The sequence below is a fragment of the Mustela erminea genome, chromosome 2 (assembly GCF_009829155.1).
Source record: "Mustela erminea isolate mMusErm1 chromosome 2, mMusErm1.Pri, whole genome shotgun sequence".
In the NCBI taxonomy this organism is placed as follows: domain Eukaryota; kingdom Metazoa; phylum Chordata; class Mammalia; order Carnivora; family Mustelidae; genus Mustela; species Mustela erminea.
The window spans coordinates 72,883,532-72,955,620 of NC_045615.1; the positions used below are offsets into that span (position 1 = coordinate 72,883,532).

Below are 72,089 nucleotides of genomic sequence, written 5' to 3' on the forward strand. Positions count from 1 at the left end.
CAGCTGTTTATAGTTACAAACATTAACAATAGCATATAGAAAAAATACACCCAGAAACTATTTTTTATTGGACCATATTTAGAGAAAATGAAATTGAATGCAATGACCTTGTAGAAAAGCAGTTTGCAAAGTACGATTCATACACTCTTGTGGGGATCCCACTCTTGTGGGGACGCTTTCAGGAGTTCCCTGACATTGAAACTAACTTCATAATAATACTAGAATGTGATTTGCTTTTTTTCTCACTGTGTTTATGTGCACACTAAAGTTGCAGACTCAATGGTGAGTAGAACTCGTGGTGCCTTAGCATGAATGAAGACAGTGGCACCAACCACTTCTAGTAATCAATGTGTTTTTTATCAGCAAGTGCTCACTGTAAACGAACAAACAAAAAGAGTTATCATGCTCAATGAAGATATATAAATATTAAATATTGGAAATAGTAGGTGTGCATTTTTAATCTTATGAGTGAAAAACCTGCAGTGAAAATGGGCAAAAACTGTGTTATATATCTAAGTACAATTGTTGCCTTCAGTGAAAGTATTTGTGTGATTGTTGATTTAAGAACTGAACTAATCAATTTTTTCAAATAAACCACAATTATGTTTGAAAGAGTGACCAAGAGAGACTATGACTATACAGCTGTAGGTATCTAGCAGATGTTTTCTCAAAACCAAACTAATTTAGCCTGACACTTAAGAAAGATACTTGAAATTTGTGCTTAAGAGCAAATATTAGAATTTGTAAAAACTTGTTTCTACCACTCTGAGCTTGACAATTTCTAGTGCTTAAATACCTTTCTCATAAGAATATTAGTAAATACAATTATGTTTATGCTTTCTAATAAAATGTTTCAGCATTCATAAATGTTTTTCATAATCCAAAGAATCAATACTTTTCAAATGATCAATATATTACCTTAACAAATCATGCATGGTTAAAATGTCCACTCAAAAATGCATCTATGTCCAGTGGATTTTAACGTCACACACTGCAAAACTCCTGATATTTCAGAGTCTACACTGAAACTGACTTTTAAGAACCAAGCTACATGCTATGATTTGGTGTAGCATCAAAGAAAAATACTTACAATTATCTGGAAAATATATATATTAAAAATATTTATTCAATTTTCTCACTAAATTCTTGCATTGAAAAATACTTTTTCAGGCGCCTGGGTGGATCAGTGGGTTAAGCCTCTGCCTGCGGCTCAGGTCATGATCTCAGCGTCCTGGGATCGAGTCCCATATCAGACTCTGTTCAGCAGGGAGCCTGCTTCCCCCTCTCTGTCTCTGCCTGCCTCTCTGCCTACTTGTGATCTCTCTGTCAAATAAATAAATAAAATCTTTAAAAAAATATTTTTTCACAAAAATATGTCAATAGTAACAGGTTCATTATTATTTTCAGAATATTTAATTTTGATTTATACATAATTCTTTATAAGATAGTAGATAACCTCATACTGCATACACATAGAAGCTCTTTTAGGTTCTCAACATTTTTTAAATATTTATTTACTTATTTTAGAGAGAGCATGCAGGAAGAAGGGCAGAAGGAAAAGGAGAAAGAGTATTAAGCAGACTCCATAGTAGCTCAGAGCATAGCTCAGAGCTTTATCTCACAACCCTGAGATCATGACCTGAGCAGAAAATCAAGAGTTGGGTACTTAACCAACTGCACTGCCCAGGCATTCCTGTTCTCAAGATTTTTCTTTTAAGTTTAAAATCTTTTGAAGCTTGAAAACCACAATTCTAGAGAGTAGAAATATATGATATATACATTTTCTATGTTAGTAAGCTTTTATTGGATCATCCATTAATCTTCTAAAACAAATATTTATTGAACATCAAAAAAGACATTTTTGTAGGTGCTGGAGTTATGGAAATAAAACAAATAGACCACTTTGTTGCCATTATGGGTCATCTATATTGTTGCTCTTTTGTCCCCCCTTTAAGTGATAGTAACCCCTACCATATCTTCCGCTAATGTCTTACTTACTCTATTCTCTTACCTTATTATTTTGGAAATGTAAATAAAGAGCCTTGAAAACATTTTAAATTAAAATAAAAAAAAGAAATCTTGAAATAGAAATTAGTTTTATCCCATAGCCATAATAGTTAAATAAAGACAGTTCTTTAATTCTGATAAACTTTTGTATTAATTCAACTCTGATTTAATCACATTTTTCAACAGTGTTTTTGCAAAGGTTTCCAGGTTTCTCTAGTTTCTATCCACACATACCTACACATACCTTTCCAAAAGATCTCTAATCAGAGTAAAACCTGAATTGTGAGGAAATAGTCTGTCTTGGAAATAAATATTGGAGAATTGGTCCATGAGAAAAATGCATTTTTAAAGAAGTGAATGCATTCTGAAAAGCAAATCTAGAACCCTTCAATGGGAGACTAAAAATATAAAACAGAGAAACTGGAAAAAAAGAATCAGAAGACCGGTGAATACCTAAGACCTAGAAAACTAAGAACACAATATAGGACCCATTAAAGAATAAAGAGTTACAGTTGTTGTTTTGTTTGTTTTGTTTTCTTCAAAACCATGAAGTTGTTCAGGCAGCAGTAATGAAGTAAAAACTGAATGGTGTTTATGTACATTTCATAGTCTGGTGTGGTTTATAGGTAAGTGTTTTAGCTTAGTTTCAATAGTGGAGAAAAAAAAAGAATACTCAAAACTGGTTTTAGTTTAGTTTAATAGTGGAGAAAGAAAATAGAAAAGAAAAATCAAAACAGTGTGGTTTAACTGTTCAAAACCAGTTGAGATATTCTAAAGGAAAAGAGGAAAATGTAACTCCCAAGTACTCTATATTAACTTTTTTCTGGCAGTTACTTTAGTATTGCCCTGCTGAAATGATGTTCCATTTCACTGGCCACGACAGTTCTAGGGCTTCAGTTGCTTAACAGAAGTCATGTATCCCCTATTAGTCTTCTCTTTCTTTCCAAAGTTCATTTCTTTCAACCTACAGTTGTAGGTATGGGAGAAGGCAAAGACTTTTATTACTTAGCACACATAGACAGCAGAAACTTCATGTTTAATCAGTTCCTTTTGCCTCCAAGTCCCAGAAGGGTGATGCATAGCCATGCCCAATTGCATGCTATGCTAACAGTGGGTTTGTGGCACAGATAAGGAAATTCAAACTTGGGAAACTTCAAGTTTTAAAAGTGGGCTGCTAGTGAATCTTTCCAACTCCTGCTCAGAGGGAGACATTACCTTTATTTCCTTCCCCGACAGCAAACAAACCTGTCTTCTGCTCCAGAATGGAGTACACGCTCTGTAATTTCATGTTGTCTGCTACAGAAACATCCTTGAAAGGATGGAGGGGAAGAAAATTGAAGACAAGACTTGCAGAACCCTGAGAAACCCATTAAAAACTGTATTCCAATAGTTTCAGGAGGTAACACTTAGCCAAACTCCTGAATGGCAAGAAGGATCCAGCCACTGGATTAATTAATTAGGGGAAAACATCATGAGACAATGAGTGCAACCACTACAAAGATTCAAAGAAGGAAAAAAAAAAAAAAGTGGAATTTTAAGGGAAAGAAGGGTCATCATAGGCCACGGATAGATCTAATAAATGAGTCCAGAGAAAGGCAGGAGTTAGATTACATAGATCAGGGGTTCTCAGACTTTAATGTACACAAAAATTGCATGGAGGATGGATGCTGTTAAAAGTCAGATTCCGATTAAGTAGATCTGAGATAGGGTCTGAAATTCTTCATTTTTATCTTTCTCTCTCTCTCTCTTTTAATTTATTTATTTAGTTTGGAGAGAGAGAGAGAGAAAGCACAACCAAAAGGGACAGAGGCAGAGAGACTCTCAAGCAGACTCTGCTGAACCCAGAGTCTGACAACGTGGGACTGGCTGGATCTCAAGACCCTGAGAAATGACTGAAACCAAGCGTCAGATGCTTAACCGACTGCACCATCCAGTTACCCCTGAAATTCTGCATTTCTGAAATGCTCCCAGAAGATGCCTGCCAACGTTGTAGATCTTAATAGCAAAAATGTAGAACATTTTGCAATATTCAGATGAAAAATAATGGTGTTTGAATACAGTACGGTATTGACAGAGGTAGCGACAATTGGGCTGAATCAGCATGCATCAGAAAATAGTGATGCTGATTGAATGGATACAGACAGCAAAAGACAAAAATGGTTCTGAGCACCCCATTCTGGTGTATGTGTCAAGGGACACCATAGCACCAAAGGAATGCTTTGACACCAGCTGGTTGTCATAGGATTCAACTGAATTCTGATAATTTCCACCCTGAGATGGCACCAGATCTTACAGGTTAAGGTCTTGGTCCTACTAGATGGCTTCCTTCCTACTTTTGGATGCCAATTGCAAGGCCATGTTTTCATCCGCACTGCTGAAAACCCTCTCCTTGGGTTTGATTAATTTTCTAGAGTGGCTCATAGAACTCACAGAAATATTTATTTATTGGACTATTAGTTTATTATAAGAGGATATAACCCAGAAACAATTGAAGAAATGAATAGGGGAGGGCCTTGAGAAAGGGCAAGGAGTTTCCTGACCCCTTGCAGTACACCATTTACCCCACATCTTCATATGTCACCAAACTGAAAGCTCTCTGAACCTTGACTTTTTGAGTTTGTATGGAGACTTCATCACCCAGGTGAGACTGATAAATTATTAGCTGTCAGTGAACTCAATCTCTAGCCCTCTTCTCTGCCTGGAGATATGTGTTGGGAGAGAGGAAGACTCAAAGTTCCACCTCTGAGCATGTGGTTGGCTTCCCTGGCAATCAGACCCCATCCTTAAGTGTGAACCAAAAGTTGCCTCAGTAAGAGAAAGGACAATTTCATTGCTCTTATCATTTAGGAAATTTCAATGGTTTTAGGAGCTCTGTGTCAGAAATGGAGACAAAGACCTAATATATATTTCTTATTATAAATTATAATATTACAAAATACATAACAAAAATTCCTTTTTTTTTTTTTTGGTTCACCAACTAGATTACAACATAGTTCTTCAGAAACAGGAAAGATGGGGGTAAAAAGCAGCTTCGTATATGCACATTGAGGTGGAAAATAAGTACTCTATTTTAAGAATAAGTTTGAACTGAAAAGATATGCAAGTGCATATCTCAAGTAATTAATAAGACAGCATAGAACTCTGAAGTAATAGGGAGAGGTTATTAACATAAAGCTGTTATATAAAACAGAGCATTAGTGAAATTACCTAGGGGATTCAGGAATGAAGGGAGACTAATATCAAATTTAGGAGTGACAGAAGTGTAGATAACAGCAGAGGGTTTTTTCTTTAACCTTTGTTCAGAAAGATACCTATTAGAAAGAAGTAGTTTAAAGAAGATATTGGGCAAAGGAGAAATTTCTTTGTTGTATGATAGAAAACCATAGAGTAAGTAGACATACGAGGGGATGAATTAAGTAGCATGCGTGAAATCGATACCCTACAGGCTATTACAGAAGAAAGTACAGATAGAAAGTCACTGAATTAGCAGAAAGGAATGGTCCCAAGTACTTGAAAGCAGAAGCAAACTGTCCATTGTAACAAGAGGGAGGACAAAACTTGTTTGCTGTCAATGAGATGAAACATTGGCTTCTTATAATTTTTCTTCTCTTATTGAAGCATAAGATAACACCAGTGTTTGAGGAGAAGAGTAGGGGATGTGTGTAGAATAGTTGAGGAAAGAGGAAATGTGAACCAGTAGCTTTGGAGAGTGAGGAAACAAATACATAAGGGAAATGGGGAGCATAAATGGACAATGCTGTTTGCTAATTTGACATTTCTGATCATTAAGCTAAAGTAAGCTTAGGGGCACCTGGGTGACTTAGTTAAGTTTCCAATTCTTGATTTTTGGCTTAAGTGACAATTTCAGGGTCTTGAGATGGAGCCCATGTCAGGCTGTGTGCTGGGCATGGAGCCTACCTAAGATTCTCTCTCCCTCTCCTTCTGCCCCTCCCCCACTTATACTTGTTCCCTCTCTCTCTCTCTCTCTCTCTCTCTCTCTCTTTTAATTCAAAAAATAAAAAAAAAAAATAAGCAAGGTAAGCTTGGTTAACATTCCATACTGTTGTGTTTCCCTAGGTGTTTACTACTTACAAGCATACCAGGAGGGATTTACTAAGGATAAGAATTAAAGAAGTTCAAATCAATGGAAACTTAAGTAACTGATACATACATACATATTTTTTGACAGCCTGGCCATAATAAATAACACTGGTTCTTTACCAGGAAAAGCTAATGCTACTTCTTACCTATTTCTGCCAAGATTTATTTTACAATAAGGGTTTATTTTTTCTTGTATAAGTTAGAACTCATTAAAGTCATGAAGTTATAATGAAAAATTAGCATTTAATCCAAAGATTATGTGAAACCCATGGATTAGATTGGTATTACTTTCACATCCCAGCACGAGAGGACCAGCATTTGGAGGGCACTTTTCACAAGCACAAATAGTAAGATATATTTTTGAAAGAATACAAGGAGCTGCGTTCAGAGTTTCTCATTCAGCACTTCACAGAGTACAATCTGTAAAATCTAAACACCCACCCTAATAATAACACCTTTCAGGTCATAAGGAAACAGTCCTCCATATAGGACAAGAGCCATATGACCTTAAGATAAAATACAACTGCCATTGGGGTGCCATGAAGTTTGCATATTGTATTCCTGCCAATGTTCAAGATAGATATTGATACAGAATGTATGTTGGATTTGAGTGATGGATGTGCTTAGATAAGAGGAAAGACAAATTAATTAACCTGTCAAATCCTTCTTCTCAGACAGCAAAAATTCAATAGATTCTTTCATAATTAGGTATTGATTCTCGGTAGTTCTAAACATCTGTTTTCTTGCTTATCTTGATGTTCCCATTTGTGAGTTGTGATAGAGAAACTCATGAATTAGAAATGATTTTCACAACAGTGGCAAATAGAAGTTGATATACATTTATAATATGAAACAATTCACCTTCCTCTTGAAATTGTATATGTGCTGTAGACATAACATTCATGAAGTGTATCCCCATTGTTTATAATGTAACCAGATAAATTTAGGGCATAGAATTGGAAGTAGTTTTACTTTTCTAACATCTTTAATTATATTTAATTGATTTTATAAGATAAAATAGCTTTATGCAAAAAATTTTCCATTTTAATTTTATCCTTTTTTTTTAATTTTTAAGTGATAATTTTAATAATTTAACAGATAGATGACAACTAAAAGTACAAATAAAATATATTTTATTATATATATTTCATTTACCTTAATTTACATTTTTAAATACATATTTAAAATTGAAATAATGAGCACATGTTATTTTTTTAAAGATTTTTATTTATTTATCTGATAGAGAGAGAGCAGGAGAGTACAGGCAGGGTGAGTGGCAGAGGGAGAGAGAGAGAAGCAGGTCCCCCACCAAGCAGGGAGCCTATGCAGGGCTGTGTCTTAGGACCCTGGGATCATGACCTGAGCTGAAGGCAGTTGCTTAACAGACTGAGCCATGCAAGTGCCCCCACACATGTTATTTTTAAACCTACCTGTCATTATAACTAAGTCATGAAAGAATAATTCTTCTGATAGTAAGAAAATATGAACGTGCCATTCAAGGGGGGAAAAAAGCCTAGATGAAGAAATGAGACAATCCTTAAAGAGCAAGAGACAAGATAAAATTTGTGATCCGAATTAATAAGCAAGGGCACAAGAATATAGGTGAGCTTCCAAATGGACTTGTGCTCTAGGTCCTGAAAATGTTAGGGGGCAGCCTGAGGAAAATGAGTTCCATTTTCCTCAGAATGTTGATGGGGTCAGTTCTCCACAGGAAGACCACCTGTTTCCTATGGCCCCAGAGCTGCCTGCACAACCAATTAGGATTCCAGAGCTGAATGCATAAGACAATCAAAGAGTTTTTAACATTAAAAATATAAACCCAGAAAATAGCATTTCTAAATTTTAGTCAAAGTCAGTGACTGTTATATATGCTGAACGACAGATACTAAAATTTCATGGAGAAAACTGTGGTTTGGGAAGAGAAAGAGCAGAAAATAAATCTAACAGAGAAGACTGGGTTCCTAACACAGAAACTTCTAAATGATAAACTGATGCAATGCACTTGGAGAATCCTAATCTTTATTTTTTTTATTTATTCTTTTTTTTTGACAGAGAGAGAGAGAGCACAAGCAAACAGAGAGGCAAGCAGAGAGAGAAAGAGGGGGAAGCAGGCTCCCTGCTCAGCAGAGAGTCCAATGTGGGACTCTATCCCAGGACCCTGAGATCACGTCCTGAGCCGAAGGCAGAGGCTTAACCCACTGAGCCACCCAGGCACCCGAGAATCCTAATCTTAACCCTATTCCAAACCAGCCATAACATTTTAAGATTTTTGTTGAGATCACCAAACATCAAAAAGACAAACCAAACACACACACACACACACACACACACACACACACACACACACACACAGAGAGAGAGAGAGAGAGAGATGCTCCTCTACAGCCAATTAATTGCATTTGAGTATAGAATCTGGGAGGTGCTTTTGACTTGAGGTTAGCAACTTCATAAGCATATGAAGTTTAATAATTTAACAGATAGATGACAACTAAAAGTACAAATAAAATATGTTTTATTATATATATTTCATTTACCTTAGTTTACATTTTTAAATACATATTTAAAGTTGAAATAATGAGCACATGTTATTTTTTTAAAGATTTTTATTTATTTATCTGATAGAGAGAGAGCAGGAGAGTACAGGCAGGGTGAGTGGCAGAGGGTTATAAGCATGTCAATAGCATGGTACATGAGGGTTAGAATTTTGAAGGTTTATGAACAAGAGAAGGAAGTGACCAAATGTGTCCTTTAGGAGAATTATTCTGGCAAATATATGTAGGACAAATCAGAACTAGAGAAGTTCTGAATAAGGAAGAATTTTCAAGTAACTATGAGAGTCCTCAAGATAAGTACGAGTTGCATAAGAATTGAGACGAGGATGTGGGCCCATGAGATCACATTTAGCAGAAGGGACAGGATATGCTAGGTTATTTATGGAGCTGAGGGTGAAAAGGTGAATTACCACTCCAGGCTGTGAACAAGAATAATTAAAAATGATGATCTGATTAAGTCAAGTGTCAAAAATAGTGCAAACAACATTGACAGTAAACAATGATTTTATTTTTCCAACATATTTTGTTTGAGATATCATGGGTCCTGTTGAGGAATGACACCAAGCTAACTGTTACAAATGTAACTCTTAGCCTGGTAAGAAAGATAGACTCAAGATAGAGTTTGACAATGCTGAGTATGAAGAAAATTTACACCCAAAATAGAAAACAGAAATGAGGGGTACGTGGGTGGCTCAATTGGTTAAGGTCAGGATCCCAGGGTCCTAGGATCAAACCCCACATTGGGTTCCCTGCTCAGCTGGGAACCTGCTTCTCCCTCTCTCTCTCTGCTGCTCCCCAAGCTTGTGCATGCTCTCTCTCTGTGTCAAATAAATAAATGAAATCTTAAAAAAAAAAACCCAGAAATGAATAACAAACATAGGAAATAATATACTCCTGTAATAACTGAAATGGTTATTAAGGTAATTGGATAATTTATTTTTACTTTCAGACAAAAATCTGTGTGTGTGAGTCTGTGCCTCTAAAAGCACTTGTTATTCTGCTTTGTTTTTCTGGAAGAATTTAGTACTAGTAAGAATATTGTGAAAGGGGCTTATAATAAGGATAATTTATTTTTCAAAAAGGCATTCCAAAAATTTGCATCCTGACCAACTCCTTGCTGGGATTGTTTTATAAATGTATTTCTAATTTGTTTATTTGTTGATGTCCATGACCAAACCATCTCTTGACATTTAATGCCTTCCTTAAGTTATTGAACTTTTATCCAGTTTTAATTTTAATTATGAATATATATGCATATATTATACATACTCACATATACATACATATTTGGTACATATTTCTTATAATCAAATCTATCAGTATTTTCTTTCATGCTCTTTTAAATTTATTTATAACATTTATATTTCAAGTGTCTACATTTGCCTTCTTGAATAAAAAAATTAATCACCCTTGGCTGACTTTTAACGATATTTCTCTATTTTTTTTTATTCTTTTTCTATATGAACTGGGTAGTTCACCTAGAGTTAAATTTGGTGTTTGGCATGAGATAAGGACCAAAATTTCTTCCTTGCATCTACCTTCATTATATTATTATTTCAGACTGTAAACTGCGCTATTAAACTTCATCTAATATATCAAATTTCATTTCTGGGTGCTCTAAACTTTCACTTATTTATTCAATCAACATATAATTATTAAGGACATATTATCTGTCAGGTAATACTATAAAAGTGGAAAATATAGCAGTGAAGAAAACATACTTAAATGCTTACCATCATGCCTATTTCATTGTGTAGTATAGAAATGGGCAAGAAAAAAGAGAAAGGAGAAGGAAAAGAAGTTTAAAATTTTAGTCTAGGGGCATCTGGGTGACTCACTTGGTTAAGCATCTGCCTTGGTCATAATTCCAGGGTCTTGGGATCAAGCCCCACATGGAGCCCTATGGCAGGCAGCTGGCTCAGCAGAGTGTCTATTTCTCCCTCTCCCTCCACCCCTCCATCCTTTTATGTATGTGACCTCCCTCCCTAAAATAATTAAATCTTTTTAAAAAAAATACTGGGTGGATTTTATTATTTCCTCTTAGAAAATTTTCTTAAAATACTGCAGTAAGTTATTGTATTTCTGGACAAGGAAAATAACATTTATTATAATTTATGTCATGATTTGCCCTCCTTTCTAAGTCTTGGAAATCTTTAACACTTAACTTTGTTCCATTTAAAATTAACAATCTCATGAGCCAATATTCTCCTGATGATACCCCAAACCTAAACAAGCTCGATATATGAAGACAAATCTTTTTATTTTTCCTTCCTTTTGATTATAATTTGTCACCTCTGCCAAAATAGGTGATTGAGATGCTATAGACTATATCTGGAAAGATATTATGAATGATGCCACTTCTAACAAAGCTACTCTTCAGGTAAAACACCTCCTCAGCATGCAAAGGAATCAATTCCCAAGTGACAACACTACCTCTTGAGGCTGCTTCCCTCTTTTGTTATCAATTGTATTGACATTTGGTAGTTTCTACTTTGAGACAATCTCTCTTCCTTTTTACTCAATCATATCTTGTATTGACCTTACACTGTGAGGATGCAGTGAATAACAAACTCCCCTGGGGTCTGACAGATGGTTTTGTATTTGGCTTTGCTGTCAGCAGGGAACCTCAGCAGGCGCAAAACTAAAGACCAAAGTGAAGAGGAAATGTTACCTGGATTAAGAGGCTAGTGACCATTTGCAGACAATAAGAATGCTAAATCCTGGATTTAAACAGGAATTCATTTTCAGCTGAAAGCCAGATTTTCAAGACTAAGCATGAAAAGAAAGGTTAAATACTTATATTGCTGATTTTAGCTGCCAGGCAGACCCATGTGTAATTCGAAAAGACAACCTTAATTCTAAATGCGATTTTTAATGTGGAAGATCTTACAAATAAACCATAAGATCTTATTTTAATCTATAAAATAACCTATTACTGTCCATATATTTTTTGAAGTATATATTTGTGGAGTTATTTTTTTTAAAGATGCTAGAGACAAAGATGCAGAAATAAATACCTTCTTTTTCATATCACCGATATTATTATCCATTATCACATATTCAACACTGAATAAAACAATGTATTGTGAATATGCAGTCAAGTGGTTATAAATTATAAAAATTGAAATTAGATTCTAAAATAATATTTAACAATAAAGGATACATTTATAAGCAACAAATGTATGTCTTCATATCGATGTGGCTATTTCAGCCACAAACCTGCATTAAATTTTCAGACAAATGGCATTAAGTCTTCTTGGTTTAATATTCCATTCTGACTTCAACTACTTCAACAATCATTTCATTCTATGTGAATTACTGCAAGAATAACTTAATCTATTCCCAGGTTCCTCATTCTTTTCTCTCCAATTCATCCTTTCATCATGTTTCCTCCATAATACAGATCTGATTTTGTCTGTTACCTTCTTAAATGACCGCATGGTCCCAACTGCCTAGGAAACAGAGATCAAATTCCTCAGCAAACAATTTAAGACCCTCCAAAGTTTGATTCTAATTAATTTGTTTCTAATAGTATGGTCAATCCTTACCTCAAATATTACACTTAAAGTGCTCCTAGACCCCCCGAAAATACTATGCGTTTTCACATCTCTGGTTATTGCCCATGCTGTTGCTTGATCCTTCTCACCTAGCTCAACCTGAAGATGTTCTATTTCTGAATCAAGTGTCCATTCAAACATTATACCCAACACGAAGACTTCTCTAGTCCTAGCATTTAGAATCAAACTCTTCCTCCGCTGCACTTTAAAATGATGCATTTTTAGCCTCTGTATTTTTGCTCATTTTGTTTTGTTTTTATTGTCCCCCTCACTCGTAGGGATGCAGGTTTCCATATACAAAGGATTTCACAGACAAATGAAAATACTCTATTATGATATTCTTTAGGAGAAGATTTTAGTCTTATTTCCTGTTTTCTCCCCAGAAAAAAGTATAGTTCTCAGCCATATTTCTTGAGGTGTATTTGTTTACTTTACCGATTTTTTAACACTTTCATTGAAATATAGTCGATATACAATGTTATATTAGTTTCAAGTGTACAACATGTTGATTCAAAATTTCTATACATTACTCAGTTCTCACAAATGTAGTCACTATCTAACAGAACAAACTGATGCTTGTCAGAGGGGAGATGAATGGGGAGACAAGTGAAATAGGTGAAAGGGATTAAGAGGTATAAACTTCCAGTTGTAAATAAGTTGAGGAGATGAATAGCACAGCTTAAAGAACACAGCAAATAATATTTTATTAATATTACATGGTAACTGAGGTATATATTTATGAATTATTTGGATAGAGAAGAGAAGATGGAGGATAGACATCCAGACACAATAGTCACAGAGCTACAGAAGCCATTTTGTACTTCAGTTTCTTTCCTATTCACTTGTGATATGCTTATCATGAAAGTAGTATGAAATTTTAAAAGTAGGACTCATTATAACACAAGAATTTTAAATTAACTATGTCAATGAATTTGATGTTTGATTTAATAAAACCACATAACTTTAGATTAAAAAAAACAAATCTTTTCCACACTCAGAAATATAAACTTCGCTTTGTGATATGAAAAAGAAGGTATTTATTTCTGCATCTTTATTTGTCTCTAGCATCTTTAAAAAAATAACTCCACAATATTTTGGAAAATATTATCTATACTATGTGGTCAGCCAAATGGCATCATTGTTATTTGAACGATAGACCCATAAGAAGTTAAGCACAGGGGTGCCTGGGTGGCTCAGCGGGTTAAAGCCTCTGCCCTCGGCTCAGATCATGATATCAGGGTCCAGGGATCGAGCCTGCAACAGGCTCTCTGCTCAGCAGGAAGCCTGCTTCCCCCTCTCTCTCTGTCTGCCTGCCTCTCTGCCTACTTGTGATCTCTGTCTGTCAAATAAAATAAATAAAATCTTAAAAAAAAAAAAAGTCAAGCACATCTCAATCCATTGAGACAAGGCAGCATTCCAATCTTAATAAAGATTTACATTAAGTCAGATATTTTAAAATTTAAAGGAGGAATGGAAGCAGGCAACAACTTTTTCCATTTAAATGCCATTGCAGACATACTACAATTCAATTTGTTGGAGCGCTTCATTGGGCAACTGTATCTTTCCATTTATTTATTTATTTATTTATTTATTTATTTTTTTATATTTGGGGGGCAGTATAGTTGACATACAATGTTACATTAGTTTCAGGTGTACAACATCCTGATTCAACTTCTCCACACCTTATGTTCTGTTCACCACGGATGTAACTACTATCTGTCACCATACAAAGCTATTACAATATCATTGACTGCATTTCTTATGATATGCCTTCTATACCTCTGATTGATTCACTCCCTAACTGGAAGCCTGTATCTCCTCTTCTCCTTCCCTTGGTTTGTTTTTTGCTTGTTTTTAATATGGTGATGTAAAAAATGTGTTACAAATTCAATTTGAAATCATGCTTACTAATTCTATAATTTTTGGAATTTCTGCATCCATTTCCACTGCCCAATTGTCCTCCAATTATCATCCATATTTTTCCCTTTTTTCCATTTCTTGTAGTTTTTGATTGGATGCTGGACAGTGTGAATGTCATCTGATTGAGTGGTAGGTTTTGTTGTCTTCCTTTAAAGAGTATTGGACTTGTTTTGGGTATACATTTAAGTTCCTCATGAATTAGCCAGGTTTTTGAGGTTTGCAAGCATTATTAATGTAGATCTCATCGAACTTGCACCATAGAGCCAAATTAACCCTACTGTTAAGGTGGTGGCCCTGCTTGAGTCTCTCTTAAATGTCACAAGCTTTCAGTGAGAATTCTCTATGCTTGATAGAATTTGAGAGTCCGCTAGCCATGTAGGAGCCCTTGGAAACTTGCTGCTTCATCACCTTTCATTCTTTGCTTGCCCTCTGCAATTTCACCCCATGCTTATGTGACATATCATATTCCAGAGGACACTATAGGTTTCTTGGAGACTTTCTTGCCTAACTTTCTCCACTCCAGTGCTCCTTCACAGATTTCCCCTAATTCAGCATCCTTGAACTCCTAACTCATCCCTTCAATCTACAAAATCATTCTGCTCTGCTTGGCTTCATCTTTGTGCATCATGATTTAGAAAGGACAATCATAGGGCTGATTCTATTTTTTTACTGTTTATGTTAGGATCACAGTCCAGCTCTGCCTTTTGTCCTTTTCCTGAATACTGTGGTTTTATATATCTCATCCATCTTTCTGTGTGTTTACTGTGGGAGTGTGTAGTACAGTATTAGTCAGTCACTCACCACTGAAAGAAGAATTTCCCCTCTTGAATTATAATAATCACCAATATCACAAACATAGAACTGGCTGTGTAATAGGAATGTGTAAAATAAATCTGTTAAATCATATTTATTAAATGCAAATTGGTTAAAATAAATAATAATTTTCCTTAAAAATATTGTCATATACATGTTATTCTTTGTCAAATAAAGGTAGATAAAATTGACAATGAGTGAACCTTGTATTAGAGAACATTACGATACCCAACAGATGTCAATAATTGTGGAGATTTGGAATTTTCATTTATTTTATGGGACTGATGAAGTTAATGTAAAATCTAAATTTAGCATCTCAATTTGAGAATACATTTAAAAGGAAATCTAAATTTAAAAATAAAAAAGTTTAGGCTATAGAGCAGCATTGATTATGCAGGATCAAAAAGGAAAAGACGATATGTTAAAGATTTTCTACTTGAAAAACCAGATTGAGTAAATGGTGCTTTTTAAAAAAAAAAAAAAAAAAAAAAAAAGAAAAGTCTAGATAATTTTAAAGCACTTCTAAACATTTTGTCTTCCTTTATGAATAAAATAACACTGCACTGTATGAATAAAGCTTTGTGCTTTTCATTTTGATGTGTGACTTTCAGAAGAAAATTGTATTATGCTTGCACATGTGGCATCCTCAATCTTGTCAAAAATAATGCCAAAAACATACAAACAAAAGTTCAGAAATTACATTAGTATTTTATAAATACTTTGTGTGGTCCAAATGGTTACAATAACCCAGTATTGTGTTTTCTGTGATTGTAAGCAGAGTGACAGATTCTCCATTTAAAGTAGACAATCTAGTTCTAGAACATTGTCTAGTTCCAACAAACTGGACAGTTTCAAAAGGCACTGCTCTTTTCCCTAACTGAAGTATCATACTTGAGTTCCCCTAGACAACTCTCAGTAAATTTGACTTTTTTCTAAGTCTTGCTGCCCTAATTCTGTACCTCTATTTAAAATTCATCACTGATTTAATTAACCTCAAATACCACTCATAATCCAGCTGTCAGAGCCAAGAACTGAATAGCAGCTGGGAATACAAAACAAAGCAAAGCAGACAGTGCAGCAGAGCATTCAAAGGAGTGGAATGATGAATGGGGAATACCTCCAGGAATAGAGATTTATTGTAAGAGAACAATGGTTTGGTGTTTTACCTAACTCAGAAGCACTTTGCATGATCAAATTCCACATGTAATTGTTTGGATGCTCTGGGAAATGCAGGCACACTGTCTGCTGTTCACAGCAAGTTGTTCAGTGTCTTACAGATAATTAGGCAAGTTGGACAGCATTGTGGTTCAGCACATATTATGCAGACACATGGTGATAATAAGGCAATTTGTATGTAAGCTTCATCTTTTAAATCATGTACAATTTTTTTTTTCCTGAAAGAATACCCCAACCTTTAAACCATAACTTAGTCACTAATTATTATGGTTTCATGAAGCACAGAAGAATGAAAAAATTGCATCAGGTTCAAAGACAAATTTAAAGATGGACTGAATTTTGATTAGTAAGACCATTAGCATTTTCAAAAAAAATCTTTGTAATATTTGGACTCAGGAAATGATATGTAAAGCTATATTAATTAACCATAAGTATGAGATTCTTAGTTGCGAGAACAGCAACAAAAAAGTCAATTCTGCGCCCCACAGCAAAATGGTTTATCAAACAACTAATCCTAGAAAATAAAGATACTGAGGGGTACCTGGGTGACTCAGTCACTTACATGTCTCCCTTCAGCTCAGGTCATGATCCAAGGATTTTGGGATCCTGTCAGGCATGGAACTCCCTGCTTAGCTTGGAGTCTCCTTTTCTCTCTCTTTGCCCTTCTCTCCCCATTCCTTCATGCCTGTATGCTGGTGTCCATGGTCTCTCTCTCTCTGTCTCTCTCTCTCAAATAAATAAATAAATAAATAAGATTTTCAAAAAAATATATTGACTACACAATAGTATTTTGTTGGGTAATTATTTTCTAATAGGAGAAATTTTTTCCTAAAATGTGTTGTTGTTGTTCCGTGACACATTCTTACATATGGTTGACTTCCAGAAGCAACAATGTAACACAATAGTTCAGAGCATCTATTCTGTCATTTACTTGCTGTCCTTCAAAAATTACCTACATGTGTGCTTCTGTTTCCTGTTCTGAAAAATATGTGAATTATAATAGTACTTTGCATAAGGTTTTTAGGAAAAGTTAGTTAACATATATAAAATGTTTAGAAAAAGGAAGGAGTAAGCATCATGAGTGTGCACTGTACTTATTATTGTTGTTATTAGCTATGCCTTTGTTTTTGCTATTGTTGTTCTCATTCCAGTGCAGAGCTTGATTCTGCTTTATCTGAATTATTAATGGAAAAAATTACATAACTTTTATTACTATTACTAACTTATTGATTATAAATTATTAATAGGAACAGTATTTTCACAGATGTTACTTTATTTACACTTTCCAGATTCCCTCTAAAATAGTCACAATAGTACAATGGTACAAACAAATTTGTACTAAATATTTTACAGACCTTAGAAAACTTTGCTTACTTAAATTCTCCCAATAACCTGTGATGTGTGTAACATATTCTTAATTTTCAAGTGTGGAGTCTGGGTTTAATAAAATTAGGTAAACTGATTAAAATAATATAGAATCATGACTCCAACCCACCATTGTCTTCAGTTAGTGAACAGTAAATCTTTAGATTACACTGAGGTCCTGCTCTTCAGCAGATGAAAACACTGGGTTGGTCTTTCTTTACCATAGAAAAGGTAATAAAAAGAAAATAATGAAAAATTAGTAATTTAAAAAATGGAATATATAATCCAATGTATCTGTCTTAGTTTGATTCAATTATCTTTGTTAAAGTGCCATATATATTTAAAAATATTTTTTTTCCTAGATTATGGAAAGGTTAAAAGATTGCATGAAAAACTCCTAGTTAAAGTTGAAATTGTTACCAGTTATGGCCATTGCTTATTTAGTAACAATTACTTGGCCCCACATTTCACAGAAGTCACACAAGGACTAAACGTGTCTTTTTATGACAAATCTCTCTTGGGTTTATAGTGGAGAAAATGAATAGTGTTTCCCATGTTAGCATTCTCTATGATATGTTCCCAGATATCATGTATATGAATACTGAATAAAAAAGTCCCTCCTCTGAGGGTTTTATTTTGGAAGGTTTCTTTCCAGTATTACACAAGGTTCTTATGTAAACACCACATAGCTAAGTATTAGTGTTTTAGCCTTTGCCAGTTATTAGTGTGTTCAGCATTCCGTGGAGCAGCCAGACAGAGACTGACAGAGGGAACTTTGGGCTCTAGTAATGGCCATTGAACATGCAAAACAAAGTAAGTATGGGCTCCCAAGATTCATTTAAAGAAGAGATTTTCATTCAGAGGAGAAAAAATTAAATGTATCTGCATAAAGTGAAACAGAAAAATTAAGTAAGAGGCTGGTTAGAAAGCATCCAATCAGCACCGGGCATTTATGATACATCAAAGATCATTAATAAAAAGACTTCAAGTCATTCAATATGAATTTCAAATTCCTCCTGCATTCAGCAATTTTCTGTGTTCAGGGAACATGCCTTCTCCTATGCTTTTAGAAAGCCAAGTTTATCCTTATTAACTCAATACATAACAAAGAAAAAAATTGCCATTGGGAGGATATTAAAGGATATTTATAATTTTTAAACATAATACTTACATTAAGCTATTATTTTTAAGACCAGCAAACTACTACTAAAACACTATGGTAAGAAATCTACATTTTTTTTTTTTTAAATATACTCTCATGACTTAGAACCATATTATGTTAACGATTTCTTCTGTGCATAGACTGGAAGTCACATAAAATTAGGATGCTTGAGAATAAGGAAATTAAAATAGACCAAAGTTATTTATAGCTGCCAATTTGAATATTCATGTTCACTTAGTTTAAGTATTAAATATTAAGTACATCTTACTTTATTAATATCTATATAATTTAAACAGTTTTAAAATGGTATTATCTGAGTAACTAGCTGTTATAAACCATATTTGGAAACACGTGCAAGAACTAAAGAGATTGGATGTAAGTATACTACAAAGAATGCATGAAGACTACCAAGGCTTGCCCAAATTGATGAACAAGAGCCCAGAGGTTAGAGAAAAGCACAGAAATAAACTGCCATTTTCATCACATAATATGCTAGAAGCATACATTTCTCCAATGTAAAATTTCTTCCCCCTCCCACCACATCCCTTTAACTCTTAGGAAAGAAAGCATTCTGCACAGCCCATACTTCAAAGCATAGGAAATTAATACCACTGCCTCTTTCCACTACCCTGAGAACAGCATACCTTCTAAGCTGTTTGGAATTCTTCCACATGAGAGATTTGATCTTTTCCCCTATTTATATATTCAAACATTTAATTATATCAGTATGGACTGATAACTATGGACTCATAAGTATTTTTTTTTTTAAACCTTGGGTTATAATCCTATATACTTTGTTTCTTACTCAAATTGTTCCAGGATTTGACATTGACATTGCCTCTTGACCAAATGGCCATTTGGGGCTCTTTTAGTTGGTTCCCATCTCCCCTTGACATACAATCATCATTGTGAATTGGGGTATTCTTTTTTATTTTTTAGGGCTTCCTTGTTTTTCTGCTTGCTATAGGATGCTTCAGATTTATCTTGTATATTTCCTACACCAGTATATGTTAATCCTTACATAATAATTTATTCCCTTCCATAAAACTAACTTAAAATATATATTGCAATATAAAAACTAACCCATTTACCTTGATGGAAGTTGTATGACCTGGTGATAGACTGTCCCTGTATAAAGTGAGAGAACTGTCCTTCTAACCCCTTTGGGCCCTAATACTTTGACTCTAATATCTTTATGAAACTGTATCCAATAAAAATCAGAAAATTATTTCCCCACTTTCAGAAGAACAGTTAGTTTTTGCAGATGAAGTTCAGTTCAATTCCTGAAATATTTATGGGAAGACTAGTATACTCCCGACATGGAGATACAGTGATAAATAATATGCCTAGTGGCAGTTTGTAGTCAAGTGATATCTTCCACTTAAGAATCAGCCATATTGCAATATTCAGAACCTACCTAGAAAAGCCAGTCAAGTGATGTCAGAAAGCCTAATACAGAGTGTGCATTTACTTCTGTAAGAGCTCCAATGGGAATGCAGGGGTGAGTGGTTCTGGAACAAATATCGTATAACCTGATTTAGGCAGAGCCTTGGCTAGTTGTTCAGAAGAATGAAGTTAATGTGCTGGGCAATACTGCCGTGGGAGTCCACAGCTGCAGTGTGGCCCAGAAAGGCAGTGTTAAGGGCAGTGGGATAGCCAGAGCTCCCCAGCCATGCAGAGCAATCAGTAGACTGAATGAAAGGGTAGGGGTAGAAATGGCACAAACCCTTGCTCCAGGGGAACATTATGTGCAGACCTATATAGCCAAGTGGAAATGACAGAAGAAAGAAATTCTCAGAGTTCTTCAGGAGTACATATACTAGAGGGAGAGAGGAAACAAACAACAAACAAAAATTGACAATTCTTAAAGTCACACGGTGGAGAGTCAAAACATTAATAAACTTTCTGTGGGAACGATATAGCCTCAAGTTGATGAGGCCTGAGGAGAACAAAAAAGACAACTGATGCACTCCTGTTTGTCACATGGAAACCATTTTGAAAAATACAGAAAAGGCATATAATTAACCAAAATGTAAATAGATATGATTCAATGTATAATTGCTTTAAAATAATTATTGACACAAAAATACTGCAAAATACAAATGGAGTTACAGATATCCAAACACTTTTTATATGAAATATCAAGAAAGCTGTCTGAATTAATCCTGGTGTTCCTTGATGGGAATATCTTTTTATTATATTACTTTATTAACTTGCTACCAGATGATTCTTATGGGAGTAACTAAACCTTTCAATAGTTCCCTCATTGGAGTCGCTCTTTGGAATTTAATATTATGAAAGCAGTGTAGTTGATCCCAGTTTTTAATCTTTGGAGAGAAGAAACTGTCCCTGGGTCAAGGGAGGTGTTAAGCAGTAATTGGTTTTGGCAGGAAAATCTATATCAGTATGCCATAGCCTTCTCCACTGGGGTGCTGATATGAGGATGACCTCCAGCTCATTCAGGAGCATTTCAAATGTGCAGGGCTGCTGGCCAGCAAAGTGGATCTTGTGAAGTTTCTACAGATTGGCTTTGCTTCCTGGGGAAATACTACTTATTCACATCTGTTTTCAAGGTTTTTAAGAAAGAAAACACTTTCCCCATGCCTACATGAGCCACTGTGTGATTTGGCTTTCTTTAGCAGATGATATTACTTCTTTGTTTTGTTTTGTTTTGTTTTTAAATATTGACATTAACAGTTGAATAAGGTTTTGTTCTTAATTATGCCCCAAAGGGGGATAATTGGCACAAATCTGGAATTGTTTTACATAAAATGGCAACTTCAATATTGACTGAAACCTAAGTTAAACTAATTGCTCTAAGTTCAAAGCACTAAAAAAACAAAGAGAAAAAAAAAAGTTGCCTCTTTAGTTGGCTTTATGTATTTGTGCTTTTAAATGTGTTTTTGCAGTATTGGAAAATTCATAAGATGTGTCTCTATAATCACATAAATTTCATTATTAAAAGCATTTCTTTCACTGTGTTTATAAACTGAAAATATCACCATCTCAGCATAGTTATTAAGAGAGTTTTAAATCACTAAAATTATTAGTTTTCCCATTTGATCATTAATTTCTAGTCAATATATGTTCACTTCATAGCCTAAAATGATTGGGAAAAAAAAAAAGAAAGAAAAAAGAAATTGACATGCAATGCAAAGCTTTGCTGAAGAAATAATCAACACCATAAATATTTATGAATGGAATTATTCACAAATAATTAAAAAACAATTCCTTTATTTTCACAGCAACTTTCATTATAACTATGCTTTATCAAAAATAAAGTTATAGGACGCCTGGGTGGGTCAGTTGGCTAAGCAACTGCCTTCAGCTCAGATAATGATCCTGGAGCCCCAAGATGGAGTCCCGCATGGGGCTCCCTACTCCACAGGGAGTCTGCTTCTCCCTCTGACCTTCTCGCCTCTCATGCTCTCTTTCAAAGTCTCTCTCTCTCTCAAATAAAAAATAAATAAAATAAAATATAAATAAATAAATAAAGTTATATTGTTTTGATTAGAAATTTTTTATGCTTGAGGATAACAGAAAATACCCATTAAATTTAAGTGGTATTATAATGGTAAAACGTGGGCATTTTATTCAGTTTCCCTAAGTCATCGTAATACCACTCATTCCCCCAATATATCAGAGATTCATGCATATTCAAGCTACTTTTGATCCCTACTCTTACCCTCTGCATATAGCTATCATTAAAATCACCATATTGGGGGCGCCTGGGTGGCTCAGTGGGTTAAAGCCTCTGCCTTTGGCTCAGGTCATGATCCCAGGGTCCTGGGATCGAGCCCCGTGGGGAGCCTGCTTCCCTCTCTCCCTCCCTGCCTGCCTCTCTGCCTACTTGTGATGTCTCTGTCAAATAAATAAATATTTTTTAAAAAAATTTTTAAAAAATAAAATCACCATATTGTTTTAAACTATACATTTATCTGTCTCATTGCCTCATAACATTGTAAACTATTCAGCACTAGAGGCTTTATGTTTCCAACATTCAGTAAGAGTGCAGAACACATGAGGGAAATTCAGCATGCATTGAATAACCAATGTAAATGAACATCTTTATTCTTACAATGCCTATTTGTTTTTCAAATTGGATATCTGATTCTCATTTATTGTGAAAAGGTCAAAAAAGTCCAAACCAAGAAAAGGGTCTTAATTGGAGATTTTTTTTTTTTTAAGAAACATAGAATTATTAGAATCTGTGCTCCAATGACTTCTTACAAAAATTATTCCCAGTATTATGTATTTGGTATTAAGCAAATGGCTTATTGTTCATTATTTTTCATGATTTTATACCTTCCAGAGCCAATATTAGACCATAAACTGCCTGAGGGCAGCAATTTAACACTTCATTAAATATCCAACATTTTTATAGCATGTAGTGTGTTGCTTGATTAAAAATAGGACTCAAATCATATATTCTTATTAACTATGCCTGCTATAAGAGAGTAAATTCAACTCGGTAAATATTGAGTATTTGTTGAAGGCAACACGATGCTCAACTTTGCCTATAAAGGTTAAAAAGACAGTTTCTTTCTTCACTGCTTACAATCTGCTGGAGAAAGACAGTAGTTATCACATGATGATAAGCAATGTGACTGGAGAAATTAAACTAGGATTCTCTGGTATAAAGTCTTCAAAAAACGAGTGTCCATGGTGTGAACTAAAGAATAATATTAAATTGCATACTTTAAACATTTGATAAGAGTTGTCTAGACAAAGGAATGCATGGAAAACTTTTTGGCAAAAGAATGACATAACCAAATTTATATTAAGTAGAAAATCATTGGCAGTATTTAGAGAATGGTTCCATGAGAGTCAGACAAAATTTAATCAAATATAAGGCTGTTTCATAAAACTTCACAGAAGAATTATGGTTGTTGGTACTTAAGTAGTATCACTAAGAATGGAGAAAACAGGGCAGATTCAGCCACTATTAACAAGAAAGTTTTAACTGGACTTGGTCTTTCTATATATGTATGGTTAGAGAGAAATTATATACATATACATTCTTAGAGATTTCTTACCATCGTGTCTTCAGTTATCATCTGTGTCTGTATTGTGATGACTTCTCCAAAAGAAGAATCTGCATCTGAGATCTTCTTCCCCATCTCAAAACACGTATGTCAAGAGTTACCTGCATTTTACTTATTTTCCTTTCTTTTTTTTTCTTCCTTTCTTCACCGCTTTAACATATTTCTAGTTAACTACACTTTAATTAACTTAAGGGCAACTCAAATTTAATATATCCAAAACTCAAAACAAATTTATCCCATGAATTTCTTCTCCTCTTTTCGAGCTCAGAAAATGTCACCATCTCCAAAGTTGCTGAAGTAGAAATCTGAATGATGATAGATCCTTAACATATTTTTCCCTAACTATGCATATGTAGAAGGACCAAAGCTTATTAAATAAGACTATCTTGTCACTACTGCCTGAAACTGTCATGTTATCTCCATTCTTGGTGATATGGTGATATTACTTTACTACAAATAACCATAATTATTTTGTAAAGTTCTATGAAATAGTCTTGCATTTCACTTTTGTAATCACTTTTGTAAAGTTCTATGAAATAGTCTTGCATTTGATCAATTTTTGTCTGACTCTTACCAAACCAACCTAGGTAAAAGCCTAAAAAACCCCAGAGAAACCAACCAGTTCTTGCCAAAGAAACTTATTTTCCCTGTGTATAAGAAATATCATTCCAAGGTAAGAATGAGAAACATTAAGTACCATTCACTAAAAAAATATCTTTCACCAACATCTCTACAAAACTTTATAAATCATGTGTTCAAAATATCTAAAGCAAAACTGTATGGTCTATAGTATTTAGACCTCTAAAACATTCAAATAATTTAAAAGAAATTTAAGAGATTAGCACCAATTCCATTGAAGATGATCAAGTTTATATGCATAGCCTTGTAAGGTAACAGAGCTGATTCTATATAGCTTCTATATGAATTACATTGGATACAGAAATTACCTTATTAAACATAATTTCAAAACATATTCTAAATGTTTATCCAATTTAAAATACTTATTTTAAAAATATAGCTCCAAAATTTATATTTACTTGTGTTAACTACATTTTTTAATATATTTCATATGGTAAGAGGCAGTAGATTTTATGGAATGAGATAGCTATATTTAAAGCTATTGCAAATAAGTGTAGAACAAATGGCTGGAAAATTTTAAAGTAATGTGTTTATATGTATTTAGTAAAATAATTAGCTTTTGTGAGCAAATTCAATTTACATAATTAAATATATATATTCATGTATCATAGAAAAAATATATAGCAACCATTAAGAAACTTTGTCTTAAGTAGACCTTTATTGAAAATGAAAATACTTACTGTTTTCTTTTAAGTCTGTAGAGCTGCAATTTGCCAATCTTGGATTGAGAAAAGAGATGCATATACTTGTTCTGCATGGGCCCAATCAACCTTTTTTATTTTTTTTCTCTCTTTTGGTTTCACTTAATTTTTTTAAAATTTATTTTAATTTTTTTCAGTATTCCAAGGTTCATTGTTTATGTACCACACCCAGTGCTCCATGCAATATGTACCCTCCTTAATATCCACCACCCACTCTCCTTCCTTCCAAACCCCTCAGTTTGTTTCTCAGAGTCCACAGTCTCTCATTGTTTGTCTCCCCCCCGATTTACTTCAAATGACTTTTCTTTTCCTTCTCCTAATATCCTTTCTATTCCTTATACTCCACAAGTAAGTGAAACCATGTGATAATTGACTTTCTCCAATCAACCTGAATCTCTGTTAAAATACCAGATCACATCAGGACTGTTGTCTCCTGAGTTCCTCTGCCTGGATTTCTCCCTCCAAATAAACAGACATTTCTCCCTTACCTCTTCCTGTTGATTTTCTTTTTTTTTTTTTTTTTTTTTTTTAAAGATTTTATTTATTTATTTGACAGAGAGAAATCACAAGTAGATGGAGAGGCAGGCAGAGAGAGAGAGAGGGAAGCAGGCTCCCTGCCGAGCAGAGAGCCCGATGCGGGACCCGATCCCAGGACCCTGAGATCATGACCTGAGCCGAAGGCAGCGGCTTAAACCACTGAGCCACCCAGGCGCCCCTTCCTGTTGATTTTCAAATATTGCCTTCTCTATGAAACATTCCTGATCATCTCAACTTAAAATTTCAGCTTCACTTTCATCTCTTAGTCCTGTCTACACTGCTCACTTTTCTTATTTTTCTACATACTAGTAACCATCTGATATATGATATATATTTTCTTCTTTATTTGTTCACTATCTATCCTAGTATCTACCAGCTACTCTAGTATATGATCCCCTTAGATTACAGATTTTATTCACTGGTTTGCTCACTGCTAAATCCTTAGAGTTCAGACAATGATTTGTCGAGTGGGAAATACCCAGTACATGCATATTTGTTGAAAAAAAAAATTATTTTTATTTCTAGGACTCAAGTTTACCGATTGCAAAAGAGAGTTAAACTACTGTTAGCCATAAGTTTAAATAAGGTGCATTGAGATGAGAAATGCTAGTAAACATTTTTATATTTCATATATATTGTGTTATCTTTAGTCTTTTAAACATAGTTATATCCCAATAAGTCAGTCTTTTTTCATGAGGAAATTTTGATAACAAATATTGTTCCTCACAATCATTAATAGATTTTCTGAAATAATATCTTCTCAAAATACTTTCTATTCAAAAGCCCCTATGAAATAAAAATCATTTAGAGTGGTGATCAAGAATATAGACTTTGAAACAGAAAGCTTCAGGTTAAAACCTTATCTATAAAGCCCTGGAAAATATGCTTTATCTCCCTCTACCTCAGTACCCACATCTGCAAAATAAGAATAATATAAATCACTAGTTCATATGACTGCTATGGGATTTTAATGAATCAATGTCTGTAAAAGCTATAGAACAAAGCCTGGAAATTAGTCTATAAATACATATACACGTGTGCATGCACACACACACACACCACACACACACACATTTTAGGGTAAACAATACTGTGGTTTTTCTTTTGAAGCATATTTTTTAAATGTTCCCTCTACCTTCCCTCCTCCCCAAATTTATACATTTGCTTTCTAGGACAAATGTGTTAATTTGAATCATGTATCAAACCACATATGAAGATAGAAGTGTGAAAAAGTAAGTGGTGGATCCAAAAGAGACTGTATGATGCTGGACAGTCAATTTAATCTAAATGTATATGTGGAAATGGTATAATGCTTAAAAAAATATATATATATTGTAAAAGCAGAAGCTATTGGTTTCAAATCCCTGTTTTCCTTCCTGTGTCCCCTTGAGAAACTTATTAACCTGTACTCAACAATAAAATGCAGACAGTTATGCCTGTCTGAAATAACTAAGAAAGGTTGCTGCAGGAATCACTTGCATTGCTACGAATGAAAAGCAGTTTGTGATGGTGGCAGCTGACATGATTTTCTCTCCAGGGCTTGCTACTGGATTTCAAATATAAAGAGGGTCATGATGTATAGCACTGCCCCTTGTACTGGGAATGATTTTGGATCTATGGTTAGGGTGCCATCTACATTTGCTGACAACTGTATGTGGTTTACAAGAGCCACATCTAAAACAGAAGGACACAGACATGAAGAAAGTCAAGAATGGAAAAAGTTATACCATAAAAATTCTTAACAAACACAACAAAAAAGTTAATGGAGCTATGTGAATATCTAACAAAATAGACTTTAGGGGAAAAATGATACCTAAATTGTACCCATTTTGTAATGACATAATTATTTTAGAAGAAAAATTTTATGATTTTAAGTTAGCTTGCACCTGAAACCATAGCTGCAAAGTTTCTTCAAAAGTATGGTTCTGGGGACGCCTGGGTGGCTCAGTTGGTTAAGCAGCTGCCTTCGGCTCAGGTCATGATCCCAGCGTCCTGGGATCGAGTCCCACATCGGGCTCCTTGCCCTCCGCAGGGAGCCTGCTTCTCCCTCTGACTCTGCCTTCCACTCTGTCTGCCTATGCTCGCTCTCGCCCACTCTCTCTCTCTGACAAATAAATAAATAAAAAAATCTTAAAAAAAAAAAAAAAAAAAAAAAAAAAGTATGGTTCTGTTACTCCAAGCAAGAGAGATAAGCTCTAACTCAAGTAGCAGGAAAATGTTGGAAAACTGATTAGCTCATAAAGCTGACAGAGTTTGGGAAATTAGGAAAACAGAAACAAAGTGAAATTAAGCTCTAAATACCATAATCAATATTATAATTCAAGGAACAGTTAGGTTGCAGTGTCACAGAGGACAAACCTGGAGCAGCTGGACCAACAGTGCTGCTGGATACAACTGCTGGCACCACTGGAGGCCCTCAACATTCCTGTAGGATCTGCTCTGGTCAGTGAATCATATATCCTCCCTCCCAGTCATCTGAAAATAAAGTCCATGAATCTTAGTTACCAATTCCTTTCTGGCTAGAAAAAGTTCATAGATAGATGCCAAATAGATAAATAGATAGATAGATGATAGGTAATAGATAAAATTTATCACAATGGATATTCAATGAGAACATTTCCAAACAAAAAGAAATATAAAAATAAAAAATTTCATTTGCAAGTAACAGAACAAAAACTTCCAGTATAACTACATCATAAGGCTAAAACTCAATTTTTCATTGCAATTACTTCTCTGATAGATTTCAGCTTCTCTTTTAATGTCTGACTCTGGAAGGGATTTCTGACTTATTGATTCATCCACAGAGAAAGTGACTAAAATATCCTTAAATAATTAAAAGCTGAAATCTAATTCCCGAAAATTAATAGGTTGACTCGTATTTCTCCCACTTTTATTGAACCACATTAGATATGGAGTTCTGTGATCCTTTGGCCTAAAGTCATCATAACACGGTAGCTGGCAATTTGACAGGGCACAACACAAGCTGACAACCACTCCTCAAACAAGCATAGACTGTGTTTCCAGTGCTAAGTGGAACTTGACATTTAATTTAAAAGATATTTTAACATAGATTCATACACACACACACACACACACACACACACACACACACAGGCTATAGTTACAAAATCAGCGTTATTTTACCTGAACCCAAAACTCCTGATGTCCAGAAGGCAGACTTTTTTAAGAAACATATTATGGCTTTACATTCTTGAATCCTAACAGGCTTAGAAATAACATACTGAGACTAATTTAGTATTTGCTTTTCTCATTGGTACAGAAAATTATGACAATTAAAATAAAGGAGGAAATTGCTATAAATACAGAATTCCTACTGCTATATTTATTTGCCAAGTTGGATAAAAGTATGCATGAGTGGGGGCGACTGGGTGGCTCAGTGGGTTAAAGCCTCTGCCTTCGGCTCAGGTCATGATCTCGGGGCCTGGGATCGAGCCCCCTGTCGGGCTTTCTGAACAGCGAGGAGCCTGTTTCCTCCTCTCTCTCTGCCTGCCTCTCTGCCTACTTGTGACCTCTCTCTCTCTGTGTTGAATAAATAAATAAAATCTTAAAAAAAAAAGTATGCATGAGTGTATGCATGTGTGCATGACTGTATAATAACACACACTTCTATACAAAATCATAAGTATATCACAAAAGCATTACATTATTTATTTAGTAAGGACGATGTTGATTTGCTCATGAGCATTATTTGGAGAAATAGAATTAACATTATGCTTGATTTTACAGAATGAGAAACACATACATAAATTCTTAATGAAACATATTTAATGATGAGCACCTGGGTGGGTCAGTTGGTTAAGCGACTGCCTTCGGCTCAGGTCATGATCCTGGAGTCCTGGTATCTAGCCCCCCATCAGGCTACTTGCTCGGCAGGGAGTCTGCTTCTCCCTCTGACTTCTCTCCTCTCATGCTCTCTCTCTCTCATTCTCAATCTCTCTCCCAAGTAAATAAATAAAATCTTTTTTTTTTTTTTTAAGGAGTCTCATCACTCATTGTTTAAACAATGAGTATATTTATTTTTTTAATTTTTAATTTTTTTATAAATATGTATTCTAAAATCTTTTTTTTTAAAGAAACATATTTAATGACAAATAAAATCAGATACAGCATCACTGTTTTTAATCAGATAAAATATTGACCCAACTTAATAGTGTCAACTTGATTAAAATAGCAATTTTCAGTGTATTTTTAATATATTGTTTTTCAGTATTATTTCTTAGGAAGTTAAAAAGAAAAATAAGCTTTTTAATTATCTCTTCAAATCCATTGCTTCTCGGCCTTTTGGCTAAGATCAAGTGTAATTATCTTTTCAAATTCAAATTAATTAATAGGAGAAACTGTCCTAAATTAGTCATTAACTGAAACCTTTATTATACCTCTACGATGTGAGAACATCTCACAAAAACAACTCTGTGTAAGGAGGAACCTAAACATTTTATAGGATAGATTGAAGAAGGTCAATAAATTTTGGCTTTGTTCTATTTTGAAAATTGTTCACTACTGGAAATTGGAAAGGGTATGGAAACACTGAGGTTGTGTTAATCACAAAATTGGATGCAAGATAATTAAGGCTGGGGCTGTTAATTTACCCTATAATGAGTAATGAATATTTGTTGAAAAAGTGAATGAATAACCACTGGTTAGCCATTTGGGTTTAGCAAGAGGATAGGGAGAAAAAGATAAAAGCTAAAGCCTCAGTAGAGTCACTGGAAATTTTTCATCATTTTGAAAAAATCAAAATTTCTTACCAAATGCAACTCAAATATTTCTTTCCTTCCATATTTTTAATTTCGGTAAACCTTCATGATGCACTCAACATTCAAGTATTGGTTAAAATTCATATACACTAACAATGAACATTCTGAAAAGGAAAGAAAAAATCATTTTTTATATCATCAAAAAGATATAACAGTTAAGAATAAGTGTAACCAAGAAGGTGAAATATCTCAACACTAGAAAGTGTAAAGCATTATTTAAAAAAAAAAAAAATTGAACAAAGCACAAATGAGAGGAAAAATATTTTGTGTTCATAGATTGAAAGCATTAGTAGTATCAAAATATCCATTCTACCTAGAGAAATCTAGAGTCAGTGCAATCCCTATCAAAATTCCAATGGCATTTTTCACAAAGGTAGCAAACCATCCTAAAATTTATATGGAACCACGAAAGGCTCTGAACAGCTGAAACAATCTTATGCAAGAATAAAAAAATCTGGAGCTTCATGTTTTCTGGTTTCAAGTTGTTTTACAAAGCTATAGTAATCAAAAAGTATAGTACTGACATAGAAAAGAACAGATAAAAAAATAAAAGAAAGAAATGAACATGTAAACAAATGGGACAAAATAATGAGCCCCAACATAAACCCACACATATGTGGTCAAATGATATTTGACGAAAGTGCCAAGAATACAAAATGGAGAAAGGACAGACTCTTCAATAAATATATTAAGAAAACTGGAAAACCACTTGCAAAAGACTGAAATCGAGCCCTTATCTTATACCTTATATAAAAATCAACTTAAAATAGATTAAATATTTAAATATAAAACTTTAAATCATAAAACTTCTAGATGAAAAAATAAGGAAAAGCTTCTTGACATTGGTCTTGGCAATGAACTTCATGACACGAAAAGCACAAAAATAAACAACTGGGACTGCTCCAAACTAAAAGGACTGTATAGCAAAAGAAACAATCAACAAAATGAGAAAACAGCCTATAAAGTAGGAGAAAATATTTACAAATTATATATCTAATAAAGGGCCAATATTGAAAATAAATAAGGAATTCCTACAATTCAATAATTAAAAAAAAATAAAAATAAATGGACATTTGGATATCTTCGAAGAAGGCATACAAATGACCAATAGCTATATGAAAATATGCTCATCATTACTAATAACTAGAGCAATGCAAATAAAAACCACAATGAGATATCACCTCAGACTTGCTAGAAGGCTATTACTAAAAGTAATAACTTTTAGCCAAAAGTTAAGAAGTGTTGGTGAGGATGTAGAGCAGAAACAACTTGGGTATATTATTGGTGGAAATGTAAATTGGTGCAGCCATCTTGGAAAATAGTACAGAAGGTCCTTAAAAAATAAAAAATAGAACTATCATATTTTCCAGCAATCCCACTTCTGAGTATTTATTCAAAAGAATTGTAACCAGATTTCAAAAAGATACGCACACTCTCATGCTCACTGCAGCATGATTCACAATATCCAGGATACAGAAAATAAATAAATAAATAAATAAATAAATAAATAAATAAATATCTGTTGACAGATAAATAGATAAAAAATATTTGGTAGATATGTACAATGGAATAGTATTCAACCTTAAAAAAGAAGGAACATCATTATAGTAGGTGAAATATCTAGACACAGAAAGACAAATACTGCAATACCTTACTTGTATGTGAAATCTAAAACTCACAGATTCACAGAAGCAAAGTAAAATGTTGGTTTCCAGGGGGCTCCAGCAAAGGGGAATCAGAAGATGATGGTCAAAGACTACAAAGTTTTAGTTACACAAAACAAAGTTCTTGAGATCTACCATAGGACATAGTGTCTATAGCTAACAATACTTTGTCGTATAATTAACATTGGCTAAGCAGGTTTTAAATGTCTTTTTTCTAGAAAGAGATGTTTTAAATGTCTTACCACACACACAAAAATAATGATAATAATAAAAAGGGGGCAGGAGGAAACTTTTCGATGTGATGAATATGTTTACGGACTTGATGGTGACAAAGGATAGCAGAATATGCCACCCTGAATGACGACTGTATGAGTTCAGAACATGCCACACCAGAGCACGCCACTTTAGTATATTGACTCTTTTGAGCTGTGACACTTGAAAAACAGCAAAGGCAGGAAAACATGTTCTCTGAACCCTGCTTATCTGCCTAATGACAGATTCTCCGAAAGAAACCCAATTCTTATAAATCCCTTCCTTGGGAATTCCATCAACCAGGGAAAATTAGCCCTTATCACATGAGAGGAGACTAGACATTGACAGCACTGCTCAGACAAACTACCACAAATCATGTTACCTCCCATCTGTCCTTCTCAGAGTTCATTCATCTTCCCTAGAAACCATTTACTCTTCCCTAAGACATCAACCCAGCCTCCTTTCCCTATTAAAATGGTATTGAATCCTGATTTTTATGCCCCTTCGTGGAAGTTACTAATTTTTCTCTGAGTATCTCCCAATATACATGAGTCATACATGATAATAAACTGCTGTTTGTTTTTCTCTTGTTAATCTTTTACTTCATAAGTTTCCACTAAAAACTCAGAAAGGTAGAGGAAGAATTATTTTTCCTCCTCTAGATAGTCATGATTTTATTGTTCCTTACTCATTGTCAAACTCATTGATTTTTATACATGAAATTTGTATAGCTTATCAATCATACCTCGATAAAATAGTTAATAGATTATAACATTGTAATGGGTTTTAAGGCTTTTACTTTAAGTTAAATATGCATTCCAGATAGAATAAAAAATTACTTTTTGACCAAGATATGACTTTAAAATTTTGTATTAGTGTTTAAAAGAAAAAAATATAAGAACCTATAAACACTCATGCTCCATTTCTGAAGAGGCTGATCCTTATCGTACTCAGTAAACAGTCTAAGGGCCAAGAGCAAACCTGAATTATTAATATAATCCCCTTCAGCCCTCCCAACCATAATTTATAACATAGCATTTTGCATATAAGTGATTGTTCTGTAAATATTTATAAGTAAATTATTAAAATGTAAAGAAAAGTATGTGAGACCTCGGGCAGAATGTGAAAATGGGTATATAGCAAATTTGAAGAAGAGATAGTCACACATTACAGGAAAGTCCATGGCATTGTAGTAAGAACAGATGGACACATATTTTTTCCCCCAGTAGAAAGGAGACCAAGAATAAGTTTTCTTATTGTGGTATCACAGAAACTCACATACACATATTCATATGTTGAAACTATGTATTTATTATTTCACACATGATAAAATAATTCTACATGTATTACTAATTTTGATGACTATAATAATCTTATGTAGTAGGACAGATAGCCACTCCTTATATATACAAATCCTGTTAATATCATTTCTTCAAAGGATCCTTTTTTTTTTTGCTTTACCTTACAAACAAGATTTTTCCCTCCCTTTGTGTAACTTTGCAATATACTACAAAGACTTTTATTACAGTAATTTTAATATTTTATTTAAATCAGTTTATTATTACATGCTCTATCACTGTTTGTCTCTTGGATATAGAAGATCGGCCTTAAACTATTTTTTAACATGACTGGTTCATTTTATGCTGAATAAATGATGTAATGTTTGCTAAAAAAATGAATGAAGAGGGAAATTATTTTTTTTCCTCTGAAGTTAAAGCAATAATTTCAGCTTATAGTTAGCAGAATAGGTATGGGCATCCAAAAAAATAGGAAGGTTTAAATAGAATGCTCTACATTTATAAAAATAAATTAAGGGAAAGTAAAAGAGACAAGTATAACAAAGAACATGTGCAATTTCTGCTAGTGTGGATTAGATAGTATGTCTCTATTAATACTTCCTTACATAGGCTATATATGGTTTCCCTTCAGTAAAACACAAGAAATTTTATTTTAGACCTAGTGATAGAGAAGAGATTTGGATTAAAGAAAGACTTTGACCAAAAGGGGGATAAAAGTGGTAATGTGTATGTTTCCTTTGACTCACCATAAATAACATTTGAGCAGCTTAGAATAAGGAATGAGGGCTCCACAGTCTCTGAGCTTCAAAAGGAAGACAAGATGAGCCTAAATGCAGGGTGTTTAGGTAACTGTCTCTGACAACAGCTTGTCAAGAAGCCCTTCTCCAGTGACAACTCCGTATCATTCTGACCCTTCAAGGATGAAAAGTCCCCAGAACTTTGAGAAGTGGCTTTCCTGATAACATTTCAGGATGGCAAGTAGCTGCAGTAAAATGTCTATAAGCACCCAGGGAAGCAAGTGAGGGAAAGTAGAAGCTGAAGTAAGACAGCAATACCAGAGTAACACAGCTTGAGGACTGCAGTTCATAAATTCACAAATAAGTGTGTGTGTGAAGAGCTCCTCTGAGACACCAGAAATAAGTACAGGACAGTAAAGGGGAGAGCTTGCTCACACCATTACACAGGTCAGGGCCATCAAACCAACAGTCATTTGAGTGAACAAGTAATGGAATTGCCAGGCAATTTTGAAGACCCAACTGAAATTGGAAATCATAAATCTGCCCCACCTGGCAGAGTCATGTAGTTCTCTCCAGCAAGGCTTAGGAGGGGGAAAAAGCTTTTGATAAGAAAGATCCATTTTGGGAGTATGTTTAAATGAAAGCAGCAGAGAACAGAACAAAAAGAGAATTGAAGATACATGTGACCCGAATGGCCAGTCATGATATGAATTTAGCTAGAAAAATAAAGTCAAGAAATCTAAAAACATTTTGAGGAACTTAAGACTGAAGTGAATGAAAAAAAAAAAGTATTTAGTGGAGGTAAATATTTGTTATCGGATAGAGCAATTTTAAATAAATAGTTTAGAATACAGTTCAGCTTGGGAGATAAATCATGACTGTGGCCTGAGGCACAGTTTACTGAAGAAAAATACAATGAAAATTACTGCCTCAGAACAGATTAAGATTAAGTGAGGAAACTAAAGTTACTCAGGATAAACTGAGAATGAAAATAGAATAAAACAATGTGCTAATGTTATTTTGCCCTCAGAAGACCAGTTTCCACTTGCATGTGGAAGAGGTTTTGACTAAGACAAACTACCCCTGACTATTCTAAAACAATTCCAAAATCCCCTTCAATAAACCAGTAAATTTTTTTATGTACTACAGTGTGGTATAATTGCTTATGTCATGGGCTACCTTCAGGGCAGTACAGATACCTGGGATTTTTTCAGACCTTGTTATTGGCAGGATATGCTGCTTTTAATGGGAGGCAAGGGAAGGCAGAGAGTGCAGAGGATCAGGGAGATGGAAGTGCTACCTTTGATCTGTTTACTTCACTAGTTGGAAATCAGCTGGTCCACATAACTGACAGCTGGGACACATGAAACAGTCATGTCCTATAAGAAAAACACTCTCGTGTGTCTGCTTTACTATATACTTCACTTCTGGTCACAAATGTGTCTGCTTTTCCCCACACAAAGCAAATCTGTGACACCAGGTCACAGTTCTACTACAATCTACTTCAGTTCTGACACCTTGAGTTAGCCTCAGAATCCATAAATTATGGGCTCAGTCCCACAAGACTGTTCTCTTTTCCAGGTTCACACACCAATCCCAAGTCCAAGTTGTTCCCTGTGCTTCTGACTGCTGGCTATAAATCAAAGGTTCCCACAGCCCTCCCTCCAGGTACTGTTAATTTGCTAGAGCAGCCCAGAGAGCTCAGGAAAATAATTTACTTACTAGATTACTAGTTCATTATAAACGGATAAAACTCAGGAACAGACTGATGTAAAATATGCATAGAGTAAGGTGTGTGGAGAGGAGCACAAAGCACCTCCACATGTTCATCAAACCCAAGAGCTCTCTGAGCTGTCCTTCTGGGTTTTTATGAAGACTTCATCATGTAGGCATGATTGATTAACTCACTGACATTTTTTTTTAATTTTTAAATGAACATATATTGTATCATTTGCTTCAGGGGTACAGGTCTGTGAATCATCAGTCTTAACACAATTCACAGCACTCACCATAGCACATACCATCCCCATGTGTATCACCCCGCCGCCCCATCACTCCCTCCCACCCGCTCCCTCCAGCAACCCTCAGTTTGTTTCCTGAGATTAAGAGTCTCTTATGGTTTTTCTCCCTCCCAGGTCCCATCTTTCATTTTTCCCCTCCCTTCACAACCCCCCTCCCCAGCCACGCCTCTCAGATTCCTCATATCACTCACTGGCTTTTGTGACAGAAGTCAATCTCCAGTCCCTTTTCTCTTCCCAGGGATGAGGGGAGTAGGTGGAACTAAAAGTTCCACCTCTCTAATCTCTGTTTGTTGCCCTTAAAACCAACACCCACCCTGAGGGGCTTTCTAAGAGTCACCTTGTTAACATTAACTCATAAAAAGGACTTGTTATGAATAACAAAAGATTCTTATTTTAATCATCAACAATGATTTAAGCCCATTAAATACAATAAATTCATTTGAAATTTTGGCCCTGCTGATTTTATTTTAATATGTATATACCAGACACAATTATTATTTCCACCTTCTAAGTCAACAGATCATTAGGAGTTCCCCATGAGTCCAAGATATTCATGGTTAAGCATTCAGTTTCTACCACGGCCTAAGAGCAGGTCAGAGGTTGTTGCTAAAAATCAAACAATTAATTAAAGAAGAATGCATGTTTTTTTTATTCTAAACCTTAGAGGTCGGCAGTATAATATTTGTATTAAGATTTTCCAGAGGCTCCATAGAAAAATTCCTATTTCACACAGACAATTTGAATAAATCTGGTTGAATGTGGACTTAAGGTCTATGTGTAATATTTCCTTAAGAGATCCCTGTAGACCTTATCTTGCTGCAGGCTGCATTCATAAATGGAAGTATTGTGGCCTATTTGATAAATGGGTCAGAGTAGTACACTCAAATGGGCCATCTTTTTGCCTTCAGTATCCAAAAAATTTTACCAAGTTTATGCAGTAGCTTGTCTTATCTCATCATGTTCTAGACTACTAGATTCCCAGAGGTTTCACTAAGGTAACTGTCTTCTGAATTTTCCAGCATTTATCTTCTATTTTCTGGTTCATATGTATCTTGACAAGGCATCTACTTGCAAGGTTTTACTCATTAGGATCAATTAGCTTAATGTCATCAGTATTACAGACAAGACTAGTTTTACGTGAAATGCCAGTGTGATGTTCTGTGAAATGTTCAGTTGATGGGAATCTGAAAATCTTTGTAAGGGAGGGATCAGGAGAATTGACTGGGAAGACATACTGCTATTTGCCAGGTAAAAGGAAATGGCTTCCAGTACAATTCATACAGAGAGAAATCACTTACTGTCCCATAGTTGAATAATATAGCTGTGAGGGTCCATGCTATATTTATATCGGGAACTGTAGCTGTAACTAGAGTCACAACATAAATAGATTACAATAATTCATAGCCATTTTTCAAGATCAGTCCTTTTTCTATATCAGCCAAAGAGACAAGTTAAATAGGATTATGATAGTCATGACCACCCCTTAAATCTTTCAGATCATTAATGGTGGCATTCATCTCTGCAATATCCTGAGGAATGACATATTGTTCTAATAGATTGAGAGAATCAAAACAAAGATCTTTTCATCTCTTTGCCACTATATGCTCTTATTATGACTGGTTAACTATCATGGCATTTTGATTATCTAGAATTGGTATCATTTCAGAGCTACTGCCAATCTACAATGTCTGCCTTTTTGGGTTATTTTGCCTTATTGATTTCTAATATACCTTGGTAAGTGACTCTAAGTCCCTTTAGAAAAGACTAAGAGAAAGAAATTTTTGGCTGAATAACAGAATATTTTCAGAAGCAAAAGAGGACTCCTATTTTATTCATAAGCCTCTGAATTTGTGAACTGTCTCATATCTAGGAGTACTTTGAAGAGCAACTCTATTATCGTTAAAAACTAAAAATTCTGTTCAAAAATTAAAGAGCTTTTCTGCTTACAAAAATCAAGTAAGATTTTAGTAGAAGGCCCATATATTTCATTTCTATAGATAATATGATATAAAGGTCAATGACAAAGGTCTCTGACGGTAAAAACATTCTTATCATGATTGAATATTTGTCAATTATGTAACTAGGCTCACTTTGTCACTGTCAGACATCCCAGGATCCTGCTTCCATTGAATTCAGGAACCCTAGTTTAATGACACAATTACCACAATCATTTTGTCATGAAGACAATCTCACAGAGCTCTCAAGGATGTTAGAGCTTCCTTTACTAAGGTATTTTTCACACATTACTGGTTTGGGAGTGCCCATAGTAAAAGTATATGCGAGCACCTCTTACATAAGAAATCCACGCTGATCCTTCTTTTTTTTTTTCTTAATTTAATTTTATTTTTTCAGTGTTCCAAGATTCATTGTTTATGTACCACACCCTGTGCTCCATGCAATACATGCCCTCCTTAATACTCACCACCAGGCCCTCCCAACCTCTCACCCCTCTCCCCTCCAAAACTCTCAGTTTGTTTCTCAGAGTCCACAGTCTGTCATGGTTCATCTCCCCTTCCAATTTTCCCCAACTCACTTCTCCACTGCATCTCCCAATGTCCTCTATGTCATTCTTTATGCTCCACAAGTAGGTGAAACCATATGACAGTTGATTCTCTCTGCTTGACTTATTTCACTCAGTATAATCTCCTCCAGACTCCTCTGTTGATACAAAAGTTGGATATTCATCCTTTCTGATGGAGGCATAATATTCCATTGTATATATGGACCCTTTCTTCTTTATCCATTCATCTGTTGAAAGGCATCTTGGTTCTTTCCACAGTTTGGCTATTGTGGTCAATGAACATTGGGGTACAGTACTGTTTACTACATCTGTATCTTCAGGATAACTACCCAGTAGGGCAATTGCAGGGTCATAGGGAAGCTCTATTTTTAATTCTTAAGGAATCTCCACACTGTTTTCCAAAATGGCTGCACCAACTTGCATTCCCACCAACAATGTAAGAGGATTCCCCTTTCTCCACATCCTCTGCAACACATGTTGTTTACTGTCTTCTTAATGTTGGCCATTCTAACTGGTGTAAGGTGGTATCTCAATATGGTTTTGATTTGAATGTCCCTGATGGCTAATGATGATGAACATTTTTTTATGTGTCTGTTAACCATTTGTATGTCTTCTTTGGTGAGGTGTCTGTTCATGTATTCTGCCCCCACTTTTTTTTTTGATGTGATTATCTATTTTGTGTGTGTTGAGTTTGAGGAGTTCTTTATAGATCTTGGATAGCAGCCCTTTGTCTGTAGTGTCATTTGCAAACATCTTCTCCCAAAACAAAACCTCTTTGTTTTGTTGACCATTTCCTTTGCTGTGCAGAAACTTTTGACCTTGATAAAGTCCCAAAAGTTCATTTTCACTTTTGTTTCCTTTGCCTTTGGAGATGTGTCTTGAAAGAAGTTTCTGTGGCAGATGTCAAAGAGGTTATTGCCTATGTTCTCCTCTAGAATTTTGATAGATTCCTGCCTCACGCTGATCCTTCTATCTATATCTGTAGCTATCTAACTTTACAACATAAAAAAAAAAGATTTTTGTAATTTAGTATTTAATTTTCATATGGTGACATCTATCTTTGTGTCCGCTTTCAGTCAACCAAACAAGGAAACCAAAAGGGACACTATCAACTTGCTTAAGTTGATACATTAAATATGGAATCTCTGTTACTGTACCATAGACACATAGCAAATAAGCTTTTCCCAATCCAACATTTCTATTCCACCCTGATCCAACTTGTAGAGGCCTTCAGTGCAGAGTTCTATAGGTTTTGCTATGTAAATTACCACTGTCTTGAAATTCTTTTAGTGTGTATGCAACTTTCTACAGGCCAAATTTTGCATTTGACTCCTTGGGGATGCAGGACTCTGTCTACTTTAGAAGCAATGAAAAGTGGTGGGAGTAGCTTCTGAAGAGCAATCCCATGCATAGCATGGGAGGAAATTTAGGCAAATGAAAACAAGCAGTTTAGATAGAGGGTGAAGTACTCTTGTTACTGACAAAGAAGCTCATAGATTTTAAACATTCACTATCCTAAGTTTCATTTGCACATTTTGAATAAATGTATCATAGTGAAGTGCCTTGGAGGCTATATGTACAGATTAAGAAGTGATTGATTGTGTAGCAGGAATGAACTGGGGGGTTACAACATCTGCTCATGCAACTTGCTTGTGCTTCTAATACTTGCTTAACTTCAAAATTATAGGAACATTTCCCACAGTGATTGAATATTTTTTAAATTCAAGTATACTTAATCTTCAACATTGTATTAACTTCAGGTGTACAATACAGTGATTTAATAATCTTTATATAACTCAGTGTTCACCATTATAAGTATACTCTTAATCTCCTTCACCGATTCCACCACCCACCTCCCTTTTGGCAACCACTAATTTGTTCTCTGTATTTAAGATTCTGTTTTTGTTTGTTTGTTTGTTTTCAGTTTGTCTCTTTTTTCTTCATTCATTTGTTTTGGTTTTTTTTTTTTTTGAATTCCACATATGAAATCTTGGTGAAATTTGATTCAATTTGAATAAAGTCATATGGTATTTTCTTTTTTGTCTACCTTATTTCACTTAGAGTTGTGCCCTCTATGTCTATCTATGTTGTTGCAAATGGCAAGATTTCATTCTTATTTATGGCTAAGCAGTATTCCATTATATATATATATATGTATATATATAAAATGGAATATATATAGCACAAGCATAAATACACACCATGTTGACTTTGATATAAACAAGCTTATAGCAGCCATCAGCTCAAGGTTGTAATTACTGTGTATGTATATGAGTATTCTTTATCAGAATATCCAAACTTGCTATACAATATCAGAAGAAAGGAAAGAGTTTTCTTATCTCCAGAGTTATAATGAGCAAAATTTGAAGGGAAAGGGGAGGGTAGCTGGACTCCTAGGAAGTAAAAACATTCTCTATTTATCAAGTGGGAAGATGATGCCAAGGCTCACTGATTAAGTACATTCTTATATCCTTTAAGCTTTCTTATACTAATTATTATTGTTATTTTGGCAGAGTAAATAAAATATTTAGCAGAGTAAATAAAAAGGGAGAAACACACACACATGTACACACACACACAGGAACTCAGTCTTTCTGTATGTCATGTACCCTGAGTGGACAAATTGGAATGAATTTGAGGAGTGGTACAAAATTGGATTATTGTTACATAATATGGGAAGTTCATATCTGTATTTCAAATTTTTTTTCTGAAGAGAATGTCTTATTGATAAACTGCTATTATTTGAGTTTCATTTAAATAGCGATATTGTAAAATAATTTTAATATTTAAAAGGAAACCATTTCCCCCCTAAAATGGTCTAATATGAACAAATATGTCAATTTCTATAAAATAGAATAATTTATAACATTTTCTTATAAATAAGGATACTTTGAAAGTGTGTCATTTGTTTATTTTGAACAGGTTCTATTATGTGCTGTCAGCAACTCAAAACTCTAAGAATAAAATACACAGATATATAATGGGAATATCTGCTAATACACCAGCTATCAGACAAAACAATTGCAAAATCAATATGAGAGGGGCTCAATCACTGAGATCAAAAGATATGACACATTTTCAAGGAATTAATTTTATTTAATTAGTTTTATCAGATCAAGATGTCTTTAAATGTATAATATAACTCCTAAAAAAGGGAGCTTTTTTTTGTTTGTTTGTTTTATGTTCACAATACAAGTTGACAAGTTATCTTATGGACATTTAAATGTATCCCATTTATTTGTGTGTGTGTGTGTGTGTGTGTGTGTGTGTGTGTGTATCTCCCTGATATTTCCAAAGAAGTAGCAAAGATAATTATGCTCATTGGGGTCTAGTTGATACAAGGTCAGAAAATATTGATTTAGGGATGCCTTGGTAGCTCAGTCATTAAGCGTCTGCCTTTGCCTCAAGTCTCGGTCCCAGGGTCCTGGCACTGAGTGGGCATCAGGCTCCTTGCTCAGCAGGAAGCCTGCTTTTCCTGCCTGCTGTTCCCCCAGCTTGTGCGCTCTCCCTCTCTCTCTGACAAATAAAAAAAAAATTATTTAAATTATAAACGTATTTTTAATTACTAATGGTTTTCACACACTATTTATTTTATCCCCATTGGAGATGATTTTTCAATGGTTAAGCATTTTATCTCCTTTCTGGATGACTTTATTTAATTTTTGTGAATTATATTTCCTCTACTATTTCAAGTATATTTTTATATTTTGTTTTTGTTTCAGAGAATTGTCTAAAACTAAACTAATTGATAAAAAATGTTAAGAAGTTGTTCTTAATGTTTATATTTATATTAATATATTTATATTAATGTTTCCAGTGTCATTTAAGATATTTTAGAACTATTTAAGAAGCAATTTACATTTTCTTATGTATTTTTATTTTAAGATAAAATTTATATTCCATTAATTATTTTTACATTATGTATTTAAACATGTTTTTAACATTTTCTATGCATTTTTATACTATAATTATGGGACTTTTAGAGTGCTGTTTTAAGTATAATTTCTAGCACCCCATTTCATTAGTGCTACAATTTAAAACAATTTTTGCCTTTTAAGAATTGAAGGTATAGAGAATTGAAGGTATATGTAATCTCAGCAACATGTTTAGTTGTAGATAATTGAACCTATTCCTAAGAAAGACATGTATAAACTTTGAAAGCACCTCCATCCCCAGAGTTTACAAAAAAAAAAGAAGTTTATAAAAAAATGAGAAATACTTAAGGTTGCATGAAATTTGCAAAATCATCTCTCAAGGTAAAAATTATAAAAAACTTGAAACCTGTGTTTTTGAAGTGTCACTTTTGACCAAATTACTATTTTTGAACAATTAATCTTTATGATCAATACAGCAAATCAACTAGTGTTTTCACAATTATTTTACCTATATTTAAATACAGTAGTTCTATATTTGCTAATGGCAGTTCTGAATTACAGTCACCAGGAAATAAAATGCTATGCATGGTGACTACTCATAAAATTATTTTTTTTCTTATCCATTAGGTGTGTGGTGCAGCAGTACCTCAGAACACATATCAATATAATTTATACAATATACACTTTTATCAAATTCAAATGTTTAATTTTGGGACGCCTGGGTGGCTGAGTGGGTTAAGCCTCTGCCTTTGGCTCAGGTCATGATCCCAGGATCCTGGGATTGAGTCCCGTATCGGGTTCTCTGCTCAGCGGGGAGCGTGTTTCCTCCTCTCTCTCTCTGCCTACCTCTCTGCCTACTTGTGATTTCTCTCTCTGTGTGTCGAATAAATAAAAATCTTTAAAAAAAAATAAAAAGTTTAATATCCCATGAACAGGAAAGATAGAAAAAACTAATATTCATTTCCCTGTTTTAGGAAAAGAAATTATTATATCCATGTTTACTGAATTTTTTATTTATCTTAAAACTTTTTCTTTCTTTTTTAATACTGAAGTTTTAAAAAATACCCCCAAAGTATGAATTAACTTTCTGGTAGTTATTTGTTCACCTCATTATATAAAGCATAACTTACTATAATATTTACAAAAATAGTATGCCAAGTAGTAACTTTAAAAAGACAGTATTTCTAGTGAAACTGTTTGATAAATTTTCTTGCTCACTTATCCCACTTGGATATGCAGAGCCTTAAGTTAAGGGGGCTTTGCAATAAAATAATACTGAATAAAGACAATTTTTCTTCCTATCAGCAAACTCTTTTTCTCCTCTTCCTTCCTCATTTCTTCTTCCCCCTTTTTTCCCTCCTATTCCCCATAAGCTGAGTTTTAGTACTTCAATGATAAAAACACATTTAGAAATACTTTATGTCTTAGGAACACACTTGCATAACAAAGCAAAATCTTAGTATAAATAGTTTCAAATTCTAAGCTTACATTGTCATTTTCAATGTTTAAATAGTATCAACTTCAAAGAAAATTCCTTTATAATCATCCTATTAATATCATTTGGTAATAAAGGTTGTAATAAATGCTATCATTAAGGGGTAATATGAAAATTATTAAAATGAATTCTTGAAACCATATTTAGAAAGTAAAAGAAACGGGCACTTGGGTAGCTCAGTGGTTAAGCATCTGCTTTAGGCTTAGGTTATCAACTCAGTGTTCTGGGATCCAGCTCTGCATCAGGCTCCCTGGTCATCAGGGGTTCTGCTCCTCCCTGTCCCTCTACCCCTCCCCCTGTTCAAGTTCTTTCTCTTTCTCTCATATAAATAAATAAAACATTTTAGAAAAGAAAGTAAAAGAAACAAAAATTAGAACAGACTAAAAACTCTTTGAAGAAACAATACTTTATTTATTTATTTATTTATTTATTTATTTGACAGAGAGAGAGTGAGAGATCACAAGCAGGCAGGCAGAGAGAGAGGGGGAAGCAGGCTCCCCACTGAGCAGAGAGTCTGATGCGGGGCTTGACCCTAGGACCCTGAGATCATGACCTGAGCTGAAGGGAGAGGCTTAACCCTCTGAGTCACCCAGGTGCCCCAGAAACAATACTTCTAAGTAAAGAAAGCAAGACAAATTATGAAGACAACTAAAACTTGTGGATACCAGACCAGACTAATTTAGTGCTTGACTCATGGACTGTGATTAATGCTTTGTTTGAATGGTCAGTGACTTGAAAGGAACATGGTTGGACAATTGGTGATAAGGAAATTTGGAGAAGAGATATGTATACATTCCTCTCTGGATGGGCAAAAATGAACACTTCTTGGGTCTGTGGTTTGTTGTCTATTACTAATTTCAAAAATTACTGGTTATTTTTCATTAAAATTTTCTCCTCACCAGTTATTTTTCTCTACCTTTTTGAGATTTCAGTTATACGTTTAATACAATTTGATATTTTCCCCTAGCTCTTAGATTCTAGGAATTTTATGGATTTTGCTTTTTTTGCCAATTTTTTCTCATCTAACTTTCTTTTCTATGATTTTATTGACCTGTCTTCAAGTTCACTGGTTATTTCCTGGTTATGTCAAGTCTTTTGATGAGCCCTTAAAAATAATTTTTCTTTTCTGTTACTATATTTTTAATTTATTTCATTTCCATTTTATTCTTTCTTATAGTTTTCATCTTTTACTAGATTTACTGATCTGGTGATGCATTTCTGTCTACCTGATTAGAGCTTTTAGTAAGTTAATTGCATTATTTTAAAAGTCACTTTCTGATAGCCTCAGTATATGTATTTTATCTGAGTTTGGTTCTGTTCTTCTATGTCTTTTGACATAGTTTTGATACTTTTCTTGATATTTTTTATGCTTTATAATTATTTTTGTTGAAAATCAGACATGTCATTTAGTATAGTAAAACCTGATGTAAGTTGTTTCTATGTCCTGAAATAGGTAAACCTTTCCTTCTGCTAGACATTTAAAGTGGGAGTTGAGTTGATCCTGTGAACAGGTAAGTGTGGTATGGATTTGTTTTTGTTCACAGCATTTCATAGGGTTCAAATTCCTATAAGGTGAAATGAGTTAAAAGTGGAAACCGGTTTACCACTGTTTTCTCACTCTTTGCTCTACCCTCTGCTTTTATGACACCCTTTGTGCTGTGCCTCAAAAAAAGGTCTCTCATATGCCTCTCGGCATTATTCCAAGTTACTTTTTACTTTATGAGCTTTGTGAGCTTTGTGATGACTGTAGGAAGTGCTCTGGTATTCTGATTCACCATCTATCTGAAGCAGTAACTGTGTTCTTAAAGGGAATTCCTAGAAATTTTTCTCTTTCTCTAATACTAGTTATGGTCTAAGCACATATACTTGCTCTGTCCTAGTGGAGACTTTTTTTTTTTTCTCTTTCCTTTCCTCATTGCAATAGGTTTTCATCAGTGTGTAAAGGCAGCAATGTTTGCTGCCCTCTCCTAGACATGTAAGGGTTTTTTTTGCTTGTTTAGTATAAGAGATTGGGGAAATGGACCTGGGCAGATTCTCTGCCTTTACTAAAGCCACTGCTACTTCCATTCCATGCCTTCAACACAAGGTAATCTTTCTGAGGTTTCACAGTGATGTTTTTTAATATTATTACTGAAGTATAATTGACATACAATGTCATATTAGTTTCAGGTGTACAGCATACTGATTCAACAATTCTATACATTACTCACTGCTCACCACAAGTGTAGTAACCACCTGTAAACATACAACATTACTGTTACTGACTACATTCCCTATGCTATACTTTTCATTTCTGTGACTTACTTATTTTACAGCTGTAAGTTTGTACTTCTTCATCCCCTTTGCCTATTTCACCCACCGAAGCCCTCCCCTCTGGTAAACCTCAGTTTCTTCTCCATATTTGTGAGTTTATTTCTGTTTTCATTTGTTTGTTTATTTGTTCTGTTTTTAGATTCCACATTGATGTGAATTCAAAAGTTTGGTTTTTTTGTTTTTTTGTTTTTTTCTCTCTGTCTTATTTTACTTAGCACTCTATACTCTAGGTGCATTCATGTTGTCACAAATGACAAGCTTTCATACTTTTTAGGGCTGAGTAATATTTCCTTTTAGGTATTTATAAGTATATATATTATACATATCACATGTTTTTAATTTATGCATCTATCAATCAAACTTGGGCTACTTTCATATTTTGGTTATTGTGAATAATACTGTAGTAAATCTAGGGGTGCGTGTATCTTTTTGACTTAGGGTTTTTAGTTTTTTTTTGGGTGGGTAAACACAACCTGGTGAAATTATTGAACCATATATATTATTTCTATTTTTAAGTTTTTGAAGAAACTCCATTCTTTTTTCCACAGTTGATTGCACCATTTTATATCCCTACCAACAGTGCACAAGTAGACTTCCCTTTTCCCCACATCTTCACCAAAACTTGTTATTTCTTATCTTTTTGATACTAGACATTACAACAGGTATGAGGTGATATCACACCCTGATTTTGATTTGTATTTCTTTGATGATGAGTGATGCTGAGCATCTTTTCATATATACGTCTGTTGGCCATCCGGATGTCTTTGGAAAAATATCTATTCATGTCATCTACCCATTTTTAATTGGAATTTTTGGTGCCGAGTTGTATGTTTCTTTATACATTGTACATGTTAACCCCTTACAGATATATCATTTGCAAATATCTTCTCCTAACTGGTAGGTTGCCTTTTTGTTTTAATGATGCTTTTCTTTGCTGTGCACACAGTGATTTTTCTTTAAGGACCTTGTGTAATCTAGGGAGAGATGCCTGCATAATACATGAACATTCCCCTTGTATTTAGTGCCCCAGTATTTCTATAATTTCTTGCTAGCCCATATTCACTTTTTACCAATTTATTAACAATTTCTGCACAATTACTCCTACTGGTCTCCAGAGCCATCTGACCCAGATAAGCAAGTGTTCATATTCTGTATTGATTTGTAAGCACTTATTTTTTATTTATTTATTTTTTTAATGATGTTTCAGGTTAGTTGGTTGCTCTGTGTCATTAGCTTTCTGATGGGTTTAAAGTTCATTTGAAGTTTGGAGATAGTCTGGGTTTTCTATTGCTATTGTTATAACAATGAAAACAATGCTTTTTTCAAATTTTACATTCTAAGTAGAAAACAGAATTCTTGCTAGAATATTTTGTACTTTTCAATTTGATAAAACTGGACTTGGGCTGACAAGTTTTGGAAAGTGTCTTCAACCCTCCACTTAATTCAGAAATGCCTTTTACATAATTATCCAATTCACTAAGTCCTATATTTTCAGCAATTGAAGAGAGGATGACATAGGATTTTAGAGCTATAATCTTAAATTTGAATTGCCAGCATTTCTATTACAGAAGCCCTTAACATCATCAAGAATTTGAAAGTAGCTATTGTGTATAGAATCTGAAGATTCCTAAAGAGAATTGTCCTTCCAAACTAGGTAACAAAGACAAACTAAGAGAAGTTATTTCTGAATGTTCAGTTCAAATATTTAGGAAAAGAATAATACTTTAGCTCAGAGAAACTGAAGACTACTGCCAGTTCTATAAGATTAAAATGAAAATACTTTCTTTTATACTTTTGCTTTCAAAAGATTATATCCACAAATTCAATATGCATTTATTTTGTTGTAGCATCCTTTATATTATAGTATCTTAAGCCTGAATTATCTCTTCTCAAAATTATAGCTTAGAAGCATGGACTATATTAGGTCTTATAATCATTTGTGATTCTCCTCATTTATACTATATAAGTACAAATTATATTTGAATAATTCCTTCCACTGGAGAGCTAAAAATTCTATTTGGTGTTATTAAGATTAAATATCATGTAGTATTTAGTAACTTTTGCTATTTGGATTACTTTGTATTTCCAAAGCCAGGGAAAACTTCAAAGAATTTTCCCATGTATTATTTTATTCCATGTACTAAAATACATATTATAAATTTCAGTCCATAATATTTGCATTAAGAATGAGTTGTCTATGCACAGTCAACATGCTAAGTCAATCATTGTATTTACCTAAATAGATTTTTTTTCTCCCTAAACACACTACTGACCAAAACTGCCTTAGTGGCCTCTTCAGCCTAAATGTTAGACTTCTCCCAACTCTAGGACCCTAGTCTTCCTTATTTAAGAGAATTTACTTTAGAAAATTTATAATCATAAATTCCTTCCCTAATCCCTTGAGATGTAAGTCTTTCAACAGTTTTACAAATAGTTTTGTATATAATCTCGTGAATAGAGCTGTCTTTCGCAAAGAACTGGAAGCCTTCCCATTGAAATATAATCATCAAAGAAAATAGTAACCCTCTCTAACCCAGTTTCTGTGGGAGAGTAGGAGCTACCTTCAGGGGGCACCTCACTCCAAATTGTGAAACTACCTCTTGTCATGTAGGTACTAGAAAGGTTTCCCCCTTTTGGATAAAGCCAATTAGCAACCACAAATGGCTAAAGATCTCCCCCTCACCTCAGCACTCTAAAACTTATGTCTTTTGTTTCAGTAAAATTGAGTTCAGACTGAATTCTGAAATCTCTCCCTTACAGAAATAGCTTTGAAAAAAGTCTTTTTTGCTGGTTTAACTTTGTCTAGTGCAACTTTGCTTTGACACTCCAAAATAAATAATTACTATATAAGCAATCCCAGAGTTATGAAAGTTCATAAATCCAGTTTCTATCCAGAAGATAACATTTTATATCTTTTTTTATTAACAGTAATATTATAATATCTATAGCATTTTGTTTTTCAGGTACTAACTTCCTTGAGTACACATATTCAAATCTATATATTTTCAAATCCATTATGGATATGTATATATATATATATATATGTGTGTGTGTATATATATGTATATATATGTGTATATATATATACACACTGACCAAGGTGTTAGGCTAGTTCAAATATCTACTATAGGGTGAATTGTAATTCACAATATTATAAGACCTTATATAAGTCTTATAATATATTTATAAGTCTATTTATATAATATATTTATACTATATAAGTCTATTTACATAATAGCCTTATATTATATAATAGACTATTATTATAGACTATATATAGACTATATATATATATACATATACTATATATAGACTATAGACTGTATAATAGACTATAGACTATAATAATAGACTATTATTATATAATTTATATTATATAAATCTATTTATATAATATATTTATAAGTCTATTTATATATATTAAATGTAAATATTACATATATATTTATAATATATTTATAAAATATATTATAAGTCTATATTTATAAGTCTATTATAAGACTTATTTATGTCTTATAAGTCTTATAATATTGTGAATTGCAATTCAACCCTATAGTAGATATTTGAATTGTAATTATATATATAATTATATATATATCTTATAATTATATAATTATCTTATAATTATATATATATAATTATCTTATAATTATATATATATAACTATATATATATATATATATATATATAGGCTATATTAGGTCTTATAATCATAAGACCTAATATAGTCCATGCTTCTAAGCTATAATTTTGAAAAGACATAATTCAGGCTTAAGATACTATAATATAAAGGATGTTACAACAAAATAAATGCATATTAAATTTGTGGATATAATCTTTTGAAAGCAGAAGTATAAAAGAAAGTATTTCACTTCGTATATATATACACACACACATATATATATATATATATCCTGCCCGCAAATTAATTTATCATTCCCTGATAAGTGTCAACATGCTTCTCTTCCCATTTAATTTTTAGCTCATATAAAGGAAACACTTTTGTCAATCATCTTACTTTATATTTTAGGGGGATCTTTATAAAATGTCCTTTAATTTTCTTTTATTTTGTCACTAAAGGGTCTGTGATCAAAGGAGTGAGACTGATACAAAGCAAAGTCAAGCAAAGCTTTATTTCACGCCAAGCATGGAGAATCAAACTGAAAGTTCAGGACCACTTCTTACAGAGAGGGTGACCCCTCCCTGCCTTACAGACTAACTTTTAAAGGGCAAAGGCCATGTGGTTGAGCTTGGCCACACATAGGTGGCCAATGAGATTGTAACACACAGAAAAAGCTGCACAGTCATGCTAGGTCACACACAGATGGCCAATTGAATTACAATTCCCCCTATAGTAGATATTTGAACTAGCCTAACACCTTCATCAGAACTGGCGCCCAAAAGGCAGGGCTCGCACTCCTTGGTAGCTAGGGAGAGAGTATGCATGCTCCACCTGGTCTGACCCACCCTTGTATCTGGGCTCTGTTACCTGGGACTGGTTTCCTGGACTTGCTTTTAAAGTAAGTCCCCTGGTGGGGCTGGGGAGCAGGGTCAGTTTAAGTTTTATTGCATAAACAATAAAATGGCTGTTCAAAGGAAATGGAGCCGCTCTGGCGAAGTAGGCCCTTCCAGTCACCATGAAAAGGGTAGACATCACAACACATTTCTTACTATTTACTCCCCCAAGATAACAAATTTTATTCCTTTCAATCTTTCTATATTTGGAGTGGCAAGTTAAATGTTGAAACGTCCATCCATATTCCATGATTTATTCTTGATAGTCTTTGATGTTTTGAATAAAATACTCTATAAAATGATTCCATAACCTATGTAACTTTTTGCTGAGATTAGTAGGTTACCCAATACTAAAAATTAGAAGCCATGAAGAGAGATCCAGAAATGTGGCAGAAATGAGCATACACACTAAAAATATATATTCTACTTTATAGGTGACTTGCCTCAAATTCAATCCCCTGGAATCATTAAAAATAAAATACAAAAAGGAGGGGTTTTGTTATCTCTGCTTTGATTTTCATTCCAAATTGTTGCATTTGGAATTTTTTGTTTGTCTGTTTTTGGTCAGATACATAATTAAAAGTAAGCTTTCTGACAACACTGATATATAGTGAAAGATAAAGGAAGAGAGCGGGGGAGAGAAAAGGGAAATGGAGAGGGTGGGAAAGAGAGGGAAAAGAGGGGAGAAAAGAAAAGAAAACTTAGCTTGTCACCTATTTAGTTAGGTATTATTTAATTAGGCCTGCCTTCCACCAAAAAGAAAATCTTTCTGGATATTTATGCTATAAATTTCTTATTCCAGAGCTGTGGTATTATTAATGGACAGTGAAGATAGAATAAATATGAACTTACACAACTGGTTTACTTGTGATGAATTTCTATGTAGTGGGCAAGTTTTTTATTATTCTTATGATTGTCATGTATTGTCACACAAGCTTCAAATTCACTTTTTCATATTACATATTAAAATTAAATAATGGGGGCGCCTGGGTGGCTCAGTGGGTTAGGCCGCTGCCTTCGGCTCGGGTCATGACCTCAGGGTCCTGGGATCGAGTCCCGCATCGGGCTCTCTGCTCAGCAGGGTGCCTGCTTTCTCCTCTCTCTCTCTCTGCCTGCCTCTCTGCATACTTGTGATCTCTCTCTGTCAAATAAATAAATAAAATCCTTAAAAATAAAAAGAAAAAAAAATTTTAAATTAAATAATGTGTCTTCTAGTGGTTGATTTTGTCTATTTACCACAACACTATCTTTTGGCACTAATGCTCATTTTTACATGATGAATTAATCTAGATCTCATTATTTAAACACTGAAAGTAGCAACAGGACATAAAGTGTCTTGAAGAGCACATAATTAGTGAAGAGATTTCAAGACTATTGTCTCCTGCATTCTTAAGAGTCACGTTACTAACATCCACTCACATCAGAGGGGAAAATAAAAACCATTAAGCTTTCACATCATATCATGAAGTGAGCACTGCTTTTGTCCACTTACTTTAGCCTTTTATTTATTTATTTATTTTTTAACTTGGAACAAAATATTTTCTTGTTTAATGTGAAGTTCTTTTTTTTTTTTTAATTGATGAACAACTATGTTTCAGGTTAACAATCGTAAATATAAAATTGTGTTGCTAATAAATTTTTTTAACCTTCACAAACTTACTTTGGAATTTAAGTAGTTTTATTTTCAGTTATGAAAGAAAATTTTCTATCAACAACCATACATTTGTAACAATCTCAATATTTGTAGAAGTTTTTTAAGGCAACCAACAAACTGCTCCTCAAAGGGAAGTTCATAGCACACTTTTCTAACTGTATTGAAATAATATGTCATAAATATTTATTGATATTTTAAGAAGTGTCACATTATACTAGTGATATATCTTAAACCAGTCAGCACATGCCCATTATTGGACTCAGCTGGAGTCTCAAAGGATACAAGCCTAGAACTGTTTATAATACTATTTCAAGAGTTGGAACAACAAACTAAAAAACAAAATTTGATCAACAAAAAAACTTTGATTTTTCATTGCAAACTTGGTTACAAAATAAAGCTTCTAAAAAATTGTTGATTGTTTCTTAATAACCTATGCAATCTGGAATCCCTATATCTAAATTGAGAGAGAGCCTTGGATTTCCCCAGGCAAGTAATACATTGATTTCTGCATCAGGTCCTAAACAAATGGGTGAAGGCTATCATATAATATGCCAGAATCAATGCCATTTGTTTCTGTCACTTTCCAGGAAATAAACATATATTTCTTTTGCAACTGATGATGCTAATTGAGATTGTTTTTTAATTATAAATAGAATGCAAGGGTTATTAAATACTCAGCATATAACACCTCAATAAGATGATCAAATGCACTAAACCAAACCAAACAACGATAACAAAAACTGATCTGCTAGCACCAATGTATTCCCCTTACATTTTTGTTTATTCAGAAATGTAAAAGTTTAAAAATAATTCTCAGTTACACAAAGAGTTCTATTCATAGAATATTGCAATAAAGACTATAAATTCTCTGGGCAATGACATCAAGATGTGTTCAGACAAGACATTATCTAACAGACAGTTCATATGGCATTTGTCTGGGAGAAAAATTTCAGGAAAAAAGACAGAATACAGCCCTGGTGCTCTGCTCTTCTACAGGGCACTCAATTAGTCATCTGCAAACTCAATCACTATAGCCCTGCTGGAGGGGCAGTTTTATTCAGCTTGATCCCTAGAAGCATGGGATTCCTTTCTTCTTCTGTTTCTTTTATTAAAATATCTGTTTATATTATTTTAATCTATAACCTTACATGTTAATCTGCTAAATTTTAGCCACAATTTCCAGAGAATCTTATATAAGACTTCTTTGTAGTAACCATACTAGGGAGAAAAATAATGGATGAATAAGATGCTTGAATCCTGGGTTATTTTTTATTGTTCCCATCTCCTAAAGTCCTGAAGCTTTATATGATTATATGATTATGTATATATTAAAGCTTTATATGATTTATATGATTATATATATTAGATCATATATATTAGATCTATTCATATATTCAATATAAAAATAATATTTCCTAGATTTTTGTTTACATATTTGTTATCATATAAAATTCATATACTTTGGAAGCTTAGAACTAAAATTTGATATTATAGTAACTGTGCAAAATCAACCCAAAGGGTAGCATCTTATGACTTTTTGCCAATCTGCAATTAAAAAAAAATATGTTAATTTGTATAAACTATTCCACTACAGTTACCATGGATAACATAATTTGATTTATAATAAAAATAACTCAATTTATTGAGCACCTATATAACAGGTATTTTCTAAATTCTTAGTTATAATGGATTATCTCATTCAATTCTGTCCAAATAATTTGAGGCTAATAGTGTTAAACCCAAACTATAGATAATGAAATTCAAACTTTAGTAGTTATAGGATCTATCCAAATTCACCCAAATAATAGGTAGTGAAATTTGGATACAATACAATGCATAGTCTTTCTGACAAGTGAATTAAATAGGCAGGAATGCCATCTTCTAGGTTTAAAATGTCCATCTCAAAATTATCCACATTTATATGAATTTATAAATTAGATCATTACTATTAGATTGAAAGAAGCTCTATAAAGCATATAGTTCACAATAATGCTATTTGTTTCTACAATCCTTTTCATACACACCTAGTCAACATCTCCATTTATCTTCTTAAACATTTACAAGCAAATTCCATTTTAGCTTGAAACTACTTGATCTTAACTTTCAACTGAGATTTGTTTCAGAGACAGCACTTCAGTCTCTGCTTTGCAGTATCTACTTTTGAAATCACTGGATTCCTATGAGAGACAACATGAGAGACAACACTTATGTAGCCAAGAAGAAAGTATCAATATACTTTTCCATTTTCAAAAATGCCCAATGCTGAGATTGATTCTAAAGCTGGACTTCAATATGCTCTCTAAACTATGCCTGTCATATTCCTTGTCTTAAGGCCACACTGTGGGCTTGCTGCACTATCCTCCTTCCTTAAATTGACTAAAGAGTCACAGCTGCCATTGACACTGTATGTGAGGGCCCCAATGGCAAGAGAATGGCTGAATGATATGCCATTTATCTGCCTAAGGGGAAAAGTTGGAGGATCGATAAATTGGCAAAATATAAGATTGCCTGTAAGGGCTGATGGACAGTTTTAAAAGCAAAGCAGAAGAAAATTATATTAGTTTTAAAAATTTTTTCTTACACAATAAAATGCTCCATAGTTTAAAGAAATAAATTTTTTCAACCTAAGATTTTATATTTGAAAGTGTTATGCATGTGCACGTATGTGCACGCACACACAAAAAATTACTGTTTGTCACAGAGAAAAAATATAGAACAGATTTCTAAATATAATGAAAAAAAAAGGTGTCTAAGAGAGGTACTCTATGGAAAAAGTCTAAGCCTGCTAAGTTTCTGTCCAATAGGAAAAAAAAATTCTATCAAGTTACCTTTTAAGTTGTTCTATTACTGCTCCTTCAATTTGAGGATAATTAATAAGTTTACTATATTGTATCTTCTGCTCCAAGAACATGGTATTTTCTTTTTCATTTATTTCAATCTTACTTGGTTTCTTTCATATGAGTTTTATAGTTTTCTGCATGTAGGCCTTATGCATATTTGGGGGGTTTCTATTATAAATGGTATTATAGTTTCAACTTTAAATTTCAAGTGTTCATTGCTAGTATATTGACCATTGTATAATAACCTTGTATGCTGTGATCTTTCAAAAATCACTTATTAGTTCCTGGAGGTCTTTTTGGTTGCTGTTTCAATTCTTTGAAATATTGTGCATAGAAACTCATGCCACCTGATGGTAAAGGCTATTTTATTTCTTCCTTCCTAATCTATATTGATTTTATTTCCCTTAATTATCATACATTTTTGTTGTTAGAAGGATTTTTTTTTTCACTTTTTTTCTTCATGGTGGATCATGGCAAATTGGATTAAGATGATTTGTTTTAGAGTTAAATACTGATCTTTTACAACTTGAGACAAGTCTTCAATGAATTAATAAATTTCATGGAAATATATTTCTTAACAGCTTTGTGTGATAGTAGCTGTGGTAGAAGCAAAGTGAAATTAAAAGTAGGATTGATTATTCAAATGATTCACCTTCCATAAATTCTATCTTAAATTATAATCCCCTTATCATTTGCTGTTATGAGTACATAATAGTGTGCCAGATATTTTTTGTCTGCCTTTCCAGAGTCATTCTCTATCTCATTTTACCTGGTTATTTACTTTGAAAACCAATGTGCTAGACTAAATAAAGTCACTTTTCTTCTGGCTTTAAGCTCGGTTCAGACTATGTGAAGATATAGAACAAATTAATCAGTGATTTTAGTACATGACTACATGGTACTGGCACAAAAACATGATTCTGGCACAAAATCATAGACCAATGGAACAGAATAGAGAGCCCAGATATGGACTCTCAACTAATCTTTGACAAAGCAGGAAAAAATATCCAATGGAAAAAAACACAGTCCCTTCAATAAATGATGCTGGAAAAATTGGACAGCTATATACAGAATGAAACCTGACCATTATCTTACACCATACACAAAGATAAACTCAAAATGGATGAAAGACCTCAATGTGAGATAGGAATCCATCAAAATCCTAGAGGAGAACATAGACAGTGATCTTTTCAACATCAGCCAGCAAATTCTTTCAAGACATGTCTCCAAAAACAAGGGAAATCTCAAACTCACCCAAAAAGAAAATAATAAAGTCAAAAAATGGGCCAAAGACATGAGCAGACACTTCTCCAAAGAAGACATACAAATGGCTAACAGACACATCAAAAATATTCATCATCATCATCAGGGAAATTCAAATCAAAACCACATTGAGATATCACCTTACACCAGTTATAATGGCAAAAATTGACAAAGCAAGAAACAACAACTGTTGGAGAAGTTGTGGAGAGAAGGGAACCCTCTTACACTGTTGGTGAGAATGCAAGTTGGTGCAGCCACTTTTGAAAACAGTGTGGCAGTTCCTCAAAAAATTAAAAATAGAGATGCCATATGACTCAGCAATTGCACTGCTGGGAATTTACCCTAAAGATGCAGATGTAGTGAAAAGAAGGGCCATATGCACCCCAATGTTCATAGCAACAATGGCCACAATGGCCAAATTATGGAAAGAGCGAAGGTGCTCTTCAACAGATGGATGGAAAAGAAGATGTGGTCCATATACACATGGAATATTACTCAGCCATCAGAAAGGATGAATACCCAACTTTTTCACTAATGGGACTGGAGGAGATTATGCTAAGTTAAATAAATTAGAGAAAATAAATTATCATATTGTTTCACTTATTTGTGGAACATAAGGAATAGCATGAAAGACATTAGGAGAAGGAAGGGAAAAATGAAGGGAGAGAAATCAGAGTGGATAATGAACCAAGAGAGACTATGGACTCCAGAAACAAAATAAGGATTTTAGAGGAGAGGGGGCTGAGGGGATGGGTGAACCTGGTGATGGGTATTAAGAAGGACACATATTGCATGGAGCTCTGGGTGGTATACACAACCAATGAATCACGGAACACTACATCAAAAACTAATGTCATACTCTATGGTGATTAACATAACGTAATTTTTAAAAAATGAAAAAAAGAAAAAAAAAAAAACTACCCAGGAAGATCTAGTGAATAAGTTTAAAATTCTATCTACCAGAATGACTAAGAAGATTAAATATCCATCCTGAGACAGGGAAAATAGTCCTAGAGGCTTTGGGAACTTGTCCAGTCATCTGCAAAAAAAAAAAAAAAAAAAATCACCAAGGAAGCAAGATTAGAGAGAAAATTTAGCAAATAATAGTATAAAGTAATCGGAGATCATTTTATGCCTTCTCAGAATTTGGTCTAACATAGGTTTTTACCTTTCCATTGCAAAATTGTATAATGGAATAAGATGCAATTACATTGCTATTGACTGAATTGTGTCTCCCCATTTTTATCAGAAACCTTAGTTGCCACTGTGGCTGTATTTTAGATGAAGGAATTAAGGGCAAATGAGGTTAGAAGAGTGGTGTCTTGTTAGGATAGAATTAATATGAACATTGGAAATATCCCACAAAGGATTCGGGTCAATTGTATTATTTAGAGATCATGCATTCACCTGAAGATAAGGACACCTTTATGTTTCTCCCCCTCCCCCTTTTTCTTCCCCCTTAGAGAGAGAGGAGGGAGAGAGTGCATGAACAGGGATGAGTAAGGGGGACAGAGGAAGAGGGAGAGAGAAAATCCTTTATTTTTTAAGGTTTTATTTAACAGAGAGAGAGAGACAGCGAAAGAGGGAATACAAGCAAGGGGAATGGGAGAAGGAAAAACAGGTCTCCTGCAGAGCAGGGAGTCCGATGTAGAACTCTATCCAAGGACCCTGGGCTTATGACCTGAGCTGAAGACAGATGCTTAATGACTGAACCACCTGGGTGCCCCAAGGACAGACTTGTTAATTTTAGCCATTCTGACTGGTGTGAGGTGATATCTCATTGTGGTTTTGATTTGTATTTCCCTGATGCCGAGTGATATGGAGCACTTTTTCATGTGTCTGTTGGCCATCTGGATGTCTTCTTTGCAAAAATGTCTGTTCATGTCCTCTGCCCATTTCTTGATTGGATTATTTGTTCTTTGGGTGTTGAGTTTGCTAAGTTCTTTATAGATTTTGTGTACTAGCCCTTTATGTCATTTGTACTAGCCCTGATATGTCATTTGCAAATATCTTCTTCCATTCAGTCAGTTGTCTTTGGTTTTGATGACTGTTTTCTTGGCTGTGCAGAAGCTTTTGATCTTGATGATTTCTTAATACTTCATTTTTGTCCTTGCTTCCCTTGCCTTTGGCGATGTTCCCAGGAAGAAGTTGCTGCAGTTGAGGTCAAAGAGGTTGATGCCTGTGCTCTCCTCAAGGATTTTGATGGATTCCTTTCTCACATTGAGGTCCTTCATCTATTTTGAGTCTATTTTCATGTGTGGTATAAGGAAATGGTTTAGTTTCATTTTTCTGCATGTGGCTGTCCAAGCTTCCCAACACCATTTGTTGAAGAGGCTGTCCTTTTTCCATTGGGCCTTGTTTCCTGCTTTGTTGAAGATTATTTGACCATAGAGTTGATGGTGTATTTCTGGGCTCTCTATTCTGTTCCATTGATCTATGTGTATGTTTTTTTGTCAGTATCATACTGTCTTGATGATGACAGATGTAATGGAGCTTGAAGTCTGAAATTGTGATGCCACCAACTTTGGCTTTCTTTTTCTGTATACCTTTGGCTATTCGAGGTCTTTTCTGGTTCCATATAAATTTTAGAATTATTTGTTCCATTTTTTGGAAAAAATGGATGGGATTTTGGTAGGGATTGCATTAAATGTGTAGATTGCTTTAGGTAGCATAGACATTTTCACAATATTTGTTCTTCCAATCCATGAGCATGGAACATTTTTCCATTCATGATTTTATTTATTTGGGTCCTTTCTCTTTTCTTTTTGATAAGTCTGGCCAGGGGTTTATCAATCTTATTAATTCTTTCAAAGAACCAGCTCCTAGTTTCATTGATTTGTTCCATTGTGTTTTGTTTTTTTGTTTGTTTGTTTGTTTTTGTTTGGTTTCTATTTAATTGATTTCTGCTCTGATTTTTATTATTTATCTTCTCCTGCTGGGTTTAGGCTTCCTTTGTTGTTCTTTCTCCAGCTCCTTTAGGTGTAGGGTTAGGTTGTGTATTTGAGACCTTTCTCGTTTCTTGAGAAAGGCTTATATCGCTATATATTTTTCTATTAGGACTGCCTTTGCTGTGCCACGTTTTCATTATCATTTGTTTCCATGATTTTTTTTTTCAGTTCTTCTTGAATTTCCTGTTTTACCCATTCATTCTTTGGAAGGATATTCTTTAGTCTCCATGTATTTGGGTTCTTTCCAAATTTCCTCTTTTGATTGAGGTCTAGCTTCAGAGAATTGTAGTCTGAAAATATGCAGGGAATGATCCCAATCTTTTGACACCAGTTGAGACCTGATTTATGACCCAGGATGTGATCTATACTGGAAAATGTTTCATGTGCACTAGAGAAAAATGTGTATTCTGTTGCTTTGGGATGGAATGATCTGAATATATCTATGATGTCCATCTGGTCCAGTGTGTCATTTAAGGCCTTCATTTCCTTGTTGATCTTTTGCTTGGATGATCTGTCCATTTCAGTGAGGGGAGAGTTAACATCCCCTACTATTATTGTATTACTGTCGATGTGATTTATGAATTTGTTATTAATTGGTTTATATAGTTGGCTGCTCCCATGTTAGGGGCATAGATACTTAAAATTGTTAGATCTTCTTGTTGGACAGATCCTTTGAGTATGATACAGTGTCCTTCTGCATTTCTTATTATAGTCTTTGGCTTAAAATCTAATTGATCTGATATAAGGATTGCCACCTCAGCTTTCTTTTGATGTTCATTAATATGGTAAATTGCTTTCCACACCCTCATTTTAAATCTGGAGGTGTCTTTGGGTCTAAAATGAGCTTCTTGTAGACAGTAGACATTATATTAATTTTTTTTTCTTTTTTTGTCCATTCTGATACCCTTTGTGTTTTGATTGGGGCATTTAGCCCATTTACATTCAGGGTAACTATTGAGAGATATGAATTTAGTGCCATTGTATTGCTTATAAGGTGACTATTACTGTATAGTGTCTCTGTTCCTTTCTGATCTACTACTTTCAGGCTTTCTCTTTGCTTAGAGGACACTTTTCAATATTTCCTGTAGAGCTCATTTGGTGTTTACAAATTCTTTTAGTTTTTGTTTGTCCTGGAAGCTTTTTATCTCTCCTTCTATTTTCAATGATAGCCTAGCTGGAAATAGTATTCTTGACTGCATGTTTTTGTCATTTATGCCTTGAATATATCTTGCCTGCCAGGTAAGATTTCTGGCCTGCCAGGTCTCTGCAGATAAGTGTGCTGCCAATCTAATTTTTTAGCACTGTATGTTACAGACTTCTTGTCCTGGGCTGATTTTAGGATTTTATCTTTGTCACTAAGACTTGCAAATTTTACTATTAGATGATAGGGTATGGACCTATTCTTATTGATTTTGAGGAGAGTTCTCTGTGTCTCCTGGATTGTGATGCTTGTTCCCTTTGCCATATTAGGGAAATTCTCTACAATAACTCTCACCAATATACCTTCTGCTCCCCTCTCTCTTTCTTCTACTTCTGGACTCCCAATTATTCTAATGTGTTTCGTCTTATGATTTTACTTATCTCTCGAATTCTCCCCTCATGGTCCAGTAGTTGTTTGTCTCTCTTTTGCACAGCTTCTTTATTCTCTGTCATTTGGTCTTCTATATCACTAATTCTCTCTTCTGCCTCATTTATCCTAGCACTAAGAGCCTCCATTTTTTTATTGCACCTCATTAATGGCTTTTTTAAAATTTCAACTTTGTTAGATTTTAGTTCTTTTATTTCTCCAGAAAGGGCTTTTATCTCTCCAGACAGTGTTTCTCTAATATCTTCAATGCCTTTTTCGAGCCCAGCTAACAGCTTGTGAATTGTCATTCTGAACTCTAGATCTGACATATTATCAATGCCTGTACTGATTAGGTCTTTAGCCTTCAGTACTGTTTCTTGTTGTTTTTGTTTGTTTGTTTGTTTTGTTTTGTTTTGTTTTTGTTTTTCTGGTGAGTTTTTCCACCTTTTCATTTTATCCAGATAAGAATATATAAAGGAGAGAATAAAACACTAAAAGGGTGGCAAAGTTCCAGGAAAATGTGCTTTAACTAAATCAGAAGAGACCCCAAATTGTGGGGGGGCAGAAAGAGGGTAAAAAGAAGTTAAGAAAAAGAAAAAATAAATGAAGAAAAAATATATAAAAGAAAATATATATATATATATATTAGGCTGGTGAGTAGAACAGAGTCACTCACTTAATTTGGGGAGTATTTTGATCTCTTAGAAGATACTACCTCTCCAAATTTTAAAGAATGAAAAACATATATATATATATACATACATATGTATGTATGATGTGTGTGTGTGTATATATATATATATACACACATACATATGTATGTGTGAATGAAAAACTTATGAAAAACTTATATATATACGTATATATATATAAGTTTTTCATTCTTTAAAATTTGGGGACATACATATACATATGTATGTATATATATACACACATATGTATGTATGTATATATATACACACATATGTATGTGTGTATATATATAAGAGTAAACACGATGAAGGGATGGAATATGACTATAAAAATGGAAATTGTTTAAAAAATTTCTAAAGGGGGAGGAGTCAAGATGGCGGAGAAGTAGCAGGCTGAGACTGCTTCAGCTAGCCGGAGATCAGCTAGATAGCTTATCTAAAGATTGCAAACACCTGAAAATCCATCGGCAGATCGAAGAGAAGAAGAACAGCAATTCTGGAAACAGAAAAACAACCACTTTCTGAAAGGTAGGACCGGCGGAGAAGTGAATCCAAAGTGACGGGAAGATAGACCCCGGGGGGAGGGGCCGGCTCCCGGCAAGCGGCGGAGCAACGGCGCACAAAATCAGGACTTTTAAAAGTCTGTTCCGCTGAGGGACATCGCTCCAGAGGCTAAAACGGGGCGAAGCCCACGCGGGGTCAGCGTGGCCTCAGGTCCCGCAGGGTCACAGAAGGATCGGGGGTGTCTGAGTGTCGCAGACCTTGCGGGTATTGGACGGGAAAGCCGGCTACAGAGACAGCCGACAGTAAGCTCGCAGCTCGGTGTTACCTTGAACTGGTCGCAGGCTCGGAGAGCTCGGAGCGCGGCCAGAGGTCAGGCAGACGGGAGTAACTGGGCGCTGTTCTCTGAGGGCGCACTGAGGAGTGCGGCCCTGGGCTCTCGGCTCCTCCGGGCCGGAGACCAGGAGGCCGCCATTTGTATTCCCGTCCTCTGGAACTCTACGGAAAGCGCTCAGGGAACAAAAGCTCCTGAAAGCAAACCGGAGCGGATTACTCACCCCGGCCCCGGGTAAGGGCGGTGTAATTCCGCCTGGGGCAAAGACACTTGAGAATCACTACAACAGGCCCCTCCCCCAGAAGATCAACAAGAAATCCAGCCGAGACCAAGTTCACCTACCAAGGAGTGCGGTTTCAATACCAAGGAGAGCAGCAGAATTCCAGAGGAGGAGAAAGCCAAGCACGGAACTCATGGCTTTTTCCCTGTGATTTTTTTTTAGTCTTGCAGTTAATTTAATTTTTTTCTTTTTCATTTTTTTTTTTTTTCTTGCCTTCGGGTAAATTTTTTTTTTAACTGTTACCTTTTTCTTTTTTAACGATTTTTTACTAGTTTATCTAATATATATATTTTTTCATTTTTACATTTTTCTTAGGTGTTTTCATTTTTTTTTTTTATTTATTTTCTTTTCTTTTTTCTTTTTTTTTTATTTTTTCTTTTTTTTTCTTTCTTCCTTTTTGAACCTCTTTTTATCCCCTTTCTCCCCCCTCACGATTTTGGATCTCTTCTAATTTGGTTAAAGCATTTTTTCCTGGGGTTGTTGCCACCCTTTTAGTATTTTACTTGCCCCTTCATATACTCTTATCTGGACAAAATGACAAGACGGAAAAATTCAACACAAAAAAAAGAACAAGAGGCAGTACCGAAGGCTAGGGACCTAATCAATACAGACATTGGTAATATGTCAGATCTAGAGTTCAGAATGACAATTCTCAAGGTTCTAGCCGGGCTCGAAAAAGGCATGGAAGATATTAGAGAAACCCTCTCGAGAGATATAAAAGCCCTTTCTGGAGAAATAAAATAACTAAAATCTAACCAAGTTGAAATCAAAAAAGCTATTAATGAAGTGCAATCAAAAATGGAGGCTCTCACTGCTAGGATAAATGAGGCAGAAGAAAGAATTAGTGATATAGAAGACCAAATGACAGAGAATAAAGAAGCTGAGCAAAAGAGGGACAAACAGCTACTGGACCACGAGGGGAGAATTCGAGAGATAAGTGACACCATAAGACGAAACAACATTAGAATAATTGGGATTCCAGAAGAAGAAGAAAGAGAGAGGGGAGCAGAAGGTATACTGGAGAGAATTATTGGGGAGAATTTCCCCAATATGGCAAAGGGAACGAGCATCAAAATTCAGGAGGTTCAGAGAATGCCCCTCAAAATCAATAGGAATAGGCCCACACCCCGTCACCTAATAGTAAAATTTACAAGTCTCAGTGACAAAGAAAAAATCCTGAAAGCAGCCCGGGAAAAGAAGTCTGTAACATACAATGGTAAAAATATTAGATTGGCAGCTGACTTATCCACAGAGACCTGGCAGGCCAGAAAGAGCTGGCATGATATTTTCAGAGCACTAAACGAGAAAAACATGCAGCCAAGAATACTATATCCAGCTAGGCTATCATTGAAAATAGAAGGAGAGATTAAAAGCTTCCAGGACAAACAAAAACGGAAAGAATTTGCAAATACCAAACCAGCTCTACAGGAAATATTGAAAGGGGTCCTCTAAGCAAAGAGAGAGCCTACAAGTGGTAGATCAGAAAGGAACAGAGACCATATACAGTAACAGTCAACTTACAGGCAATACAATGGCACTAAATTCATATCTCTCAATAGTTACCCTGAATGTTAATGGGCTAAATGCCCCTGTCAAAAGACACAGGGTATCAGAATGGATAAAAAAACAAAACCCATCTATATGTTGCCTCCAAGAAACTCATTTTAAGCCCGAAGACACCTCCAGATTTAAAGTGAGGGGGTGGAAAAGAATTTACCATGCTAATGGACATCAGAAGAAAGCAGGAGTGGCAATCCTTATATCAGATCAATTAGATTTTAAGCCAAAGACTATAATAAGAGATGAGGAAGGACACTATATCATACTCAAAGGGTCTGTCCAACAAGAAGATTTAACAATTTTAAATATCTATGCCCCCAACGTGGGAGCAGCCAACTATATAAACCAATTAATAACAAAATCAAAGAAACACATCAACAATAATACAATAATAGTAGGGGACTTTAACACTCCCCTCACTGAAATGGACAGATCATCCAAGCAAAAGATCAGCAAGGAAATAAAGGCCTTAAACGACACACTGGACCAGATGGACATCACAGATATATTCAGAATATTTCATCCCAAAGCAACAGAATACACATTCTTCTCTAGTGCACATGAACATTCTCCAGAATAGATCACATCCTCGGTTCTAAATCAGGACTCAACCGGTATCAAAAGATTGGGATCATTCCCTGCATATTTTCAGACCACAATGCTCTAAAGCTAGAACTCAACCACAAAAGGAAGTTTGGAAAGAACCCAAATACATGGAGACTAAACAGCATCCTTCTAAAGAATGAATGGGTCAACCGGGAAATTAAAGAAGAATTGAAAAAAATCATGGAAACAAATGATAATGAAAATACAACGGTTCAAAATCTGTGGGACACAACAAAGGCAGTCCTGAGAGGAAAATATATAGCGGTACAAGCCTTTCTCAAGAAACAAGAAAGGTCTCAGGTACACAACCTAACCCTACACCTAAAGGAGCTGGAGAAAGAACAAGAAAGAAACCCTAAGCCCAGCAGGAGAAGAGAAATCATAAAGATCAGAGCAGAAATCAATGAAATAGAAACCAAAAAAACAATAGAACAAATCAACGAAACTAGGAGCTGGTTCTTTGAAAGAATTAATAAAATTGATAAACCCCTGGCCCGACTTATCAAAAAGAAAAGAGAAAGGACCCAAATAAATAAAATCATGAATGAAAGAGGAGAGATCACAACTAACACCAAAGAAATACAAACTATTATAAGAACATACTATGAGCAACTCTACGCCAATAAATTTGACAATCTGGAAGAAATGGATGCATTCCTAGAAACATATAAACTACCACAACTGAACCAGGAAGAAATAGAAAGCCTGAACAGACCCATAACCAGTAAGGAGATTGAAACAGTCATTAAAAATCTCCAAACAAACAAAAGCCCAGGGCCAGACGGCTTCCCGGGGGAATTCTACCAAACATTTAAAGAAGAACTAATTCCTATTCTCCTGAAACTGTTCCAAAAAATAGAAATGGAAGGAAAACTTCCAAACTCATTTTATGAGGCCAGCATCACCTTGATCCTAAAACCAGACAAGGATCCCACCAAAAAAGAGAGCTATAGACCGATATCCTTGATGAACACAGATGCGAAAATACTCAACAAAATACTAGCCAATAGGATTCAACAGTACATTAAAAAGATTATTCACCACGACCAAGTGGGATTTATTCCAGGGCTGCAAGGTTGGTTCAACATCCGCAAATCAGTCAATGTGATACAACACATCAATAAAAGAAAGAACAAGAACCATATGATACTCTCAATAGATGCTGAAAAAGCATTTGACAAAGTACAGCATCCCTTCCTGATCAAAACTCTTCAAAGTGTAGGGATAGAGGGCGCATACCTCAATATCATCAAAGCCATCTATGAAAAACCCACCGCAAATATCATTCTCAATGGAGAAAAACTGAAAGCTTTTCCGCTAAGGTCAGGAACACGGCAGGGATGTCCATTATCACCACTGCTATTCAACATAGTACTAGAGGTCCTAGCCTCAGCAATCAGACAACAAAAGGAAATTAAAGGCATCCAAATCGGCAAAGAAGAAGTCAAATTATCACTCTTCGCAGATGATATGATACTATATGTGGAAAACCCAAAAGACTCCACTCCAAAACTGCTAGAACTTATACAGGAATTCAGTAAAGTGTCAGGATATAAAATCAATGCACAGAAATCAGTTGCATTTCTCTACACCAACAGCAAGACAGAAGAAAGAGAAATTAAGGAGTCAATCCCATTTACAATTGCACCCAAAACCATAAGATACCTAGGAATAAACCTAACCAAAGAGACACAGAATCTATACTCAGAAAACTATAAAGTACTCATGAAAGAAATGGAGGAAGACACAAAGAAATGGAAAAATGTTCCATGCTCCTGGATTGGAAGAATAAATATTGTGAAAATGTCTATGCTACCTAAAGCAATCTACACATTTAATGCAATTCCTATCAAAGTACCATCCATCTTTTTCAAAGAAATGGAACAAATAATGCTAAAATTTATATGGAACCAGAAAAGACCTCGAATAGCCAAAGGGATATTGAAAAAGAAAGCCAACGTTGGTGGCATCACAATTCCGGACTTCAAGCTCTATTACAAAGCTGTCGTCATCAAGACAGCATGGTACTGGCACAAAAACAGACACATAGATCAATGGAACAGAATAGAGAGCCCAGAAATAGACCCTCAACTCTATGGTCAACTAATCTTCGACAAAGCAGGAAAGAATGTCCAATGGCAAAAAGACAGCCTCTTCAATAAATGGTGCTGGGAAAATTGGACAGCCACATGCAGAAAAATGAAATTGGACCATTTCCTTACACCACACACGAAAATAGACTCAAAATGGATGAAGGACCTCAATGTGCGAAAGGAATCCATCAAAATCCTTGAGGAGAACACAGGCAACAACCTCTTTGACCTCAGCCGCAGCAACATCTTCCTAGGAACAACGCAAAAGGCAAGGGAAGCAAGGGCAAAAATGAACTATTGGGATTTCATCAAGATCAAAAGCTTTTGCACAGCAAAGGAAACAGTTAACAAAATCAAAAGACAACTGACAGAATGGGAGAAGATATTTGCAAATGACATATCAGATAAAGGACTAGTGTCCAGACTATAAAGAACTTAGCAAACTCAACACCCAAAGAACAAATAATCCAATCAAGAAGTGGGCAGAGGACATGAACAGACATTTCTGCAAAGAAGACATCCAGATGGCCAACAGACACATGAAAAAGTGCTCCATATCACTCGGCATCAGGGAAATACAAATCAAAACCACAATGAGATATCACCTCACATCAGTCAGAATGGCTAAAATCAACAAGTCAGGAAATGACAGATGCTGGCGAGGATGCGGAGAAAGGGGAACCCTCCTACACTGTTGGTGGGAATGCAAGCTGGTGCAGCCACTCTGGAAAACAGCATGGAGGTTCCTCAAAATGTTGAAAATAGAACTGCCCTATGACCCAGCAATTGCACTATTGGGTATTTACCCTAAGGATACAAACGTAGTGATCCAAAGGGGCACATGCACCCGAATGTTTATAGCAGCAATGTCCACAATAGCCAAACTATGGAAAGAACCTAGATGTCCATCAACAGATGAATGGATCAAGAAGATGTGGTATATATACACAATGGAATACTATGCAGCCATCAAAAGAAATGAAATCTTGCCATTTGCGACAACATGGATGGAACTAGAGCGTATCATGCTTAGCGAAATAAGTCAAGCAGAGAAAGACAACTATCATATGATCTCCTTGATATGAGGAAGTGGTGATGCAACATGGGGGCTTAAGTGGGTAGGAGAAGAATAAATGAAACAAGATGGGATTGGGAGGGAGACAAACCATAAGTGACTTTTAATCTCACAAAATAAACTGAGGGTTGCTGGGGGGAGGGGGTTTGGGAGAAGGGGGTGGGATCATGGACATTGGGGAGGGTATGTGCTTTGGTGAGTGCTGTGAAGTGTGTAAACCTGGTGATTCACAGACCTGTACCCCTGGGGATAGAGTATTATGCCTCCATCAGAAAGGATGAATACCCAACTTTTGTAGCAACATGGACGGGACTGGAAGAGATTATGCTGAGTGAAATAAGTCAAGCAGAGAGAGTCAATTATCATATGGTTTCACTTATTGGTGGAGCATAACAAATAGCATGGAGGACATGGGGACTTAGAGTGGAGAAGGGAGTTGGGGGAAATTGGAAGGGGAGGTGAACCATGAGAGACTATGGACTCTGAAAAACAATCTGAGGGTTTTGAAGGGACGGGGGGTGGGAGGTTGGGGTACCAGGTGGTGGGTATTATAGAGGGCACAGATTGCATGGAGCACGGGGTGTGATGCAAAAATAATGAATACTGTTATGCTGGAAATAAAAAATAAAAAAATAAAAAAATAAAAAATAAAAAAAAAAAATTTCTAAAAAAGGAGGTGATAAATTGGTTGGGAGAATAAAGAAAAAGAAAGTGGAGAGAATTTGCTCAGGCTGTAGACTAGAACAGGCCCTGTACTAGATTTAGGGTATATTTTGATCTATTAGAAGAAGTTGTATCCCAATTTTTTTTAGAAGAAAACACCCTATGTGTATACAAAAAATAAAGTTAGATACAATAAAGGATAAAATATGAGTATAATAATTGAGGTTCAAAAATATTTTTTTAATGAAGGGTATTGTTAAGATAAAGAAGTTAAAAAACATTAAAGGAGGAAAGAGTAACAGTTAAAAAAATTTGGCATAAGAAAAAAATACAATTAAAAAAATTAATTTTGCAAGACTAAAGAATCATGGAGAGAAAGCCATGAATTCCATGCTTTGCCTTCTCCTCCTCTGCAATTCTACTGTTCTCCTTGGTAAGTGAACTTCGTCTTGGCTAAATTTCTTACTGATCTTCTGGGGGAAGAGCCTGTTGTAGTGATTCTCAAGTGTCTTTGCCTGAGGCAGAATTGCATCACCTTACCAGGGGGCCAGGCTAAATACTCTGCTTGGGTTCGATTTTGGGGAGCCTTTGTTCCCTGGATGCTTTCTGTAGAGTTCTGGAAGATAGCAATGAAAATGGTGGCCTCCCACTCCCTGGCCTGGAGGAACCGAGAGCTTGGGGCCCCACTCTTCAGTGCACCCTTGGAGAAAAGTGCTCAATCACTCCCATCTCCCTGACCTCCAACTGTGCTCCATGCTCACACAGCCTGTGACCAAGCATCTCTGTCTCTGGCATACAGCCCTGCCTGGAGTCTCCAAACCCAGCAGATACCTATGCTCTTCCAGAGGGGGTCTCCCTGGAACCTGTGGGGTCCCTGCTCAAAAAGCAGTGGTCTGACTGTGCCACAGGTCACAATTTAAGGTAACCCTGAGGTGAGAGCTCACTCTTTGGCTCCGTCTCTATAGCCAGCTTCTCTGCTCCAATACCTGCAAGCTCTGCAATACTCAGATACTCCTGATCTTTCTGTGACCCATGGGACCTGAGACCACGCTGTCCCCACTGGGCCTTCACCCTGGCTATCCTCTGGATTAATGTCCCCCAGTGGAGCAGACTTTTAAAAGTTCTGATTTTGTGCTCTGTTGCTCCACCACTTACCAGGAGCAGGCCCCTCCCCCATAGTCTATCTTCCCATCACGTTTGATTAACTTCTCCACATATCCTACTTTTCCGAAAGTGGTTGATTTTCTGTGTCTAGAATTGCTGCTCTTCTTCTCTTTGATCTCCTGTGGTTTGATAAACAATCTAGCTGATCTCCTATTACCTGATGTCATCATAGCCTGCTACTCCTCCTCCATCTTGACTCTCTCCTCTCTCTTCTTTATGAGAGGCTAAGTGAGGACATGCCCAAGAAGAGGCCATATCACCAGAATATGGCCATGCTGGCACCCTAACTGGGAACTTCCAATCTCCAGAACTCTGGAAATAAATTTCTACTATTCAAACTTACCCAGTTCTGGTAATTTATTATAATAGACCAGGATTACTAAAACAAATATTAACTTAATCTAAGTAATTATAATTATAGTCAAGAGAAATAGTTATGAGTGATGAGTCCTAAATGTTTACAAAGATAATAAATTAATTTAAATATTTATTTACATGAAATATGATGAGTGTTAAAATTACCATATTTCTAAATTTAAAATTTTTCTTTTTTCTTTAGGTTCACTAAAAATGGAAATTTACCAAAATGTAGTCATTTCATGAAAGTTATATGTGGACAAAAGTTGAGCTCCATGTTCTTTTTCTGTGAAAATCATAGTGAGAATACAGTGAGAAAGTTTTCATGCAATAAAAAAGTTATATATATCCTTGTATCACTGCAGAACAAATAATGGCACCATCTTTTTTTTTTTTTTTACACTGTTGGAAGAAGATTAAATTCTTTAAAAGCTTAAATTAATAAGAAATTTCCATGATATCATTTGTAAGTATGTAATGACAGAGTCCCAAAACTCTAATGGGAATTAAAATTTACTTCCGAAGTCAGAATTTTGTTCATCCTTTCATTTCAAAAGTCTAGATATCATATTTCATAATGCAGGATTAAAGTCTTAAGAAATACAAAAGAATAATAATCCTTATTAGCTGTATTTTTTCAATTTTATAATTGAGTCAACTTCCTCTTTAACATCTACCACTGTAGAATATTGTGGCTGTTATCTTAAATTTACATATATGTATGTTTTCTAATCTTTCTTAATACCTCAGTCTGATATATTTCTGTTAAGGTTTAGATGCATTTTTGGTCTAACTACATATTGTAAAAAATGAGCTTTCAATTTGACTACTTAGCTGACTTCAATGCTAAGACAGGGATGAGATGTCTAATAAACTTTGTGTATGAAAATAGCATTAGATGGTTTACTTGGAATTCCATAGACACAGCACTGACAAGCTCACTGAGGAGTCTTTCGGACCTTACCAATTTTAGAGAGGTTTTATTGATTACACATAGACAGGTACGTTTTAATCATTTTTCACACTATTATATTGCCTGAGGTACTGAAATCTATTAAACAAGGATTTTGAACTTTGTTTTAAACAGCATCCTAGATTGTTTCTTGATGTATACTAAACAGAAGCTCTATAAGATCAATCACGATTACTAAGTTATAATAAAATCATCTTCTTTCATTTTAATTGCTCATATGCCTGACTTTCTGAGGTGCAGCTGTTCACAAAGCTAAATGGCTTTTTTACAGATAGGAGTTTTATTTTAGTATTCGTCCTTGTCCCCTTTTCCCCATTCTATTATTTATTGACTTTAATTTTAATATCTCTTTCTGGAAAAACTAATTAACTGAAACTTAGAAATATTTATTCTATGTTTTCTGTAATTTCACAAGGGGATAAAGGTTTTCTGGAAAAATTATTTGAAGAGTCAAATAATTTTGTGAGTATACATG

General features: G+C 34.7%; 1 pseudogene; it reads left to right on the plus strand.

The window, feature by feature from the left end:
• The first annotated feature begins 29,861 nt into the window (after positions 1-29,861).
• On the plus strand, positions 29,862-29,965 carry LOC116585327 (annotated as a pseudogene).
• Positions 29,966-72,089: the final 42,124 nt, after the last annotated feature.